Source organism: Nycticebus coucang, chromosome 3, assembly GCF_027406575.1.
Source record: "Nycticebus coucang isolate mNycCou1 chromosome 3, mNycCou1.pri, whole genome shotgun sequence".
In the NCBI taxonomy this organism is placed as follows: Eukaryota; Metazoa; Chordata; class Mammalia; order Primates; family Lorisidae; genus Nycticebus; species Nycticebus coucang.
Window position 1 is genome coordinate 3,448,603 of NC_069782.1, and position 71,313 is coordinate 3,519,915.

Below are 71,313 nucleotides of genomic sequence, written 5' to 3' on the forward strand. Positions count from 1 at the left end.
GCAATTTGTGTGAACTTGGAAATGTCTGCTCAGAGTTCTTAGAGGTGGGAGCTGCTCTGTCTTACTCCTGCAAGGCCAGCTGTCCTGTGATAAAACAACAGTAGAGCTCTTACTGACTGGTGTGTGTTCTCGTTTATTTAAGATGCCCAGGCTTTTAAAAGCTTCCTTTTGCATGTTACTTCATATGAAAGGATGCCATACTGTGGGGCCACATTGTCCCTGATCCTTCTGTAGATACACTGAAGGACAAAAGGGCCTGTACAGGCGAAGACAGCCTCAGGTGAGGGGTGCTCGGCGCTGTTGCAGACCCTACAGCTGGGGGTGTGGTTTGTTCAAACCATTTCACAGCATCACCCAAAACACACCAAAAAATTTTTAAAAATAGTTTATTTTTTTAACCCATTAAGGCAAAACTGTACCCTGAAATTAATTCTTTACATTCATCAGTCTTACAGTAGGACATTCCAAACATGTAAGTTCCCATAAATTCAGGATATAAATCAATGCATATGGTCAGTTCAATCTCCTAATAGGAAAATGAAGAAGACACAAGATTTTACAAAAATGAGGTTATTTTATAGTCATTTTCTAATTGCCTGGAAACAATCAGTTAATGTGGCTAGAAAAATTCCATTTGCCTTACTCTGCACACCTATAATTCCTGAGGCCCCTGATACCCTCGCCCACATCCCGGAAAGAATGAAGCTGGAGAGGGTGCCAGAGCTTGCTTAACAGTTCTGACTGCAGCTGCTCCCACCTGGTATAAAGAGCAAAGGCTCTAATGCCCCTAAACGTCCTGGGAGCGTGAGGTAACGGAGGGCAGGAACGATGAACACCTTGGTTCCACAAGGAACCAAACGCCATCCCTGCTTTGGGGTCTGGCCCTTCTCGAGTGCCTGTCAGCCCTCTCCCCGGGGTGTTAGCGTAATGGCATCGTGGACCGCAGAGGGTGTTTTATAAGATACTGAGATGGTCTGAGGAACTCATGGAGCTGTGGGTTCCACTTTATACTTCAGGCTGGACCTTCTGGAGGATGGCAAGACCCAGCATGTATAAACGATTTCAATCAGGATTATTTCGAATTGCCAAAGTTCTTTGGTAATAACTCATAGGTAACAATTCCCTGAAGAGCAGACAGCTATTTACTAAACAAGAGTAGTTACAGGTCTTTAGCAAAACACTATCAATATGAAATCAGTGGCCTCTAACTAAATAGGTGAGGTGAGTGCAGAGGGAGAGTCACTTACACTTCCTGCATATGAAGGATGGTGAAGGGGACAGATTTACACGTGGAAAGTAAATTCTGCCTGGCTCAGGAGAATGTGTGTGTGTGTGTACAGGTGCATGAAAGTTGTATTCATTTTATGTCAGCTTTCTTTGTGTTTCCAGTAGGTTTAAGAGCCAGACTTTGAAGGATACATATCAATTAACACTGATTTCAGAATTCAAATGTCTGTTATTTGATGAATGATTATAAGTTAGTAAAATATTTGTAGTAGGATATTTGTAAAAAACAAATCACAATATTTAAAATACAGCTATGAATATAGTTCCTTTCGCCACACAGTGTAGAAAAAATAGTGACACTCAACACAAACACTGAAATCTTACCAAAAATGGGACTAAGCGGTATTTCTTTTATGAGGTACATTTCTTTTTAGGCCTGAACAAGGAACTGATTGTGCCTTTAAAAAAAATGACTTTTCCAAAAGGGCTTGAAGCCTGACTGCCTCTAACTGGAGGCAGAGCAGAGGCCCAGGGCCTGGAAAGGTGCCCAGGCGTCCCCTCCGGGTGGCCACACGCCCCCTGCCCTGGGCTCACCACTGTCCCTAGAAATCCAGGCATTTGACCCAAGCTAGCAACTTTTTAAATTAAAAAAAAAAAATCTTTAATTTTCTGTGATACAAGCATCACTATTTCTTACTTTAAAACAATTATTTGCAAATAATGGGTCTGATAACCATGGGCCACTAAAGTACTTGATGCTGCTTGGGTTAAGATCCAACACTGCACGTGGACAGTCTGGTCTGGTCTCCTTGGCAGAGGACTCGAGCATGTGGCTGCGAGTTCAGCAGCCCTGCCCACAAAGGGGTTGGGGAGGGAAGTAACTGATTTTATTACTCATGTCTGAAACTGAAATTCTGAGAAGCAAATGGTCAGTTGGCTGCCCTGTTCCAGATAGGCGGTCACGTCCTTGGGTGTCCGGGCACCACCCTCTTGCTCTCTGTCCTAATAAGGGGCTGTACACATGGCTTTTGTGATAAACCTGTAGCCCACGACACCGAAATAACTTTAAGAAGCTTCTGCATTCCACAAAAATAGCATGGGAGGTATTATGTCATTACTTAAAACTAAAGCATGAAACGTCTCATCTTTTTTCTTTTAAGCAAAACTTCCGATTTCACATTTTAATATGTATTGTGGTTTCCAGAGAAGGATAATGGATCTCCCAAATTAAGTCAGATCAAACTTCATGCCTTTGTTCTTACCCTAACTAACCTATTGGGTTGATGACATTTTTCTGAATTCTATCAAAATGGCACCTAAAAAACATAAATCCCAGGAAAAACCTAGAGCTCAACATCCAGTGCCTATTTTTAGATCTAGGTAGAAAGACCCTTACAGGAGGACTGCTCGATTTAATGGCATCAGCGAGTCCCATGGTAAGGTGTCCTTTAGTTGAGGACACCTGGACAGCTGAGGCAGGTCCAGCAGCATTCGTCACAATCCCCATTTGCTCCTCCCAGAAGAGTGGCAGGGGCTCGTGGGTGTTTCACTTCCAGACTGTGACATCTGAAGATGGGAGGGAAGGACAGCTCCACCATCACAGCCAGAACAGTCCACAGTCCCCTCACTGACGGCCCCATGCAAAGATCTGGTTGGAAAGGAATTCCCATGTAGCTGAACAATCAGTTTGGATCACATTAAGAAAAGCCGGAGCACTTTAAAATGAGAAGTACGAATACTTCACTGGAACATCCTCTGTGGTCCTTGTTAGTAATTAGTAAGCACTCGGCGGGGGTGTCCATCCTGGTCTGTGACTTCTATGGACAGGGCAGTTTCCTTAACTCGCCTCAACCTACACCCCTCTTCTGAACTCACAGTCGTATGGCTCAGGATGCTGCATCAGGCAGGCAGTGCTGACTGCAGAGGACCAGCTGGCCATCCTCAGAAGGGGGTGGCGGTGGATGGACGGCTGCAGCCTCTCGGTCGCGCCATCTCGCCTCTCCCTTGCCAGCTGTAAATGCCATGGAAGAGCAGAGGCCACAGGAGGGGAGAAAGTGCACAGTGCCCCGGGCCCAAGGACATGGCTGTACATCCTGAGGCTGGTGTTTTCATTTTAAAATGGGGGCTGATTCCCCTTCTGACCCCCTCAAGGGGCTGAAGAGTGCAGAAGACAAAGGAACCTGCTTTGCAAGCTGTCAGGAACCACAGCACAGGCTGCAGGCACCTGGCCCATTTTTTTCTGGTCGAATCTGCATTTTGAGAGGCCTCCTGGGTTGAGGAGGTGGTGGGGAGGTGGCCTCAGTCTCAGCAAGGAGTGCTGGGCCCGCTGGGTTGAAACCGGAGTTCAGTGAGACATTGCAAAGACAGCTGTGACTACTGGGTCAGGATACAAATCTCCCTCTGTCATGCATCTGGCTGGTAAGTATCAAATGTGCCGGGTGCCACGATGGTTTGACACACGGTGGGAGCTGGAGGCAGAAAATGCCTGGGATCAAACACCGGGCTGCAGGGACTCCTCCACCAGCTAGCAGGCAAGGTAAGAGGGGAGCTCCGGCTGGGGCATGGGGTGGCTACTGCAGACTGGGCCATCCTAAACCCGGGTCACGCCCGGTCTCAGTGTATCAAGTTGTGGCAGCAACTTGTGCATGTGTATCTTTAAGGCTCCCTTTCAAAACCAAAATTCCTTAGAAAGTACAAGCTTTCCTTTCTCTGTGCTCAGGCAGCCACAGGTGTGCACACGCTTAAGGAGCCCTGGTCACAAATGGCCTGGCTATATAGACAACAAGGGCCTAGCACGGGTGCACCTTGATGTTAAGGGTGCCTTCCGTGGCTCCTGTTGAGGTAGTGCTAAGTACATAGCACTTAGTGGAGGTGGCTGCTAAAGTAATAGTTTACTTAGCATCATGTCAACTTCTGCTCAGCTCTGGGGTGCTGTGCTGTCCCTGTAACTTGCAGACAATGTTCAAGGCAGTCTGTATCCCTTAGGGTCTTAAATGGCCAGTGCAAGAAATGTGTTAGAACAAGTGCAAAGTTACCTCTATGCTCCCCAAAAAAACCTAAGGGAAAGCTCCTGCAAGCTTCTGAGTGCTCCGAGGGCTGGGTTTCTTTCTACCCCTCTGCACATTCATTACATGTGTCCTGGCAGAAACTCTGTGTCCATCAGAGCTGAAAGAAGGTCAAGGGGAAACTGGTGAGCAAGGTGGGGAGGAGGAATGGTCACTAGCTGGTGCTCTCAGTATCCACACCACCTCCAAGGCTGCTCTTGCTGCTGTAGCTGGAAGCGTCCTGTTTTGACAATTCTGCATGTCATCCAAGCAGCCTCATGCCTGAAGGGTTTTCTTCCCCCCAAAGAGTGGTCAGGGCAGAATCCAGCATGGGGGGCACAAGGATGGAAATGCCCAGGATGCAGAATGGGAGGGGCTTGGTGCTATGCTCCCAACGGATTTGGGAGCAGCCTGCGCCTGACCCCCAGCCCTGCATCTGTCCGGCACATGGAGGCCCGTCTCAGATGAGCCCCAGGTGTTCCTTCATTCTGGTCAGCGTGTGAGACCAGGCTATAATTCCATGGTCTCTGAGGAGTTTGGCACTTTCTGCTTTTAAAAGTTGAGAACATGAAGAACCAGGTTTAAACAATGAAGAGTGGGTTAAATCGATCTCCTCTGTTCACTGTTAGAGGAAGTAGACCCCACACGGGTCTGAAACTCCCCGAATCCCTTAGGACGTATCTGTCGTACTCTTTCTGAAGCCTAGTGAAACCTAGAAGTAAGTGCAGTGAATACACTCTTCAACAGTTCCTATTGCAAATGCTGCAGCCTACGTTTGACTATTGATACCCTGAGAAATCTTCGGGTGACCCAAAATATTCTGGCATTGAGTAGCCATTAGTGACTTTGTTACTTAAAGAAATGGGAGCATGTGCTATTAGCAGGGAGCTGCTAATACCAGTGAACACCGTTGGGTGACTTTCAAGCTGAGGTCACTTGTAGGCTCCCTTCTGGCTTCACTGGGCCACCACCAGGAGTCTGGAGAGACCTGCACCCTCACTAACACTGCCCAGCATCCTGGAGAGCTCACACAGAGTACAGGCCTGACTGTTACTGCTGAAGGCTTCAGATAGGGAACAATATTAAATAGGTTTTATAAAAAATTAAGCAGAATAAATGGCTTCTCTGAAAACTTTGAAGCCTATTCTCCTAGGTCAGGCCTGTAGGAATAGCACCAGTCCAGAGCACTCCAAAGCAAGAGCTGCATGGTGCGGAGGCAACATGCACACGACCTTGGACTCCAGCCTGTGAGCCTGAAAGGAGTCCCACTGAACAAGGAGTTCTCACTCTAGGCAAGAACAGTGAATGGCTGTGAACGTGGCTAGTGGCTGGCTTCCTCAGAGCGAGGCTCACCGCTGGCTGGTGTGATGCAGAAACACTGGGATTTGCTTCTGACTCCTAGGACCCTGGGGCAGATTGGCCGATGCTGCTGGCCAACAGACCCTCTGATTAGATCTTCAACAAAACCAAAATACCACTAAATGATTTTTTACCACTAAAATACCACTAAAAGATTTTTAAGAAAGGCTGTCCTAATCCTGACTTCCACTTTTTTTCTAGTTAAAGTCTCACAGTTTTGTCCCTTCTGCTGTCATATTTTCATAATGTGGATCTCGGGAACTTGATCCCTGTCAATCCTGATCATTCTTTACATAACAGTCTCAGAAGCACCAGATTTTCTAGAGACAGGGGAGGGGCCTTGAGGACACAGAAGGTGTGCGGTGGCACCCATGGAGGTCACAGCCGGCACTGGCAGTTCCAACCCAGTTCTGGCAGGAGGCACAGTTAATCCTCTAGGTAGACAGGAGGACAAAGTACTTCCAGGTCCTGCGTTCTAGACAAAATGCCATATTGACTTGGCTTTCCCAGCTGAACTGAGGTTGAGAAGCTGATCTTCAAGGCTATAACAACTATTTTAGATGTTTGAAAAATGACCTTACACACAGAGTGTGGGGGGAAGAGACTTAATGATCTAAATCTTTGTAAAAAAAAAAAAAAACAAAAGTAACTGCTGTAAAATCCGAGACTGAGTGAAACTGCCATTCGAAGGATACCGTGCCCCTCTCTCCCTGTCTGGGGGCAGCCCCTCCCAGCCCCAGTCAACTCCAGAAAGCATGTGCCACCACCAAGAGTTAAAAAAATAAAGCGTCACATTGTAAAAAGCAACATAGGAAAAGACATAGGAGCTGCCAAATGGGGCCCAGAAGAACATTTACAAATAATTTGTCCCTAAAAAGACAATCATGCCCACAGACGGCGTGAGTGAGCTGGTTCTGATTTCACAGCAACAGAGGACAAGGAGGGAGCCCACACACTCACAGCTGGCCTTCCTCCCGCTCACGGCAGACGCTAGCTTAAAACGGGCCGGGGAGGCTGGAGACATTGTTTTCTGGGCTTTTCTGCACAAACCTGGAAATAGGCTTTTCCACATATTAGTTACGACCACGGAAACAGTGAACTGAAAACAAAACCACAGCTGCATCTTGATAGCTTATCAAATAGTTCTTTAAAAAATCTCAATCCTATGATTCCAAAGCAGCACGTTGTCCTTCTCCAGATTCAGGAAACAGAAGTGAAGTCTTCCAAATAAATATTTTGCTGCTTTTAAAATACCTAACCTTTGGATGCATCTAGATTTACAAAATTATAATTGTTGTTAAAAAAAAAGTGCTGATTAGTTTTCAAAATTATAAAGGAGCACAAAGTCAAAAGAGTAGTAGGAAGGGAAGACAGGCGCTTATTTCGAGGTTACCAGTTAATTAAATGGTCAGTGTCTAATGCAATGTAAAGAAATGTGCACTGATTAATATCAGGTGAGCTAAAATGATCAGATCATTGAACATCATTCCCCCTTAATTTTCCAAGTCCTGATATTAGCCACTTGTCACCAGCATTTGAGTACTATGCACGCTCTGAGGAGGCCTGGTTAAAACAAAGACAGATGTGGAATAACGTTCCCGTTACCTAGGGCTCAGGCTTTCCAACCTCTAAGGCTAATGTGGTGGATGTCTGTGCAAAATCACACTGCTCCCATTTCTCCTTTGTAGTGCTGTCAACTCGAAAGGTCCTTGAGAAGCAGCCACCGCTGCTGAGTTCCAGCGTCAGTACATGTCCCTGTAGATCTCCTGCAGCAGGGGGTGCAAGGCGGCGTCAGACTCCGTCTTGATGACCTGCACCAGCTGTGCGTGCTCCGTGACCAGCTGCCGGAGGTCTGCCATTTTTTGAAGGAGTTTTGGGAAGAGAAAGATATCGTCTGGATGGTTGTTCTGCAAGTGAAGTTTGAGCACATGCACAATACCCTCCTGCATTTTTTCAATGTGTCCTACGTTTAGGAGGCCGGGGCGATCTATTCTCAAAAGAAGAGAGAGACGTTTGAGTGTGACAATCACCTGACCACTGATCATCAGCTCGAGGAACCAAACATTCCTATTTCATACAGAAAAGCCAAGCTGCTTTTAGACTAGAAGATGGAAACAGATTTTTTCCAAAGTCCCTAAGCAAAATAAGGACAGGACGGACCAACAATCATTCTCAATTATTCATACTATCAGGCCACGGCAGTGCCCGGACTCCACCTGGCTGTGTGGTTTTTCCAGTTACAGCCTGTCAGGGACGAAACCCAAGACGTGGGGAGTAACGGTACATCCTGAGAGTGATGGCAACAATTTTGCATAATACGGGAAGTGAATTTCTTATCCCTGAGTCAAAACTGCACATCCGGCTTCCGTTTTTCCACCAGGTTTAAGGACTGTGAACATGGTGGACTCAGTGCGTGTGGCCTGCAGCTCTGTCAAAGGCACCGTCCAGCTCTAAAGAGAGCCAGGCGAGAAGCGCCTGGGGAGCTGGGGCAGGGAGCCGACTGGCTGGAAAAGATGCAGAGCACCCCTGAGATGGGGATGGATGGGGCAGGTGACTTCCCTGGGGCAGCTGGCACCAGCCTATCTGGGACAGTCTCAGGCTCTGACCCCGACTCTCGGTCCAGAGCACACTGCCGCAGGCCGTACTGCACAGGTGGCGCTCCCTTTAAAGACCTGTCTATTACTGGGGCCCCTCAAGTGCTGTTAATGGTGGGGTGCTTATCTTCATTGTTGCAAAATAAATATAATTATTAAGTTTTTTAGCTGGCCCCGGGCTGGGTTCAAACCCACCACCATCGGTACATGTGGCTGGTGCCACAACTACTGTGCTACGTGTGCCAAGCCATAATTATTAAGTTTTTTTTTTTTTTTGTAGAGACAGAGTCTCACTTTATGGCCCTCGGTAGAGTGCCGTGGCATCACACAGCTCACAGCAACCTCCAACTCCTGCGCTTAAGCGATTCTCTTGCCTCAGCCTCCCGAGCAGCTGGGACTATAGGTGCCCGCCACAACGCCCGGCTATTTTTTGTTGCAGTTTGGCCGGGGCTGGGCTTGAACCCGCCACCCTCGGTGTATGGGGCCAGTGCCCCACCAACTGAGCCACAGGTGCCGCCCATAATTATTAAGTTTTTAAACAGAGAATTTTTTTAAAAGATAATTTTTTTTTCTTTTTTAGACAGCCTCAAACTGTTGCCCTGGGTAGGGTGCTGTGGCATCACAGCTCACAGCAACCTCCAACTCCTAGGCTCAAGCGAGTCTCCTGCCTCTGCCTCCCAAGTAGCTGGGACTACAGGATAAAAGGTAATTTTAACTCTACCATAACAGATATAACATACAGCTCCCCAGACAATTTTTTTATAGAAGCGATACAAGATTATAATTTCTTTTTTTTAAGGATTATAATTTCTTTTAAAAAACTGTGATTATGCTACATATAAATAGTTCTGCAATTGCTTTTTACCCAGAGTGCTAAATTTTGATCATACAAAAGGACAAGTCATGTGTAACTGCTTTGCCCTTTTATACTTTATTCCAGAGTGTAAGGACTCTGTCCTTCTGACTAGTGCCCAGCCCAGCAGTAACAGGGACCTGCCAGGTAGGCCCGAGGCCAGATGGATGCAGCCAGCCTCAATTCCGCAGTGGGCAAATCATGGGGGACAGTATGGCTTTGGGCAGCCTGGGCGGTGGGCAGTGACCCCCTCAGTCTTCACCACGGCTGGGTAAAGTCAGCTGAGTTTATAGTCGAAGGATGACCTTCCTAGACCCAAGACAGGGTTAAACGCACATGCACTGAGCCAAACATCTGAGCTGCAGAGCCAGCCTGCACAGAGGGGCCCAGCCTTCCTCACTTGGTTCTGTCTCCCCGGCAAATCGCACCCTGCAGTGGCTGCCACTTAGCTACCCATAGGTTTCATTAGGAAACGGCACAGCTATTGCCGATAGTGACAGCAAGTACACTAACATTGTACAGCACTTTAGAGATTATAGTCTGTTATATAATACAATTATGTAATAGTACTGTAAGAATATCATCTTATAACATATAGGCCATATATATTACAGTAGAGCCTCCCTAGTGACCACCTCCCTGCACTGACCACCTCCTCAAGTCAACCTAATTTTCAAAAATTAGGACACGCATTACATGTAACATATCAGTACAGCAGGCCTAGTTCCTTATGTTGACCCTTCCATATGTACAGTCCCTTGGCTGGTCACCTTACAGAGGTTCTACTGTATTATATATCATAATTATAATTGTGCCTAATATGCTTATATTCTATCTAACATATTCCATATAACCATATTTGTTTGTAATATTAGATATAATTATAATAGAAATGGAGTATATTTGTATGTCCTAAATGAAGTATAATTATACAATATAGAAATATTTATTTATGTATAATAACACTATAACGTCATACAATATTGACATAATTACCACTTATGTCTACTCAGACGTCCCCCAACCCTGCAGTGTCCGCTCCGCCTGAACAGCTCAGGCTGATACCGAATTTACCACTGCCAAATTCTTCAACACAGGAGCCTGTACATGACCCGACTCCGGAGGATTAAGAAACCACTCACCTCCACAGCAAATTATAGCAGCCACAAAAAGAGAAATGTCACTGTCATCCAGTTCCAGCGCATTGAACTTCATGGCGAAGTCAAACTTAGGCTCCATGATGTCACAGAATGGCTTTCTTAGGCTTTTGAAGAACTCCCGAGTTATAAAACCATTTCCATATGCTACCAGCATCCCATCTTTGTTCATCACAGAAGACAGCATCGCAAATATGGCCTCATAAACTCCGTATTTCAGCAATGTCACTTGGTCGTTCAAGTCCAAGTTCGCAAAGCCTGGGATGGCCTTGGCAAACTCTGTGAGCTCCGTGACGGTCTCCACTGATGTGCACTGACAGCAGTGGAAGATACGCACCTCTGCCTCCTTGTTTTGGATGCCATTGGCCACCAGCTTGGCCACCAGCGTCTTCTCAGCCATACAAAGCGTCTCCATATCATGTATAACAAAAGGCTGCAAAGAAGAACGCTGAACTAAGTCAGGTGATCTGTGACAAGCTCTGCTTTCAATTCCCAGTGAACGAACGAATCGCTGCTGTATCCAAACCACCACCCTGGTGCTACGGAGAATTCAAAATGTGCACGAGACACAGGCCTCCTCCTCAGACAACTTCAATGTTTGGGGAAAGTGAGACATTCATGGAAAACTAACAATATAGACCAGTGAGGTAAAAACAGGTATTGCTTGACATTGGGTAGTGATTTCATTGCTACGAAAGTGATGTATTGATTTTGGCAAGAAAGCTAACAGGAAGAGTATTAGCAAAGCACCTTTAATATTTATAATAGTCACTGAACTCCTAAATACTATTTTGAGAGCCTTAATTGCAATAATTCTTAATTTTACCAATTTATAAACTTTAGCAGTAAGCATCATTACTAAACACAGTTGAACATGTAAACATACACGACTCAGAAAGTTGTGTATAAAATACATTGTAGACATCAGCAAATGAGCACTGTTAAACTCTTCAGGGATCAAGTGGAGAAGGTGTGGCAGGACTTCGCCATCCTCACCCGGCACTCTGGCTTCCAAGGCCCCAAGGAAGCTCTCCCCAGGCTGTGGGGCCATTCACGTCTGAACCTGAGGGTCCTGCCATTTTCTAAAGGGCTCGTGGTGGAAGAAGAGATGACTGGCCAGCCAACGTGCTTAGAAGGAATTATGCGTCTGGTGGGGCTGAGGAGAACGGGGACAAACACCACTGTTGGCTGAAATTGCATCTGTGTGCAGAGCAGAAAATGACAGCATCTGGGGGGTCTCTGGTTTACAGTGTGATCTACAGTGGACACAGGGCAACGGAGCAGTGGGCGAAGGCATTATCTCCATGCCCTCCGGAACACCTACGCAGAGGGCAGGTGCGTCTGCCAGTGGGCAGAACCCGCCACTGCTGATGCTCCTGTGCCCACAGCACGAAGTGTCTCTTGTTTCTGGGCACACACAAGTATCTCCAGGATCATAGTGCAGAACCCTCTCCAGGGCACCTGTGGCCTGGTCAGGTAGAGAGAATTAGCAATCAGACAGGCTGTCTTTGAAATATGTACACAGAATTAGAACTTGCAACATGGTGCTGGATTATAAATCTGCATCAGAGAAAAGGGGATTTTATTTTTTAGAGACAAAGTCTTGCTCTGTCATTCCAGTCTTGCTGGAATGCAATGGCATGATCATAGCTCAGGGCAGCCTCAAACTCCTGGGCTCAAGCAATCCTCCACTCCTGAGTAGCTGGGACAATAGGTGCCCACCACCACAGCTTGCTAATTAAAAAAATTTTTTCTTGAACCGGATCTTGCTATGTTGCTCAGGCTGGTCTTGAACTACTAGCTTCAAGCAATCTTCTCACCATGGCCTCCCCAAATGCTGAGATTATAGGCATGAGCCACCAGACCCAGCCCAAGATATTTTAAAAATTATTTATGAGTAACTGAAAGCAGTCTCAGTATGAAATTCAAAGCCTATTTTCTAAATATCTTGTCCGATTAAGGAAGACTAAAAGGTTCTCTCTCCAAAGATCTTAAAAACAGACCAGATTACCACTGTTATGGAAAAGTTTGGTAGTTCTTCTTCTTCTTTTTTTTTTAGAGACAGAGTCTCACTTTATCACCCTCAATAGAGTGCTGTACTGTCACAGCTCACAGCAACCTCCAACCTTGGGCCTAGGGGATTCTCTTGCCTCAGCCTCCCAAGTAGCTGTGACTACAGGCGCCTGCCACAATGCCCAGCTATTTTTTTGTTGCAGTTCGGCCGGGACCAGGCTTGAACCTGCCACCCTCAGTATATGGGGCCAGCGCCTTACCAACTGAGCGACAGGTGCCACCCTGGGTAGTTCTTCTTGACAGAAATTTTAAGTTCAGATTTAAAAAATTAACATTTATCAGATGTACTTGATAAATATTTTTAAAGGGTAGATGGCAGTATTTCCCCTACTCCAGAAAATATACTATTATGCTACTTTTACTTTATTCAAATCACTAGATTTTTCTGAAGTACACTCAGCAGAAATAAATGTGTTAAATAATTTTTTTTTCTTTTTTGAGTCAGAGTCTCACTATGTCGCCCTTGCTATAGCGTCACAGCTCACAGCAACCTCAAACTCTTGGCCTTAAGCAATTCTCTTGCCTCAGCCTCCCAAGTAACTGAGACTACAGGCACCGGCCACAATGCCCGGCTATTTTTTGTTGCAGTTGTCATTGTTGTTTAGCTGGCCCGGGCTGGTTTCGAACCTGCCAGTCTCAGTACATGTGGCTGGTGCTGTAACCACTGTGCTACAAGTGCTGAGCCAATAATTTTTTTTTGTTTGTTTTAATAAAAAGAGTTCTGTGGTCAAAAAAAAAAAAAAATTGGGGAAATACTGAGTTAAGTGAAGTTGAGACCTCCCAGAGTCGGGTAGTGGTTCCCACAGAGTGCTTGGTATCATTTATTATCTGGTGGAGCAACTGCTCAGGACTAGTGTAGGCCTGGCTCTATAATTTGCAGAGCCAGAGAAAATAAAAAATGTGGGGCCCTTGTTAAAAGATAATTATTAAGGCCAGGCACAGTGGCTCACCTATAATCCTAGCACTCTGGGAGGCTGAGGGAGGAGGATCGCCTGAGCTCAGGAGTTTGAGACCAGCCCAAGCAAGAGCAAGACCCCATCTCTACTAAAAATAGAAAAACTAGCCAGGTGTCAGTGCAGTGGGATAGGGGACTGTAGTCCCAGCTACTCAAGAGACTGAGGCAGGAGCATCACTTGAGTCCAAGAATCTGAGGTTGCTGTGAGCTAAGATGACATTGTGGCACTCTACCCCAGGGTGACAGAGTGAGACTCTGTCTCCAAAAAAAAGAAAAAGATAATTATTAAGAATTTCAAGATGGCAACAGCAGAGCATTCACCCCAAGTGTGGGGCCTTCTAAACACAAGGGCTGTAAGACAGCTGACACGCCCATGAAGCCCACCCCGGACTAGTTTATGGGGAACGTACTCTCATAAATGAGGACTTACATGGTAACAAATATTTCATTTCATTTTTGTGAAATTGTTGCTTGGATCTTAGAAAGCAGACCTCATTTAATAGGCACAATTTAAAACCATTTTAATACAAAGCAAGTGTTAACATTAAGAAACGGATGTTTATTAAAGCTAACGAGACTCTGTGTCCATAAAACACCCTTGAAAATTTGCCAAACTTGATTGATAAGCATTCTTGGTGAGACTGTTTCAAAAATTCTGTGCAGCTTATATTTAACTTGGAATGTGCCTTTTTTTTTTTTTTTTTTTTATTGTTGGGGATTCATTGAGGGTACAATAAGCCAGGTTTGGAATGTGCCTTTTATACTCAAGTTTGAATATGAATGTATCTGACGTTATTTGTGTTCATTTCAAATACATTAAATTAAGCATGCTATAAAGATTTTAAACAGCGCGAGGCAGAAAGCTGCCTAGTTCTCCCCAAATCACTCCAGCCAAGACCCAAACATTCCCCTCACTACACACTGCTGTCCTTGACATAGCTCACTGTGTTCTGTGGTGTTAAATGATACTAATTCCTCTAAGTTAGCAGCCATCATCTTTTAGGAAAAGTTAAATATGAATCATTGGTAGAACTTCTCTGGATAAAATTATTTAGTAAGCTCTTGGTTGCATTTTACTACTTATTTCTAGAAACAGCATACAATATGAAGCACATGTTTCAATCTAAAGACAACCTAAGTACTAATAGTAGATATAATATTTAACCACGCACAGTAAGCAAAACCCCAAGACACGGCACAAGATAACACCCACCAACAGGACAATTCTACCCCAGCATGATGCTTGGGAGCAACCCCTTATTTCAAAGATTCTGAAATGTTGAGGTGACGTTGGAATTCTCTTGGAACTGATCTCAAAACCCTGTGCTCAGCTGCATGTCAGAAATTAGTCCCCTTGCTTCATGTATTTTTTTCCAATAAGACATTTTACTCTGTTAATCTCAACTTGCATACCAGGGTGGTTACAATGGATTCATGATTTTCTGTAAAATTCCATTGTTTTTTCAGAAGGTAAAGATTTTCCATAACCAGAGATAGTCCAAGACTCTGAAGACTTTTTAGAAGGCAGAGGTAACTTGTAAAGCCAAAAACAGCTAAGCCTCTGACAGTGAGCAGGTGTGTGCCCACATGTGAGCATGCATGCGGGTTGGGAGCCGAGCCCTCGGTTGTAGGGAAACAAAAGTCACTGCCTTCACCAAAGCTCCTCAGCCCGTTTCCATATTGCTGCTTCAAAATCTTCTCATGATATTCTCAACCCCTGATAGATCATATTAACTTCTGAAGATGCTAGTGAAAAGCACCTTTTTTGGAAGTCATGCTCAGAGGGGACTACTGTCCCCCCTGCCTCTCAGCTCTGATTCTGTCCCTGTAAAATCCAGAGGCAGAAAACTCCCCAAAGGTGCTCTGGCCCCATCACTGAGGGCCCTGACCACTTTCTGGCCCACAGAAATTTCAAGGGCTCAACCCAGTCCCAGTGTCCAGACAGAAACACTTTTTCCACCCACCTTTCCCCAAAGCAAGGTGCCCACACGGCTCGCTGCGGCACCTCCCCCGTCACCTTTGCAATGTCCGCCCTCCAAGTCCCCCAGTGCCCTGACTGGCTTGAGGTCAGCCGGGGGCTTTGCTTCATCTGACTGCAAGGCCATGCGGTGGTTGTCACAGAACAAGGCAATGACCACTACAGAGATCGATGGAACCCAACCCCAGCAAACCAGAGGGACTGCTTTAAAATTAAAACTTGTCCACGTTTTTCCACATTAAGGCTTCAAACACCTGAGGGCCCAGTTCTGGTTGGAGCCATGGGCTGGCACCTGCTGCCGCCCTGGCAGCCCCTACAGGGAGGCGGCGGCCTGTCCCCGACGCCTGCAGCTCAAGTTACCACCTTGTGCAATTGTGCCTGTTCACTAGCAAATTCATCGTCCCTCTTCCCACCCCTGAATAGCAACAAAGGCAGGTGGAGGCCCTGGGGTTGGCCACCTTCCTGAAGCCATGGCAAGGGCTGAGGGCACCCAGGCTGGCCCTCATGTAAGGAGACTTGGGCATGGTCAAGGCGAGCACATCTGGGCTAATGCCCAGTCCCAACAGCTGTCCTACCAACAGAAGGCACTGCTTTCAAAACTCTGGAAGGAATACACATAGACCATGGTCAGCCAACAACCACAGCAGTGCAAAACTGGAGCTCTGTGGGGAGATTCGGGCAGTGGCCGGTGGTGGGGTGCCCTATACTGGAAGCAGAGAGCCCCAGAAGGCCAACAGCCTGGGGTGGGGAGGAGAGGGAACCTCCACCATTGTGCGTGCAGGACATAGTGAGATGTGACCCTGGCTCAGAGCATATGATCTACAGTGTAACCAGTGAAAACTAGTGCCCGCAGTGCCCTGGCCTGGGGACGCACAGGCAGGAGCAGGCAGCTGACTCTTAGCAGTGCCCCAAATCCTGTCTTCCTACCGAAAACAGAATTGTAAACCCCAATCCTCAACTATTAATCTGTTATTTATTTTCTTAAGACCAAAATACAAACGGATTCCTACCCACAAGTAAATGTGTGAAGAGTCCTCACCGTCCTGACTTCCTCACTCTGGCTAAGGGAGCCTTGGGGGTCTCTGTGGGGAGACACAGGACACTCTACGGGAATCAAGTTCACACTGAACAGGGGTCTTTCATTAAGAGCAAAGATGACTTTTAAGTTCGCTTTAAATGCTTAAAATCCAAGGTAGAAATAACAAGATGAGGAACAAAAGTTGTTGTTCCCCTCATTTGGGGGCTGATCATTTCCAGGACAGAAATGCAAAGTGAAAAGGTGACCCTTTGTCATCGGAAAGGGTCTACCTGGTACGAACCTCTGGGGCTGCCTGGCGTGGGTGCCTGCCGGAACCGTCTAAAGTGTCTCAGCCTGTTTAACTGGAGAATTCACAGAAGAATTAAAAGACTCAGTAAGAGTGGTTTGGTTTGTTCATGAAAGTAAGTAGCTTGTGAAATACTTTATTTTCCTGTGACTAAAAATTCCAGCTAGCAATTCCCAAGAAGGATTGCTCCAAGCTGTTCATTACTACAGATTAAACCTGTTTCACCACACTCATAGGGAAAAGGCAAACTATCTTTTTTTTTTTTGTAGAGATAGTGTCTTACTTTGTCGCCCTCGGTAGAGTGCTGTGACATCATAGCTCACAGCAACCTCCAACTCCTGGGCTTAGGCGATTCTCTTGCCTCAGCCTCCTGAGTAGCTGGGACTACAGGCGCCCGCTACAATGCCTGGCTATTTTTTTGTTGCAATTTGGCCGGGGCTGGGTTTGAACCCACCACCCTCGGTATATGGGGCTGGCACCCTACTCACTGGTGCCGCCCAGGGCAAACTATCTTTGTTCACCAACCTAGGGCTGTCGCCCTTTGGGAAGGTAGCTCTGAGATATATTCTATAACAGAGAGAAAGCCTATGGGGATGTGAACAAGTGCCCACAAGGGGCAAACTCTGTTGCCTCTGAAGAGGTCCGGAACTTGCCGAAAGACAATAAAGTTTCTGTAAACAGATGACCCTTTCTAAGCCCCGATGTGTCACTGCCTTCTCTCTGAAGAACAAGGCAGGTGTGTGGGTGAGATGGAGACAGGAAGGTCCATGTGCAGGGCCCGGTCTGCGGAGCCAGAGCACATTATGAATGGGATGTGAATAGTTTTGTTTTCCGGCCTTAAAATAGGGATTTAAGAACATAACACTTAAGAAATGACCCTAGTACTTGTTAAGCTATTAACCAGTGGCTTTTTTCCCCTTTTGGTGTATTAAGTACGTAGCCATTATAATAACTCTCCTGCTAAAAGCTTTGAGGTAGATCCAAGCAAGAAGACAGGAATTGCTGTTCGGCCCCATTTTAGTCTCAGAATGAACTGTCTCCATGTCCACTGTCTCTTGCTGGACCTTGGGATCAATATTATTTTCTCTGCACTAGACATGTTTCCTCAATTATTCTCAAGACTCTAGTCGGCACGTTGCCAAGGGAACACTTCAGACAAGACTAAAAGGCAGCAGAGACACCTACTGGGTTGTTGTTGGCCTTCCCTGCGAGGATGACGCGGGCTTTGACCTTGTTCATGTTGAAGTTCTTCAGGTAGGCCTCGTAAATCCTCTTGGCAAGAGATTTGAGGTCTGCGGTTTCAGAATCGTCTACGTCATGTTCACAGGTAAGAATTTCTGCTTTTAGCTTTGCTTTTTCAGATCTTGGCATCCGTCCAAAACGAATCGCTGGGATTTGGGGGGAAACAGAGAAGAATGGGAAACAAACAGAAATGAGCAGAGGGACTGTAACGTGGAGCTACAACAGACTCGCAAGGGCCGGACGGACACTTCCCACCGGAGTGAAACCAGGAGAGAAAAGGCACGGGCAAGTTAGAATCCCTTTCCTATTATTCTAATATGGAGAGATGAAAATAAAACTAAAAAAAAGAAAGGAAAACTCAAACTCCATAACTTTCAGATTTTTTTAACAGGCTATAATAAAGGCTGGGCGCGGGGGCTCACCTGGCTAATCCCAGCACTCTGGGAGGCTGAGGCAGGAGGACTGTTTGAGCTCAGGAATTTGAGACCAGCCTGAACAAGAGTGAGACCCCCACCTCTAAAAATAGCCAGGTGTGTGGTGGGCACCTGTTGTCCCAGCTACTCAGGAGGCTGAGGCTAGGGGATTGCTTGAGCCCAAGAGTTTGAGGTTACTGTGGGCTGCGACATCATAGCACTCACTAGAAGGAATGCTTACTGTTACTAGCTACAATCAACCTCCCAGGGCAGGGCAGTAACAGTGAGCTTTAGAATCAGTTTATATGTAATTCCGTGTCCTTTATCCAGAAGGCAGAAGTGCAACCCTTATAAACTACTTATTTTAAATATATCTTCATGTCATAATTAGCATGTTCTAAAATTAGAGTTTGGTTGAATAAAAAGAAATTCGCAATAAGATGTTTGAAATGGGACACGCTTCTTATGATGAGATGAACATTCTGTCATCTTGGTGATTTCCTGTTGGTTTTTACATCTTATATCAAAGTCTCCCCGTTTGAAGTTTCTAGCAGTTAAGTCCAGGTGCTCTGCTGAATCTTGGCTATTGGAAACTTTTACTTTCTTGGGCTATTCTGATTACAAAGTGGTCTGCACAGTCAATGTTGGGGCACGTTCATGCCAAATACAGCCTTCCCCGAGGAAGCAGAGCCGAGGGATCGTCGGGGACAAGTGCTGGACCACCTTACCTACCATTGTGTGACATCCCGACCGAAAGGCACTTGTGGAAACGACAATACTGGCACTTATTTCGATTCTTTTTCTGAATCTTGCAGCTACGATCACATTTGTCATATACCAGCTTCAGTCGAACCGTTCGCCGAAAGAAACCCTGTGAGATTAACACGCCGCTGATTAGAGAAGGTGGCTCCAAGTCAATCAGTGTGGTTGCTTCATCTGCCTTCCCTGATGTTTGTTTATTGTCTCTTTTTAAAGAAACTAAATTTAGAGAAATAGTTCGTCTGAAAAGTCTGATATAATTGGGACAAATGGATAATTTTAATTTTCTTTTTAAAAAAAATCTCAGAATATTATATGGGTACATTTTGGTTACATGAATTGTTTTGTGCAGTTTGAGTCCAAGCTGAAGGTGTGCCCTTCACCCAGATAGCATGCACTGTCCCCATTAGGTGAAAATTTTAAATCTCATTACATTTAAAATGAAAACAATAAAATGAGGCAAAATTCAAAGTAATTTTAAAATGTCCTTATCTGTTGCATTCCAGGAAAGCCCGTGGCACTTTCCACAAACGAGTACTCATTTCCGGTGTGAGCAATGAGAGGGGATTTCTGATTCCAGCCAAACATTAGATGATTAGATCTCACTTATATTAAGTGCAGGCTCGAGCGTGGGAATGAAACCCTAAGAAGAGGTAGGGGGTCCTTCTCATCAGCCTCCCAGCTGCACAGAAGGGTGGATGGTCCTGCAGGCAGCATGCCAGGCCCTGGGCTTGTCTTCACGCACTCCTGGCCCCACACCGTATTCATGTAGGGGCCTGGATGAGCTGGCATGGGGATGAGGACAGTCCTGGGGTACACACGGCTTAGGGAAAGGCTCCCACCCGGCAGGAAGGAACTGCCCGGAGCCAGCACCAGTTCCAGCCCCCCACTGGGTACTGGGGTACTCTGAGCAGGACGCTCTGTCTCTGAGAGTCAGTTCCCTCCCTGCCACATGACAACACCTGCCCTACCTGGCCTTTGGTGAGGGCCAAGAGATACATGGGTAAATCCTGTCCACCTTGTATTCAAATGAAAGGCTCACTCTTAACGTGGCTTATATTCTTTTAAAGATTGCATTTATCTAAGTTATTTACAAAGTACAACAGAACAGTCTATCCTAGACTCTCTGAAGAGAGGACCTGATTGGACACTTAGTTTAGTTTCCTATCTGGGACTTGCTGCAATTTTCTCTTAGTAATGACAGACATTTGCATATAAGATAAATGTAACCACATAGTCGCTGGTGGGGCCACCTTGCCCTAACCCAGGTCCCTCCTACCTTGCAGCCTTCACACGCGTGAACACCATAATGGTAGCCTGAGGCTTTGTCCCCACAGATTCTACATTCAATGTTCAATGCTCCGCTGGGAGACTCGTCTGTGCTACCAGGAACCACAGGGTAGGTAACCGAGGAGGGACTAGAAGCTGGTGAAAGGGTATCTAGGGAAAAAAGAGGGAAGACTGATGGATATTCAAGGTGTGGCCATCCCATGTCTAAATCAGGTCTAAGAGGGTGCAGCTGAGCACGTGAGGCACAGCTGGTGTGCAGGGCACGCGTCCCAAGCCAACCCTGTCTCTGGGCCACACCTGTGCTCTCACGACCATCAACCATCATTACGCTGGCTACCACCATCACGCTGGCGCCCCCATAGCTTGCACACTCCGACTAGCTCCCGCTGAGCTGACGCCTGGGCCCAAGATACACACCCAGGCTGTCTCTCAGGCACCTACAGGCTCCCCAACCCTCCACACTCAATCTGTGCTACAAAGAACTCAAAAGATCTGAAAAGACAGTTCAGCAAAAACAATACACAGATGCCAAGTAAGCCTATGAAAGGATGCTCAACACCACTCCCTAGCGCGTGGCGGGTTAAAACAACAAGGAGACGCCACCACACAGCTACCAAAATGACTAAAATTAAAAAAACACACCGAATTTGATGAGGATGTGGATTCCTGGTGAGACGTCTGGCAGTTTCTGACAAAGTAAAACAGTTCCACTATACAATAAGATTGTGCTCCTAGGTATATATTCAACTGATTTGAAAACAAATGTCCAGGCGGCGCCTGTGGCTCAAGGAGTTGGGCCCCAGTCCCATATGCTGGAGATGGCAGGTTCAAACCCAGCCCCAGCCAAAACCCCCCCCAAAAAAAAGAAAACAAATGTCCACAGCAGCTTCACTCAAATTGCCCCAAATTGGAAGTGACCAAGATGCCCTTCAGTAGGTGAGTGGATAATAGGCGCATGCAGACAATGGGGCGTCATTCGGGAAATGAGGTAGCAAGTCATGGGAAGATATGGTGACTCTTAAACGCATATTGTTAAGTAAAAGAAGCCAGGCGGAAAGTCTTCACGCTGTACGATCCCAGACATACGGCATTCCCCTGACAGTGTGAGGGTGGATACATTGCACTGTGACCTGGCAAAACCCACAGAACTGTATAGCTCAGAGCGAAAATGAAGTAACTGTAGATCTGTCCACTTCTCCTTCCAGCTCGATCAATTTTTATTTCATATATATGTGTGTATATAGAAATATATATTTTATAAGTATATATATATATATATACATAAATATATATATTTTTTGAGAAAGACTATCACTTTTTCATCCTCAGTAGAGTGCAGTGGACCATATTCACAGCAACCTCAAACTCTTGGGCTCACGAGATCCACTTGCCTTGGCCTTCCGAGGAGCTGGGAATGCAGGCGCCCCCCACTACGCTGGGCTGTTTTTTGAGACAAGGTGAGCTCAGGCAATCCACCGCCGTGGCCCCCCAGAGTGCTGGGATAATGGGCATGAGCCATCATGTCCGCGGCCTTTTTATTTCATATATTTTGAAACTCTATTGTGTAAAATTTGGGACTGTGTGTCCTCTTAATGAGTTGACCGTTTTCTTATTTTGAAATGACCTTTTCCATCCCCTCTGTTTAGCCATCTGTACCTGCATTAAGCTAAACAGGAGCCATTCTGATGTCTACGGTGCTCGTCTATGACAATAAGGACCTTTTCAACCTCCTTCCCTTGTCTGTCTGTAAACTCCCATTCCAACGGTTGTGAACCGGGCTTTACCATTCACTATGCATTCAGTTAACTGCTCATCTCCAGTACACCTGTCCGACAGTGTCAGGCTTGCCAACCGATGCCCCTGTGGGAAGCAACTTAAGAGCCCAGTTCAGCTCTTACAGACTCTGCTCATTTCCAGAGTTACTCAGGACAGCACCTCTTCCCCCAGGGGTGAGGTTTCACGTATTTGTAACACAGTGAGATGATCTTTTCACATTCTGCATTCCATCCTCCAACCTCCTAAATTACTTTTGTTTTATGGTGTTTGCACAACAAAGGAATAGCCTAACAACACATTTCTCGGAACTTGTCCCTGTTAATAAGGGACACATGACTGTAATACCCCCTATCCACCACCCAGATTTATCACACTTTAAAAATACAACCTAGAGGCTGGGCATGGTGGCTCATGCCTGTAATCCTAGCACTCTGGGAGGCCGAGGCAGGTGGATCACCTGAGCTCAGGAGTTTAAGACCAGCCTGAACAAAACAGAGACCCTGGCTCTACTAGCAATAAAAAAACTAGCCGGGCATTGTGGCTGGCACCTGTGTAGTCTCAGCTACTCTGGAGGCTGAGGCAGGAGGATTGCCTGGGCCCAACAGTTTGAGGTTGCTGTGAGCTTAGATGCCATAGCACTCTAACCAAGGTGATTGAGTGAGACTCTGTCTCAAAAAAATAAAATAAAATAAAATAAAAACACAACCTAGAAAGAATGAAGACTCCCCATGAGACCTCCTCCCCATCTCTACCTCCCTCTTTCAGGAGATGACTTTGCAGTGTGTGTCCACATCCACCAATGATGTATCGTTCTGTGTTCAAGATTTTACATTAATTGGCTGGGGTGCAGTGGCTCACACCTGTAATCCTAGCCCTCTGGGAGGCTGAGGGAGGTGGATTGCCCTGAGTTCACAGGTTTGAGACCAGCATGAGCAAGAGTGAGACCCTGTCTCTAAAAATAGCCGGCGTGGTGGCAGGTCCCAGCTACTTGGGAGGCTGAGGCAAGAGAATCGCTTGAGCCCAAGAGTTTGAGGTTGCTGTGAGCTGTGATGCCACAGCACTCTACCCAGGGCAACAAAGTGAGACTCTGTCTCAAAAAAAGAAAAAATTTTATATGAATTGAACATACTGAATATCCTTAAGCTTGTTTACACTCCCCAGTGCTGTTTAGATAGGCACATGTGGGTAATGCAGAGCTAGCTCATTCATTCTTCTACATTACTATAAAGTAGTCCACAGATATATTTGTCACCACGTATCTGTTTCCTTTCAACAAATGACAGCTTGCTCCAGCTCTTCACTGTCACAGACAATGCCTCAGCGCAGACCCTGTGCACAGCTCCTTTTAACAAAGCCTAACTCTTTGCTGGGCTTGCCAGACATCAGGGTCTATGCACTTTTGACGTGAATTTCCAGCGTTACGTGGCTTGGGAACAGTTTCTGCAAGAGGCTGGCGAGGAGCAGTGAGACGCACTTTCAAAGGTTCCAGGTCCCAACAGCACTGATGTGATATCTGAAGATTTTTTTTTGCAAAAAAGTGTGACTTCTTTTCCAGCTAAAGAGAATTTTATCTGAGGAAAAAAAATAGTTTAAAAATCAAGTTTTCTAGGAAACAGTACACTTACCTGTGATAACAGAGCCATCCGATCCTGGACCGCTTCCTAAATACTGGTATTCTGTGAAACTGAAGCTTCCAGAACTGTCCTCACCAATGGATTGAGAGATCTCTTGAATGTTTCCCATTTCCTGTAGGAATTCCTCAGATAATGGACTTTCCAGATCATCGGCCTCCAGTGGGGAGAGGGGACAGATTGGGCTTTCTGTGTCCACCATCTTGACCAGATGGCACTGGTCACACAGTTGAGCTCCGAGCCGCTGGAGGGAAAGAGAAGCAATGGGTAAGACTGATAGGTAAGAACACCGTTTATCACGGGAGGCAGACCTGAATTCATGACCTGAACAGTCATACTGTGCAGCATCTTTTCTAGGCTTAGCCTTAATAAGCACACTGAGCAAATGGAAAGTCTTTCAGTTAAAAAAAAAAGTTTACGGAGCCAAAGCTTGTCATCCCTTAGCGATGGCGCACACGTGAGCTCAGCCCATCGTATTTGAGGGGCTGTATAAAAACAGAGCCCCAGCTCTCACGGGGGGTGACTGCATAAACCAACATGGGTGGGATGTCCCTGGTGACAAGGTGGCCCAGGTAAGAGTGGACGGGGAGGCCTCGTTGCTTAGGGGCAGGAGAGGCCTCAAGGAATGAGGGAGCCAGAAGTGTAGATGTCTTGGGGGAGAACACTCCAGCAAAGAGAACAGAGCCGCGTGCAAAGGCCCCAGGACTGAGACATGCCAGAAGGGTCTAGGAACAGCATGGAGGTTGTGTGGCTCGGGCTGAGGAGTATGGGGAGCAGCTGGCAGCTTGCGGGAAACAGTATTTCATCTTATTTGTTCTCCTTGTACCCAAGGAGGCAGCCCTCAAAAATGATTGTGTAGTAACACTTTGTGGAGGTAAACAAAACCTTAGCATGTGAGTCCTAGACATTGTTAGGCTGGTTCAACTAACAAACTAAAGAATATATTCCATACAGGTATGATGATACAACAGTGGTTCTTCCCATCTTAATCGGTACTGCAACCTTGCTCCAACATCGTGAACCATTTCCTGTGACCTCCATACTGAAGCCCAGTCTCCTCGGCACACCATCGGGCCCTTCAGAGCATGTCCCTGCCTGATCAAGCCCTTGTCACCACCCTGATTTCCCCTGGAAATAGTCCACACTGAGTCTGGGGCCACCTGAACCGCCCTCCCCAGCGCTGCTTTCTTGAGGCCAACAGGGTGACAGTTAGCTTCCAGAACTGTCTTCCCACCTGAAGATGGTCACAGCGATGGCCACTGTGCTATGGCATAGGAAGGTAGCAGGAGGTGTGGACTGCACCTGCTTCACATTGTGACCACAGAACACCAGGCTCCCTCAAATATTTGTCCATTAATGCAGCTGTGTAAAAGTGTTTTCACATTTCAGGTTTGCTTAGTGTACACAACAGCTTTAAGTGCAAGGAGGAAGGGATGTCTTGGTTTCCTCTAGAAATGAAACAGGGAAATTTCACACATCTTTGTGAAAAGTACATCTCATGCTTGGTATTATGACCACAAATTATGGTAGCTGACAATAACACAGAGAAAAATAAAAAGGAATTGTTCTTTAACTTTTCATGGGATTTAAAGACTTCCCTTCTCAAGAATCTATCAGTGTGAGTCAAGCTGTGAATCTGTGAGGCATTTCTATTTTATTCTGCATTACCTCTGCAAGACAAGTTCTTCAAGCGGCAAGAAAATGATGGGCTAAGCATTATTTAAGATATTTTTCACCATAAACAAAAAGTTCAAAAGCTGCAGTCACTCACTAACTCCCTAAGCTGCAGTCACTCACTAACTCCCTATTAACCATAAGTTCCTCCTAATAAAAAAGTGAACATCTGGCGGCGCCTGTGGCTCAGTGAGTAGGGTGCCAGCCCCATATGCCGAGGGTGGAGGGTTCAAACCCAGCCCCGGCCAAACTGCAACCAAAAAATAGCCGGGTGTTGTGGCGGGCGCCTGTAGTCCCAGTTGCTCGGGAGGCTGAGGCAAGAGAATCGCGTAAGCCCAAGAGTTAAGAGGTTGCTGTGAGCCGTGTGACGCCACGGCACTCTACCCGAGGGCGGTACAGTGAGACTCTGTCTCTACAAAAAAAAAAAAAAAAAAGTGAACATCTGGGCAGAGGCTCTGTCCAGGGGGACCTATGGCCACTTCCTTGTCCCTGGTCACATTCTCAACACTGCAGTGGAAAATGCATGGGGATGATGCTCTTAGATCCCAGCAAATGTTCTTTCTCCCAGCCAGGGGCCTGCTCCTGGCATGCTCTAACATCTCCCCTGTTGCTGTGGCCTTGGTTCAGGAGCACAAGTATCATGGGGGACATCCCCAAAGCTTTGCCTAATGCCCACACAACAGTTGCAGCTGCCCAGTTCATTGAAACAAGCAAACAGGGCCAGCCAGTTCCCTTGTCCTCTGCCCCAAATGCTCCTGAGGGATTAAGACGGCTAACACATGCTCCCTGTGCTCAGTGACTCCTAATTTGGTCCAAGACAATCCAAATAGTGCTTAGTTAGATTTCAGTTTCATAGTACAGGTAGAGTCTGACCTAAGTTGAGAAATGAGGGCAAGACAAATGGGGGGAGAAGAAATAGCTCCTCCGTCCCCAGTCCCAGCAACAATACGAGGTTCTATACAACCCCTCATTCCTTCCTTAACCCTTACGTTCCTAAATCCATTTTTTCTTTCCTGTCCGATTTCAGTGTTAGAGCTAAAGCAAGTATGTCACAAGCTCAAACTACTGAAATTCTATTTTGGATCTTAGTAATTGAACATTTATCAATCACACTATTCCTTTGAGAACTACTCATCACAGAATGCAAGAAGTGTAGGACATTAAAAAAAGGAAAGCCAAAAAGAAGAAGATGACATTGCATTCAGTTACACTGTTCTGTGACCTACAGGGCAGGTGGAGACACTTGGCTAATTCTAGTGTCGCCTGATAACCTTGAGCACTGAGGCACTTTCAGTATCACCGTCTCAGGGAAGGGAGACTATTCGGGAGCCTGGGCTAACGCGAGTTGTTAGGGGTGTAATAACCTCTTTCTCTGAGAAGCCCGTTCTCTGGATTCTCACTACCTGGGCCCGATGCTACGTGTCGTAACTTCTTGCATGTCTTCTCTCCCATTAGACCGTACGCTTGTGAGGCCAGGGAATGCCCTGCCCTGCTCTGTGCATCCATCCTTCTAGCACAACCCCTGAGACACAGCAGGTGTTCAGTGTCTGTCACTCAGCTCAGAAGGTGCACCAAGGGTACCAGTCTGTGAGAAGTCGCCTGGGCTCTGTACCAGCCGCCTGGCCTGCTGTCCCCCAGATGGCAACACAGCACACATAATCAGCGTGTCCAAAGACAACAAAGATACAATAGGTATCTAGAACAGAAGTCAGAGGGACTCAGTGTTGGAAGAGCAGTGAGAAATTTGCAGAGTCAATTGTGATCCTCACAGGGCTGAGGAAACAAAGCCTGCAGGGGGAAAACAGATTGAGCAGACGGGGTGAAGGAGTCGTCAGCCTGGCTCTCTCCCTCCCAGGGACTTCCCAGGACTTGGGAAGTGTTCGCTCTGCAGCGAGAATAAAGAAGGCTCACTGTTGGACAGAATAAAAGAAAGCCGGGGGAACCACTCCGGAGGCTCCCAGGCAGCTGCCTCGCCCAGCTCTGCTCTCTAGACTCTACCCAGCTTCTTGGACCTAGAAGGCCCTTCCTAAATACTTTCTGAAATTCCATATTAAACAGCAAGTAGCCGATACTCTCCCAACTATTAAACATCTTTATATGCTATGTGATCAGATACCCTAGAAAAAGAACAAATGGAACTGGGCTTCAGTTTTCACACTCAGAACTTACATTTGACACAGACGCATCCAGATAGTTGTAAACATTCTATCTTCACTTTCCAGCACTGCCCTGCACAAGCCCCCTCAAGTTAATGCACTGTAAACCCTCCTCAGATTATCACTTAATATGCTTAATAAGGCCACCCTGGAGAGGGCTATTCACAACTCCTTTGTTAAATTAAGTCTGGTAAGATGTGTGACTGGTCTGAAAGCCCAAAATGGAAGGAGGTCTTCTCCCAGGGCAGCCCTGCAGTGTGCCAGCCAAGGAGTCTTCTCTTTTGCGCCAATTCTAATTCACACTACATTGTCGGACTCTCTGTTTTTTTTAGATATTGCATGTCATAGTTAGAAGTCTTTTAGCTCAATGTGTTGGGCTAAGATTTAAAATAACATTTCAGAATAAACAAACAAAAGAAAGCTGAAAAGCCCTCTGTACCTTCACCTCAAATCAGTTCACCAAAACAGATTAATCATTACCACCTGCATAATGATTAACACACTAGCAAAGTAACTAAAAAAGTGCTTACAGAAACACATTTCAGACAGAGGAAAAGAGGAGCAAAACGTAACAGTGGTAAAGAAACTCAGACTAGGTATGTTGATAGATTAAATCAAAAGAATTGGCTGGGTGCAGTGGTCTGTAATCTGACTACTCCGGGGGACGGAGGTGGAAGGATTCCCTTGAGTTCAGGAGTTCGAGACTAGCCTGAGCAAGAGTGAGACCCCCATCTCTAAAAATAGCCAGGTGTGGTAGTGCACCTACAGTACCATCTACTCAGGAGACTGAGGCAGAAGGATTGCCTGAGCCCAAGAGTTTGAGGTTGCTGTGAGCTATGATGATGCCACAGCACTCTAGCCTGTGGGACAGAGTAAGACCCTCTCTCAGAAAAAATAAATAAATAAAACCAAAGGCATCACAAAGAATTTGCAGGTCACGTAGGTTTATCTAGAGACATCTAGATCTTTCTCAACAATGCCCAAGGCATTAACCTCCAAATTTTGTAACCAAAAGAATTTGGTATGTAAGAGAGAGTGACAGACCAAAGCACATAAGAGTCGGCCATGAGCTCCTACGCCTTTACATTTAAAGGTACAAAAAGAATGTTCCAGACCATTTCCAAGAAAAACTTCCTCTGGACATTATATAAAGTTCACATTAGATGCCAGTACTTATTATTTCCATTTCAAACCTAGCACTTCCTCTCAATTTTCTGAAAGTTTGCAGTTACTGTTTTTAAATACATGTATAATCTCACCTTTAGGGATGGTAACACGACTATGCAAATAATGGAAGAAAAGCTGTAAGTTTAGACACATTTGCGTCCACTGCTGAGAAGCCTGTCACCAGAATCAACAGTCAACTGAAGTGGAATTCGAATTTACCACTCAGAAGCTGTGATCTGTCCGATGCAGGGTGGAAGGCTGGGCCGTGGGGATAATGTGGACGCATTTTCTAGCCAGACGCTGGAGGCAGCAGAGGACCAGTGGCCTTGCCAGTTACCACGGGAAACGTGGGACGCAATTAACGATGGTGTTTCAGAAAGAGGAGACCTGAGGCTTTTGGCAGATACACGACAGGCTAACTTTCTACGGCTGGGCCTTCATTTTCCAAGTTAAATGGATAGTCAGTCATCTTTGCCATGAGAGACCATGTTTTATGAACTTCACGGAACGTGCGTGAGTCTCCACCTGCGCTGATGAGTGTGAGTGCAGGACCCACAGCCCTAGGGCCCTTGGAGACAGTGAGGGAACAGGACAGGAAGGAGGGACAAGGAGAAGAGCCATACTTACTGACTGCCCTCCTTGGGCCAGGATCCCCATTACTTCAAAGACTGTTTCCATCCCTTTTCTTTTTTTCAAGGTCTCTAATATACATACATTAGGCAGCTCCATAGTTCACCGAGCTGCTTTCATTTTTTAAATCATTATTTCTCCATCTGTTTCATTTTAAATACTTCCTATTGCTATGCCTTTGAGTTCACGAATGTTTTTTCTGTAACATCTCAGCTGCCTGCAGTCTCTCTACCCTATTTTAGTCTCAGAGATTGTAGTTTCATTGTAGAGGTCCAACTTGCACCTTAAGATATATAAGGCTTCCAGTTCTCCACTTAACTTTTTGATCATCAGTTCAAATACATTTTTTTTTTTTAAGACAGAGTCTCACTTTGTCACCCTCGGTAGAGTGCTGTGGTGTCATAGCTCACAACAACCTCAAACTCCCAGGCTTAAGTGATCCTCTTATCTCAGCCTCCCGAGTAGCTGGGACTACAGACATCCACAACACCCGGCTATTTTTAGAGATAGGATCTTGCTACAGCTTAGGCTGGTCCCAAATTCTTGAGCCCAGGCAATCTGCCTACTTTGGCCTCCCCAGTACTAGGAATACAGGTGTGAGCCACCATGCCCAGCCTATCCTGGGTAGTTTTGTATTCTTAGATATTCTTAAGCTTTGTTCTGGGATGCAGGTAAATTACTTGGAAAAGTTTGATCCTTTTGTATCTTATTTTTAAGATTTGTTAGGCAGGACAACACTAGGGTGTTTTTATTCCCCACTGTTAAGGCAAGGTCTTTCTGAGGGCTCTATCTAATTCCTTTTGAAGTATAAGAGTTTCCAGCCTGGCAGGTGGAAACAGGCCCTGTTCCTGGCACAGTGTGAGCGCCATCCCGGCTGGTGTGTGCTGGGCACTGTTCCCTCGAATCCTCTCAAGACAGTTCTGGCCTCAAAGAGTTTTATCCACATAATAACATAGATAGGCTGATAACATAGATAAAAATTTGGTATTATTCACCTGCCTAAATTCTCGGCAGAATGCCAAATATGAGAAAGAGGTAGGGAGGAAGAGACCTTCAGAATACTTTGAATTCAAGTAAAAAGAGAAATTCAATTTCATTACTCTAAAACAAACTCAATTCATTCGGAGAAAAATATTTAAGAACCAGAGATAATATTCACAGATATGCACCAAATGGTACTTCAGCTCCCTTGCCCCTGCCACCAAGTAGAAGTGACACAGAAAGAAGTCACTGGAAACCAGGAGGCAAGTTCTCACCAGCACTGAATCTGCCCGCACTGTGATCCAGGGCTTTCAGCAACCAGAACTACAAGAAAGAAATTTCTGTTGTTTCTGAGCCACCCAGTGTGTTGAATTTTCTTACAGCAGCTGGGATGGACTGAGACACCACCTAGCAACAGTGGAATGTATATTTTTTCCCGCACGAGTCTACGGAACATTCACCAAGACCCCAAATCCTGGGCCATTAAACAAACCTCAATAAATTTAAAAGAAACCCCAAACCATTCGGAATGCATATTCTAATCATGATGGACTCAAACTAGAAATTAATAACAGAAAAATAATAGGAAAATCTCTAAATGTTTTAAAATTAACACACTTCAAAATAACGTCTGGGCCAAGAAGAAATCACAAAGAAAATTTTAAAACACATGGAACTGAATGAAAATACATATGTAAAATATCAAAAAATGTAGACTACAGCAAGGACAGTGCTTAGAGAGAAATTTATACCATGAAATGTTTGCACTGGAGAAGTTTTCAAAGCAATAATATAAATTCCTATGTCAAGAAACTAGAAAAATCATAACAAAATAAGCCCCAAACAAATAGAAGGAAGGAAATACTAAAGAAAAGAGTAGCAATCAACAAAACTGAAATCAAGAAAATGATAAGTCAATGAAGCAAAAAGCTAGTTCTTTGAAAAAAAATCAATAAAATTGATAAATCTCCAGCAAGACAAGATATAAATCACCACTAGCAGGAATAAAATGAGCTATCACTACAGATCCTACAACCAGTAAAAGGATAATAATAAAATATCTAAACAATTTTAGGCACACACATTTGACAAATAAGAAGAAATGGATCAATTCCTCAAAAGCTGCAGACACCAAAATGCAACCGAGATGAAATGAACAATCCCAATAGCTCTATCACCATTTAAAAATTGAACCTATCATTTAAAGTCTCTTGAGAAATAGTTTTCCAGGCCCAGCTAGTTTCACTGGAGAATCCCACCAAACATCTAAAGAAGAAATAACACCAGGCCAGTTGCATATAATCTCTTCCAAAAAAATAGACGAGGAGGAAATACCTGCCAATTTATTCTCTAATATTTCTCTGATATCAAACCAGATAAAGCCAATACAAAATAGAGAAAACTACAGATTAACATTACTCATGAGCTCAGATGTAAAAGCATTTGACAAAATATGACCAAATCAAATCCAACAATGTCTAAAAAGAATTATACACCATGACCAAGAGAGATTTATTCCAGATATGCAAGGCCAGCTTAACATTGGAAAAAAAATCAGTGTAGAAAACCATATCAACAGGCTAAAGAAGAAAGATCCTATCATTACATTAATTTGACAAACAGTGACACTCACGATAAAAGCTCTCAGCAAGTTTGGAAGACATCTTCGTTAACTCATAAAAGAACACCTATAAAAACTTACAGCTAACATTATACTCAATGAGGAAAGTCCAAATGTTTTCCCACCAAGATAGGAGCAGGAGCAAGGACGTCCCCTTTCACCCCTCTCACTCAAAATAGAACTGGAATTTCTAGTTACTGTAATAAAGCAGGAAAAAGGAATAAGAGGTATACAAATGGCAAAAAAGAAAGAAAATACTCCCTATTTGCAGTTGACACAAAAATCCCTAAGAATCTACCAAAACTCTCTTGGACCAAACAAATGAATACAGCAAGATTGCAAGATCAACATATGAAAATAAGTTGCATTTCTGTCTACTAGCAATATATATGCAAAAGTAAAACAATAATGTCATTTATAATCACCCTAAGGAAAATGAAATTATTACTCATTACTTAACAAAACATACATAGGTTCTAAATACTGCAAATTATAAAATGCAGATTAAAAAAAATCAAAGAAGGGCAGCGCCTGTGGCTCAGTCGGTAAGGCGCCGGCCCCATATACCGAGGGTGGCGGGTTCAAACCCGGCCCCGGCTGAACTGCAACCAAAAAATAGCCGGGCGTTGTGGTGGGTACCTATACTCCCAGCTACTCTGGAGGCTGAGGCAGGAGAATCGCTTAAGCCCAGGAGTTGGAGGTTGCTGTGAGCTGTGTGATGCCACGGCACTCTACCGAGGGCCATAAAGTGAGACTCTGCCTCTACAAGAAAAAAAAATCAAAGAAGACCTACATAAAGATGACGCATACCATGTTCATGGATCAGAAGACTCAATATAATAAAGATATTAATTCTCCCCAAATTGATCTATAGGTTTTGTGTAAATCTTATAAAATCCCAGCAATATTTTTTTTTTTTTTTGTGGCAGAGTCTCACTATGTCACCCTCATCAGAGTGCTGTGGCATCACAGCTCACAGCAACCTCAAACTCTTGGGATTAAGCGATTCTCTTGCCTCAGCCTCCCAAGTAGCTGGGACTACAGGTGCCTGCCACAATGCCTGGCTACTTTTTTTGTTGCAGTTGTTATTGTTGTTTAGCTGGCCTGGGCCGGGTTGGAACCTGCCAGCCTGGGTGTATGTGGCCAGTGCCCTATGCCCTGAGCTGCGGGCACCACCCCCAGCAATAGTTCTTATAGACATAGATGAGCTTTTTCTTAATTTACACAGAAAAGCACATGCCCTATAAGTGCTAAAACAATCATGCAAACAAGTGTACTGTGGGAGAAATCCCTCAAGGTAATATCAAGACCTACTCAATAATGGAGGCAATGTAGGACTGGCAAAGAGATAGGGACATATGTCAGTGGTACAGACTAGAAAACCCTGAAACAGACTCACAAAAATATGCCCAACTGACTTTGGACAAAGGTGCAAAATTCCTGTTCAACAAATTATACTAGAGCAAATGGACGTCCACGGAGGGGACAAAACATCAACCCACATCTCACATCTTAAAGAATCAATTCAACATCTGACAGAGGACACGTATCTCAAATATTTAAAAACGTCCAAAACTGAACAATAAAAATAATCAAACAATCCAATTGGAAGATACTCAAAAGACATGAAGAGATATCATAAAAAAGATGCGAACAGGGAACAAGCTCATGAACTTGTTTAACGTCATCAGCCACTAGAGAAATACAAACCCAAACCACAGGCACTATCACTATACACCTAGCATAATGACGAGACTAGAAAATAAGGATGACCCCAAATGCTGGTGAGCACACAAACAGGATCACATACACGTTGCTGATGGGAATGTAAAATGGTACAGCAATTCTAGAAAACATTACTGTCTACTAGCAATATATACGCAAAAGTAAAACAATACAACCACCATATGACCCAGAAAGTACAGTCTTGGGCATTTATAAAAGTAAAATGAAACTTATGTCCACACAAAAACCAGTATGCACACCAAAAGAACAGGAAAGGAAAAAAAAAAAAGAAACAAATAAAATCCAAAATTCAAAATTTGGGGCGAGGCATGGTTGCTCACTCCTGTAATCCTAGCACTCTGAGAGGCCTGGGCAGGAGGATCTCTTGAGCTCAGGAGTTTGAGACCAGCCTGAGCAAAGTTAGACATCATTTCTACTAAAAATAGATTAAAAAAAGAATTAGCCAGTGTTGTGGGAGGTGTCTGTAGTCCTAGCTACTTGGAAGGATGAGGCAAGAGAATCCGCTTAACCAAGAGTTTGAGGTTACTGTGAGCTAGGCTGACACCACAGCACACTAACCTGGGCAAGAGAGTGAAACCCTCACTCAAAAAAAAAAAAAAAAACAAAAATCAAAATTTTGATTTTATAAATTTAAATTTTGTGCTATAAATACTATCATCAAGAAAGTAAAAAGATGACCCACAAAATGGGAGAAAATATTTGCAAATCATATCTCTGGTAAGAGGCTTGTATCCAGAATGTATAAAGAACTCTTACAGCTCAACAGTAAAAAGATAAATATCTCCATTTAAAAATGGGCAAAGGATTTGAATGGATATTTCTCCAAAGAAATTTGAAATGTAAGTGGACAAGCCACACGAAAAGGTGCTAAGCGTCATAGTCATTGTCGTCACGGAAATGCAAATCAAAATCACTCTGAGATATCACTTCACACCCCTGAGAACGGAATGTAGAGGCTGCTTCCAGTAACTTACACTGCGCTTGGCCGGTATTTGCTCAGAAGGTACCCAGTGTCCCATTCCAAAGCTGGTTCTTAAACAGGCTCCCAGCCTCTCTAGCAACTTGTGTGCCCTCAGTCTGTCCGTTTGCCAGCTGGAAATGTGCACAAGTCTTTCCTATTTGGAACTTGAGGTTCCCAGAGCCACATAGCTTTAATTCCTATTCAACACAACAAAATAAAACTAAAAATGCAGTTATTCTGTAAATCACTAAATAAGAGAGTAACAAGAACAACCACACCGTCTACCTGATAACGCTGGTTTTACGCAGGTCAACATAACTCAAACAGCAAAAGTTAGTCACAATAAACCAAGCACGTTGTTAATAGCTGCTCACAGGGCAGATCCTTTTCTAAAGAACCAAGGATGAATGCAATTTAAAATGACAAGAACATTAAGAGAACAGAGGCAAGCTATTTAGGGGGAAATTTTTGAATTTTCTGCTATAAAGTAAAGCTCTGAATAAAAATAGGAGAAAACAGGAAAACTACTAAAGGTTTATTCATAAGACCCATTGCTGGGGAGTTCAAGGAGACAGCGTGTTTCTGGGTAAAGGATCAGCGGAGTGTGCTGAAAAGCCTGTGGGAACAGCACAGCTCCCCATGCGGCCTGCACCGTGGCCACCCTGCCAGCAACAGTCTGAGGCCAGGCTTGGACCCAACATGCCTTGGACCCAACACGCCCTGTTACGACCTTGGTCTTTAAAGTCTGCACAAAGTTACAGCTTCTGGTCCTTTGGACAATCTGTCTATGGTTCGTTTTGAAAGACTATTTTCTTTTTAAATGACTTACAGGCATCCTGTCCTCTCCCTCTGGCTCACGGAATCATTCCATTCTCAGCTCCAGCCACATCTTCCTCCCTGGCCTCCAGGACTGTTTGCTCCCCTCTCCACAGGCGTCCTGAAGGAGCCCTGACCACCTCCTGCACAAGACTCCTCTGAAGAGCACAGCTTCCAAGCACCTAGATGTGCAGGTATGGAAGCAGACCAAGGCCAGGCATCATCCAAGGTCCTGCAGCAGCTCAGAGGCTGGGATGGATCTAAAGTCAAGGTCTCCCTGCCCCACCCCCCCACAGTGGAATGCTTTTCCAATTAGCTGGTTCCTAGGACAGCCACACCCCTTCAGGCCCCTACTAAGCCCCCACGGGGGTGAGGGGCAGAACTCACCTATAGCCCCTACCAAGGGTGAGGGGGCTTTCAACAGCTGCATCAAAGGGATCACAGCCCATGCTGCAGCCCCCGTGGCCTCATCCCATGGCCTTTCACGAAAGTACAGACCAGAGTCCTCAGGAGAGCACATAGGCCTTCATGGTACAGACCAGAGTCCTCAGGAGAGCACACAGGCCTTCATGGTACAGACCAGAGTCCTCAGGAGAGCACACAGGCCTTCATGGTACAGACCGGAGCCCTCAGAAGAGCACACAGGCCTTCATGGTACAGACCGGAGTCCTCAGGAGAGCACACAGGCCTTCATGGTACAGACCAGAGCCCTCAGGAGAGCACAGACCAGAGCCCTCAGGAGAGCACACAGGCCTTCATGGTACAGACCGGAGTCCTCAGGAGAGCACACAGGCCTTCATGGTACAGACCGGAGTCCTCAGGAGAGCACACAGGCCTTCATGGTACAGACCGGAGTCCTCAGGAGAGCACACAGGCCTTCATGGTACAGACCAGAGCCCTCAGGAGAGCACAGACCAGAGCCCTCAGGAGAGCACACAGGCCTTCATGGTACAGACCGGAGTCCTCAGGAGAGCACACAGGCCTTCATGGTACAGACCGGAGTCCTCAGGAGAGCACAGGCCTTCATGGTACAGACCAGAGCCCTCAGGAGAGCACACAGGCCTTCATGGTACAGACCGGAGTCCTCAGGAGAGCACAGGCCTTCATGGTACAGACCAGAGCCCTCAGGAGAGCACAGACCAGAGCCCTCAGGAGAGCACACAGGCCTTCATGATACAGACCGGAGTCCTCAGGAGAGCACACAGGCCTTCATGGTACAGACTGGAGTCCTCAGGAGAGCACACAGGCCTTCATGGTACAGACCAGAGCCCTCAGGAGAGCACACAGGCCTTCATGGTGACCTGCCCCTGCCCTGCCTCAGCACTCTGTGTCCTCCTCCTCTCTGGAACATTCCTCTAGTCACACTCCCTCACTGCTCCTCTCATGAGCTGCCCAGCTGCCCGCTCTGCAGGGATGCTCCTGTCCTGCTGTCTGCTCCACCTACTCTCACCTGCTGCCAGGGAGGGCTTCTGCAGGTACCATGAGCTGGCCACGGCCTGCACCATCCTCCTGGTGCCCTCACCCTTCCTGGCGCTCCTGACCTGCTTGCCTGCTTTGCGCTTGCTTTTCCCACCAGAGTTGGTGCCCTTGTGGGCTGTCTCTCCCCATCAGGGCATCGCCTCTCTGACAATAGGGGTTTTATCTCTCCCTTATGTATCCACTGCTTAAAATGATGCCTAGTACAGAGACGAAACTCAATAGATACTCAATAAAGTTTGATCCTGAATGAACGAGTCCTTTCTCCGTGTGCCTCTGCAAAGCCTGTGCTGTGGGCAAAATAAAGCACTCAGCATGCGCCAGGCATACCTGTTCCTTCCGACTGGAATCCTCCATCTTCATACCCCTGAAGGGAAGGGCAAACACCACTTCTCCTGAAAGCCTTCCTGGATGCCAGTGGAAGGACATGATCCTCTTCTGAATCACCATGGCTTAAATCATGGGTGTTGAGTGATGCCTTTTCTGCTTAACTGAGATGTAACTCCTTGATTCAGAATTCTCAACTGTTACCCCTCTTTCCTATACAAGTCAGGTATTTGATAAATATTAACTGAATGAATCTAACAGTGGTGCCCAATTCTGAACATTGTTCTTGTCTTACAAAAAACTCAAATCACTTTTGGGTGGCGCCTGTGGCTCAAAGGAGTAGGGCGCAGGCCCCATATGCCAGGGGTGGTGAGTTCAAACCCAGCCCCGGCCAAAAAAAGAAAACTCAAATCACTTTAAGTAATGAGCCTACGAAAAGGGCCTGTACAGTGGACATTACCAGTACTTAAAGAACAAAAGCTGGTTGTAGAAGAAATCCTTTTCTAAGAATGATGAATGCAACTTAAATTGATTAAAAATACAAAGAGAATAGAAGCAAGCTGTTTAAGAAAAAAATGAATCTTTTGCATCCTGAGACATCCTGGCAGGCAATGCATGTAGGGGTTTTCAGGCCATTTAAACTGTAATTAGCTCTGTAGAGTCTACATCATTCAATTAAACACAGTCAGGATGCCCTTGTGTGCTGGGTGTCAGATGTCAGTATCCCTGTGTGGCACAAGGACTCACACTTTTCCAATACTGAGTTACGCCTTCCATGAACATGGTATATCCTTCTATTTATTTGTGCTATATTTAATTTCTCTCAATGAATGTAACCAGTTTCTGAGTAGAGGTCTTACATATCTTTTTTAGATTTATTCCTAAATATGATATATACATTTCAAATTTATTTTTTAGTTAATAGGCTTACTATTTAGAGCAGTTACATTTACAGAAAAACTGAAAGGGAAGTACAGAGAGTTCTCATAAACCACCTCACCCTCCCCTACCATTTCCTTATTATTATTATTTTTTTTGAGACAGATTTTCACTTTATTGGACTTGGTAGAGTGCCATCGCATCATAGCTCACAGCAACCTCAAACACCTGGGCTCAAGCAATCCTCTTGCCTCAGCCTCCCAAGTAGCTGGGACTACAGGTGCCCACCACAACACCCAGATATTTTTAGAGATGGGATCTTGTTCTGACTCAGGTTAGTCTTGAATCTGTGAGCTCAGGCAATCCACCCACCTCGGCCTCCCAGAGTGTGCTAGGATTACAGGCATAATCCTGCCCGGCCCACAGTTTCATTAATCTTCCATTAGAGAGGTATGTTTGCTACAATTGATGAGCCACTATTAGTATATTATTATAACATTAGCTAGATACATAGTTCTTCATTTTAATAATTATTGTTTTATATATGGAATGAGATGAGGGTTGAGAAAGTTCTTCTTTTCCATATGGCAATCCAATTGTTCTAATGCGATTTGTTGAAAAGGATTATTGCTTCCCCGCTGAACTGACTCTGTGTTTTGCTGAAAACCAATTGAGCATATATGTGTGGGTCTATTTCCAGACTTGCTATTCACTCATCTGTTTGTCTGTTTTCTTTCTTTTTTTTCTGAGATACAGCCTCAAGCTGTCGCCCTGGGTAGAGTGCTGTGGCGTTACAGCTCACAATAATCTCCAGCTCCTGGGCTCAAGCGATTCTCCTACCTCCTCCTCCCAAGTAGCTGGGACTATAGGCACCCACCACAACGCCCGGCTATTTTTTGGTTGCAGCCGTCATTGTTAATTGGCGGGCCTGGGCTGGATTCGAACCCGCCAACTCAGGTGTATGTGGCTGGCACCTTAGCTGCTTGAGTCACAGGCGCCGAGCCATTTTTTTGTTGTTGTTTTTGCTGGGTTTGAACGCGTCACCCTCAGTATATGGGGCCGGTCGGTGCCTTACCAACTGAGCCACAGGCACCGCCCTGTTTGTCTGTTTTCATATCAACATCATACTGTCTTAAAAAAAAAAAAAAATACCACACTGTCTCGATACTGTGGCTGTATAATTCTTGTAATCAGCTAGTCAAAGTTCTCTGTGTTATCGTTTCAGAGTTGTTTTAGTAACTCTATGTCCTTTGCATTTCCAAACAACCTTTAGAATCAATTTATCAAATTCCACACATACACATCCTAAAATCTGATTATTGTTCTGAATCTGTAGATAATTTTGGGAAGAACTGCCATCTTAACAATACTGAGTCTTCTGATTCAAGAGCATGAAACAACCTGCCATGTATTTAAATTTCTCTTTATTTTTTAATTCTCTTTAAATTCCTTTAAATTTCTCTTTAAATTTCTCTGAGCAACATGGTGTTGATTTCAGCATACAGGTCTTGTGGATCTTATCCCTAAGCATTTCATAATTTTGAAGCTTGATTACCTTTTAAGTGTTAAGCTAACCTTGTATTTCTGGAATAAACCCAACTCTTGGCATGTTTAAGATGGCTTCTTATTGTCTTCTGGTTTCCCCTGTTTGGGTTCAGAAATTAGCTCTCAGTTGTTGCTCTTCTGAAGGTAATGGCTTTTCTTTTTAAGGGTATCTGTGTCTGTTTTTTTCATACCAGGTCTAGACTTTTTTAAAATCCAGTCTAGGTATGGATTCTTGAAAACCCTGCTTAGTTCTTTAGGGTTCTTTCACCAGTGCTGGGAAGCTTCAGCCACTACCTCTCCTAGTGTCCCTTCTGTGCCCCTCTGTCCCTCTCTTCCTTCAGGATCCCAATTATTATGCAGGTAAGACAGAAGGTTTCACTATATTCTTTATGTTTGTATTTCTATCGTTTTGTTTCTTTGTGCTTTATTTTAGATACTTGTTTCCATCTTACAATTCACCAATTCTCTCTTCACTTGTGTCTGTTCTGCTGTTATGTCTATCCACAGAGTACACAGTTTCAGTTTTTGTACTTTTTGGCTTTATAATTTCTACTTGGTTATTTTTCAAATCAATGTCTTTTTTTTTTTTTTTTTGAGACAGAGTCTCACTATGTCGCCCTCGGTAGAGTACCACGGCATCACACCTCACAGCACCTTGGGCTTAAGCGATTCTCTTGCCTCAGCCTCCCAAGTAGCTGGGACTACAGGCACCCGCCACAACGCCTGGCTATTTTTTTGTTGCAGTTGTCATTGTTGTTTAGCAGCCCCAGGCTGGGTTTGAACCTGCCAGCCTCGGTGTATGTGGCCGGAGCCCTAACCACTGAGCGATGGGTGCCGAGCCACAATGTCTTTTTAAAAACGTGATTTCTAGTGCCCTACCAAAATTCTCTATCCTATCTTTCATCTCCCTGAACACGGTAAGCAAGGTTATTTAAAGTTTAAGTCTTGTAAGTCTAACATTCAGAGTCTGTTTCTACCATGTAGTTCTTGAGGCCTTCTCCCTTCACGCATCGGTTTGCTTGTTCAGTGTCAGCACCATACCATGGTCTCAATGTGCAGTACAGACCATAAAAAGGCACATGTCACCAGAAACTGTGAAAAATGATGGGTTAGTGGAGAGAATTATAATTGTTCCATGACCTTTAACATTTTTGTCAATAAAACATTAAAAATTCTCTTACTAGTTGTCAATCCACAGAGAAATAAAAATGACAGTAAAACTAGTATCTATTTAGTAGGCTGTACTAAATAAATTTAAAAGATTAGAAACACTGAGAATCAAAGTGTTTTCTTTTAAAAATTTTTCTGAAAATCTGTTTGAATGGTGCTTACTTCTTCTCACTCTTAACTCATGACACAGAATGAGCCTCTTTTTTACGCCTGAGAAAATTGCCATACTCGGTTTTAAGTTTGGGTTCTCCTTCTAACATCTCATCCTTTGTTTGCGAGTTTCACCAAACCAAACGGGGTCAAGCTCGCAGTGCCAGGAGTCTGCTCTTTCTCATCCCTCAAGGCTCCTGCCGGGGAGCAGCCACCACGCGCCGCGAGGAAGGCAGAATCACTGCCCGGAGGGCTCATCTGCTTTCCAGGCTTCAACTCTTCAGTGACTAAGCAGAGGCCACTGCAGGAACTAAATGTACAGTGCCCCTGGAATATAGGTCATTAGATGTGTGATTAGAGTTAATAATCACCTAAGATTTAAATTCTGCTAACCTATGTGGGTCAGGAGGAGTTTAACTCGAGCACTTAATGCCTTTAAGATCATAATCAGAAGGACTAAAATGGGCTCTAATGTTTCTTGAATAATTTTTATTCACTCTTTCCTCTCCCTCAACTTTGCTCCTTTAGTAAAAAGAAATTCTGAATTTTAAAGACAAGTGGGTACAAGTATGGTCACTGCCATACACTGCATGTGTAGCCCTGGCTTCTCTTGCGCCCCTCTGCTCCAGCTCTGACCACACCACAGGTCACTGCTGGGGTCCCAGGCAACTTCCCTTCATGATAGCAGGGAGTTATGCCTGTTCTCCCTCTGCTATCCCCAGCACCTAGGACAGTGCCCAGCATGCAGCAGGTGCATGGTAAATATCTGCTGAATAAATGAACAAACTCAGGAATAAATAGCGGACAATTCGTGCAAGTGGAGCAATGCAGCTGCCATAGGGTGTCTGGTGGGCAAAATTCTTGCATCTAGTTTGGGGAAGGAGCAGAGACGGCTTCAGGAAGGAGATAACATTTGGTTAAGCCTTAAAGGGATCTCAAAGCAGAGGGTGTCCCCAGGAGGGGCCGGCTCCCAGAGCTGGTAAGAGACCCAAGGTACCACGGTGAGTGGGACAGCTGAGCCTTCCCACCTGCTGGGGTCTGCGGGGTCTTCTCAGGGAGAACCATGTCCACCAAGCCACCACCCAAACAAACACAGAGCTCCAAGTTGAAGCCACCAAGGAAAGGTGCCAGGCGTTACAAGTACTTGCCTCAGAACTGTCCGACCCAGGCATCTGGGGAGGTTTCCCTAAGATGTGAACCTCAGACATCCAGGGTAGAGGTTACCGGGTCAGATGGGGGGTGACAGGCAGGGTGAGGGAGTGTGCCCCTGACATCACTGGAAGGAGCAAGGTACAAGAGACGAACCAGTGTGGAAGGAATGTCAGCCCCTGGTCAGGGCCAGGCTGCCTATTAGCCACGGGAGCTGGTAACTATCTGACGGACAAGCGGACATCGCATGGGAGAGTTAATAAGCAGCAGCAGCAAGGGAACGGACAGCAACCAAGTTCTCACTGCCTGCCAGACAACGATCTATGCAAAGTACCCATTAGCCCCAGTTTTACAGGAGGAAACTGAGCCAGTTGAGAAATCCGTCTCCGGAGCTGGAGGGCTGCTCAGAGGTAGGGCAGGACTCAGCACCTTGTCCTACCTCTGCTGCCCCCACCCCACTGGAGGCCAACCAGGAGGTGGTCACCTGCTTACCTGGTCCTTCGGCAATGTCACTTCACCGGTGTAAATAGGATGGTGGTAGTTGTGTCAGGATAACTGGTGGTGGATCTGTTATACCAGAGCCCGGAATTTCGTCTTTTCATCTCTTAAAAGTAATTCTTATTTTGAGGCCCAGTTTCTATTTGCTCTTTTCTCTTTCAGAGACTTTACTCTCCAAGAGTCTGTTCCAGACCTGGTCTCATCACGGGGCACACATCTTTCTAAAACACCTTCTAAAAATGATTTAATCTACTAAGAAACCCCACATCTGAATTCATTTGTTCCAAAAAGAGTAAGCTTCCCTGCTCTTCTACTTTTATTACTGATCCGTGGGCGCTTCCATGGACAGCCCTGATTCCCTGACTATATTTTTCCTCCTGGATTCCTGTTTCTCTTAAGTCTTGTACCTCAATTCATATTAAAGATTATCAGCTGTCCTTGAACGTGGTTAAATATTCACCTTCACTTAGACCTCTGACCTAGACACTAACAACTAACTTTATAGATTCATCTAAGCAAAGAGTATAGACCAGAAGAAAAAGTCAATAATTGTTGGTTTACAAAGTAAAAGAAAAACACTACGTTGGCCTCTTCTTCTATAGATACCCTGATAAATACTCTACTCTTCACTCACAAGGCCTGGAGCTTTCAAGGACTTACGCTTGCTCCTAATTTAATGCTTTCCACTTAAAACTTCCTCTTGGAAGGGTCACCATCCACTGTCACCCTTAGCTGGCGGCTGCAGCCTTCCTCTCTGGGTTCAGCACACCGATCCTTTTGTCTGGACTTCCTAGAACCTTCCCTGGCAGTTGCAACCTGTGGTTTCCAGGCCACTGCAATTTCCAGTCAGCAACCTGTACTCACCACCGTGATCAGACCTCTCCCCTCTCAGCTTTTCTGCCCTACACTCCTTCTGAGTGTCCGTGTGCTTGTTCCTCCTTCCCTGGGTCTAGAATCCTCTCTGCCAATTTGGACAAACACGCTACATTTCTGCCCCCACGTTCTGTAGCCATCACCATCACACAAGCTCTCTTAATCCTGATAGGGTCAGCCTCTTCTCTCAGGGATCATCAGCTTCAAATGCATGTCAGTGCCCTGATACTGCCCTCTCTTCGTGCTTCTTATATTCTAAGCCTTTTAAGGATATCACCTTCCATCAAGCTCCCACCTTTAATATTTTTGCACAGTTGAACTTGTTTTTGAAAAGTTATTTGTCTCAGGGCCAGGTGAAATGGCTCACACCTGTAATCCCAGCACCCTGGGAGGCTGAGGTGGGTAGATGCCTGAGTTCAGGAGTTTTGAGACCAGCCTGAGCTAGAGTGAGATCCCATCTCTAAAAATAGCCAGGCGTTGTGGCGGGCACCTGTAGTCCCAGCTACTGGGGAGGCTGAGGCAAGAGGATCACTTGAGCCTAAGAGTTTGAGGTTGCTGTGAGCTGACGTCAAGGTACTTCTACCAGGGGTGACAAAGCGAGACTCTGTCTCAAAAAAAAAAAAAGAAAGAAAAAGATATTTGTCTCTTTCACAACTCCTTGCTGAATAAATGAATTAGGGTTACTTTTATGATTTGAAAAACTATAGCAATAGAATGTCTTCCTTTCAGGAAAATGGTCTCAACAAAGTGAGTTTTTCAAAAAGAAGAGGACAAAGGTCGGGTGCTGAACGTTCTGCTTGTGAGTCACCAGGAGAGCTGTGCAGAAACACCAAGCCAAGTCCCTGTGCTCATATGTGGTGACAGAGTCTGTAACATTTTTCAAAGTGGAAAAAAGAAAGGCAGTATGAAATACTGAAGCCAAATAGTCCCCTCAGAAATTATAAAGTCCAAGGAAAATGTAAACAGATCGACTATCACCCTGTTTGTTTCTGTTATGAATAACTTTCACATACTGGGAGATAATTCCGTTTAAAGCAAATTTCAAACTTCTCTGAACAATTTTTCTTTAAACATCATTGGTGTTAATCCATCCCCAACATATAGATAGAAAAACAGAAATGAACTAAAATGAGATCGAGTCTACAATGTATCAAATTTATTTATAACCCTAGACAGAGGGTACTATGTTCCTCATGACATCTAGTCAGTGGTCCATTTGTCATTTTGTTCAAGAAGGAAAACTGCCTGAAAATGCTTCTAAAAAATATTCCAGTAAAACACATCTCACTTGACATATAATAGAACAAAACTTGTTTTAGATCATCAAGATTTGTGTGTCATTTGATTGTACAGTGCTGTATTTTACAAGCCATATTGCTTAATTGTGAATATGCATTTAAATACTTATGTTGAGCTGACCACTAACTTTCTAGACAGTTTGAGAAAAGGACACAGCCGTGTGCCAACCTCTAAATAATGAGGTCTCCTTCACTGAAGCTTGGCCAGTTGTCACTTCAGTGTGGTTATCACATAACCACAGACTTATTCAGTTACAAGTATATGGAAGAGAACTTGGGGCCTCACTCTTAAAAATGAAAAGAGAGGGCGGCGCCTATGGCTCAAGGAGTAGGGCGCCTGACCCATATGCCGGAGGTAGCGGGTTCAAACCCAGCCCCGGCCAAAACCCACAAAAAACAAACAAACAAATAAAAATGAAAAGAGAAAGGGAGGGAGGGCGGGACTACAACATTCCGCTTACCTAACTATAAGCGAATCTCAAGGCGCTCACGTGAAGTTTCCTAACCTTCGAAACAATTGTCATTCTGGGTTTGCTCGCCTCACTCTTTTTTTTTACTTTTTTAAGAGATAGAGTCTCACTTTGTGGCCCTGGGTAGAGTGTTGTGATGTCACAGCTCACAGCAACCTCCAGCTCTTGGGCTTAGGCGATTCTCTTGCCTCAGCCTCCCAAGTAGCTGGAAGTGGCTACCCCGGCTATTTTTTTTTTTTTTTTTTTTTTTTGCAGTTTTTGGCAGGGGCTAGGTTCGAACTCACCACCCTTGGTATATGGGGCCAGCGCCCTACTCACTGAGCCACAGGTGCTGTCCACTCTCCTCACTCTTACTACTCGAGATGATGCCCTTTCAGAGGTGTGTGTGTGGCCTCTAAGTGGAAAGTATAAATCAGAACAGAAGTTTTCACTCCTCCTTACTTGAAAATCTCTTAAAATAGAGTAAAAGAGCGTGGCGCCTGTGGCTCAATGAGTAGGGCGCGGTCCCATATACCGGGGGTGGTGGGTTCAAGCCCCGGCCTGGCCAAAACTGCAAAAAAAAAAAAAAAAAATAGAGCAAAAGAAAGCAATTAGATGAGTGGACACAGAAGGAGCTCCATCGATGTTTCCGTAATTTCTCCTGGGAGTTATCTTACTTCCACAATTGGGGTGTGAGCAGGAGCCCCCTCTGCGTTAAATATGAGCACCCCCCAGCTCACAAAGGTTTAACTACATTCCTTTTCTACTCAGTCAGTGTTTGGTATCTGAAACCAGGATCTTGCAGAATGAAACAGCATTTTATTTAAAGAAATCCTCAGACCATCTCTTTTTTTTTTTTTTTTTTTTTATTTGGCCGGGGCTGGGTTTGAACCCGCCACCTCCGGCATATGGGACCGGCGCCCTACCCGCTGAGCCACAGGCGCCGCCCATCCTCAGACCATCTCACAAAATGTCTATTTAAAATGCAAAATATACCCTGAACCTAGCAATCATTCCGGAGAGGATCATTTCAGCAACAGATACCCCCTTTCTCACACTATTGCAATGGGAGCCAGCTTTCACTGGCTGTCTGGCAGGACACCTGCCCAGTACTGATGGAAGAAGGGGTTCTCACCTTGCTGGGGAGAAGGAAAGCGGCAGAACGCCCAGGGGCAATCCTGTCTGGCCTGGATGGGTGTCAACATGGGAGGCCTGCTGCTATCATCCTCAGTTAGGGCCCCTGAGCCAGCTCCTGTTCACATTTGAGTACTGTGGTGACCATATAGGTCCGTTAATAAATTCTTGTTGAACGAAATTCTGTAAATATCTGGGCAGCGCCTGTGGCTTAGTGAGTAGGGCGCCGGCCCCATATGCCGAGGGTGGCGGGTTCAAACCAAGTCCCTCGGCAAACTGCAACAGAAAAACAGCTGGGCGTTGTGGCGGGCGCCTGTAGTCCCAGCTACTCGGGAGGCTGAGGCAAGAGAATCACGTAAGCCCAAGAGTTAGAGGTTGCTGTGAGCCGTGTGACGCCACGGCACTCTACCCAAGGGCGGTACAGTGAGACTCTGTCTCTACAAAAAAAAAAAGAAATTCTGTAAATATCCTATGCATGTTTACAAATATGTACTCAGTATATGGGTTAGCAGGGCAGAATTAAAGAAGACATACTCTCTGCCCTCAGCGAGGTAGACTCCAGGGAAAAAGCCAGTCCGCCCTTCTAACAAGAAGCTGTGGTGGAGGGCGGCACTCAGCCTTGGCACAGGGCAGGAGGGGTGCCACAGAGTCCTATCAGAGTCTGGGAGAACTCAGAGATCCCTTCCTCCTCAGGGTGAAGAACGACCCTTGGCCTGGTCTAGATACTTTGGGGAGAGAACAAATGCAGCATGTACTAACACCAAGGCCTGAGGTCATCGTCACATTCAAAACAAACACAAACCACTGGTGACAATTTTGTTCTTACTGGTACAGAATCTTGTGTACCTATTCAAACATGAAGAAAAGGTTGCACGTATGGGGGACAGGCAGTGTGCTGCCTTCTACAAGCCTTCAGAAAATCATAAAATAGAGCAAAAACAGATCTGTGAGATAAGTGAGAAATGCAGGCAGCTAAGGGCACATCCTCCCTCCTGAAGACACCTCCTGGGGTGGGCACAGGCTTTTAAGCCACCACGTTGGGCTTTACAACCCTCGGGTGTAAAGGGTGGATGAAACGAGAGAAATTCCATTTTCTGATGAGAAAACAGCAGTTTAAAAAGGTGGACAAAGTTCTCCAGGCCAGGCAGCCACTGGCTAAGGGGCTGGAATCCAAATCTCATGATTAATGACCTAACCCCTTTTCCACCATATCACCCCACTTTCCTGATAAAACCAGAATTTTCGGAAATTTTTTTTTCTTCCCATATCTGGGCCTCAAAACAAATGCAACTCAAGTACAAAGATAACCATAACAGGCCTGACCATTAACAAGGAGTAAGTTCTTCATTTTTTGAAGGGCATAGACTTTCAAGACACCATAATGTCCCTACTGCAAGATGCCAAGTAATTAAACGCTTTAGAAGCAAAGAATGCACAGACCTCCAAATAATGAGCAAATCAGAAGAGATTGCGTCTGTTACCCAAAGAACAGGCTTGAAAATCTGCACACACAGAGCTCCTTTCCATAGGAAGCACGGTGCCTGCAACCAACTGAAGTACTTGGAGGACGAAACAAGTGCTTTGAAATATGACCCACTGGAACATCCGAGGCTTTTCCTATTTGATTCTTACCTTAAAACCATCTTATTATAAAGTTGTAAATTTAAATTCTGTGCCTATGTTTCCCTAAACACATGGCCTTAGCGGTGATCTAGCTTATTAGATGTAATTAATAAGGCTGAAATCACACATATAGCAAAAGTCTATCCCACAAACAGAAACTATGCCTTTTTTTTAAAAGCGTCTATGGAAAATTTGAAAAATTGACTTTATACAAAATAAAAGCAGAGACCTGCAAATTCCAAGAAAGCAGAAATCGGGCCACATCCCCTAACTGCAATGTAACCAAATTAGTATGGTCACAAAACAAAAAACACTGGCTAATTGCAAGTTAAGACACTTACCCATTTGCCATTAAAAATAGACACACACAGAGCAAAAGAACAGAAGAAAATGGGGTATGTTTAAAAATTTATTTATAATAAGCAAAGAAATATTTTAAGTATGTGTTTTTTAAAAAGACTATTTAAAGTATATTTATGATAAAAACACAGATGCTTATAGACAGCATGCAAGAGAAAGAGCGCTGATCTCCGGGAGCTAAAGAGTAAGGTGTCGGCAAAGACAGTTCCCTCCTCTTTTACCACAGTGAGGAATATCTTTAAGTTTCTTTCTTATATTCTGGCATGAGAATTAGTTTTATTAGCAGATCCACAGTTGTAATGTTCAGTGCTGAGCACAGGATACCAAAGTATTTATAAAATGAATCTATTTTATATATGTATGTATATACACACACAAACACACACATTTAAATACACAGTGGGATATTATATAGACATTTTAAATTATGAAGCAGAAATATACCTCATTCACACCGAAAGATTTCTCATAACCTGAACAGTCAATAAAGCAAGCTACAAACAGTTTAGGTAGAAGGAATATGTTTTCTCTCTCCTTCTCTCTCACACACACAATTTTTAAGACTCTGTTTACAAGTTTGACAAACATGAGCTAGTAAAAAGAACTATAGCATTTGACGATTATATCTCTTACTACATATGTTCATGATGTGGGAAAAGAAAAGAAGAATTTTCTGCTGTCAAATCAACTTTTGCTTCAAAGTGGCATAGGATTTGATCAGGCTCAAGTCTTCGGTCTTTCCTGAATGGTGACCACTATTGTCTGTATCATCTGGCCCATTTCTTGGGGCTACTGTCCCTGCCCTGGAACTGACCTATCTCATCAAGCCATCTGCATAAAATTAAAATTAAAACGAAGACAGCTCAGAGACAGTATGCTGCTCTGCGCTAATCCATGTCTGTAACATGTGTCAGTAAGTCATACCATTTCTCAAAGTTATATTCTCAAGTTCTAAATTACATGAAACCAGCCTGCCCTGAAGAAAGGGGGTTCCTAGTGAAACCGACACGGCAATTCAGAACTTACTTAAAAGTGAATCCATCCACTTTTATCTTACTTTTGAAGCACCAAAAATGTATTTAGCATTACATCACAAAGTAGTAACTTCTGGAAATGCTAGTAATCAAACCTTCTATTTACCTGTGGTGACAACTTCTTGGTTCTGAGCTTGTCTTCCTACCAACAGTCACTTCCCAGAGAGGCAGGGCCCTTAGCTTCAGCCTTGGCAGAGAGAAGGTAAAGGGTAAAAAGGAGGAGATGATTACAACGTGTTCTCTGGATCCCCCCCAACTCTCCACCACCTTGGAAGAGGAAAGTCACCCTGACCAGGGTCCTTCCTGGGAAAACCTTTGTGTCCCTCTCCTCCTCGAGCAGCCCCGGGAGGGGAGGGGATTGGAAGGGGTAGGGACCCGCTGGGGTCGACGTGGGCCGTGCATCCCCGAAGGTCCCACGGAGCCCGAGACATTTTACAATTGTACAGTTTCCTTAGAAAGAATCTTGACATTTGGAGCACACCGTCTCTCCTTTAAATTAAAAAGTGGCTCGACTCTCCTGCTGCTGGAGGGTGGGCGTGGGGGCTGAACCAACCCTCCTGACCTTCACTGGCCCCACCCGGCCGCCCACCCAGGGACTCGGCGGAGACGGGCGGGACAGGAGAGCCCCGGACTCTGGAGGGACATCGTGTGGCTTCCACAGAGATGCCACCCGACTGAGCCAGGCCGGTCCCGGGCTGCCGGGGTCGCCCGACTGAGCTCGGGCACAGAGCGGGAACCGCTCCTCAGCGGCGCCCCGCAGTTGGTAAAACTTAACACGCGCGCCAGTTCCTCCCACCCGACGGCCGCTGCCAGGGCCACCCACCCCAGGGTCGACCTGTCGGGGTCTCGGGTTACCGTGCCTCGGGGATCCCTGGCGGTCTCGGAAGCGCCCTTCGAGCGAGTGACGCCCACACTTCGCCGCGCCAAGGAAAAGGCGCGCTTCGGTGTCCCCACCCGTGGGCCTTCCTTCCCAGGGGACAACCGGAGGACCCTGCGTCGCTGCAGTCCCTGGCCCCGACCTCTGAGCAGCTCCCACCCCCACCGACAGCGTGGACGCCGCGGCTCCGGGCAGGCCCCCGGCGCTTGAAAGGAGGCCGAGCAGGAGGAACGAGTCCTCCGTGTGCGTCCTCGCCCCGCGCCCCCAGGTCACCGGCCCCCAGGCTCCCGGTCCCGCGCATGCGCTGCCCAGGCCCTGCCCCTCCCCCGCCCGCCGTGCTCCCGGTCCCGGACGCGGGAGGCCCAGCCCGCGGACCCCCGCGCGTGCCTGCCCGCTCCCAGGCACCTGGGCCGCGCTCCGCCGCCTGCTGGTCCGCGGGGCGAGCGCCGAGGAGGCGGCGCCGGGCAGGGCACTAGCGCCCGCCTCCGCCCCCACCGCCCGCCGCCCCCGCCGCGGGGCCGCCGCCTCCCTGGCCCATGCCCGGCGCCGCTTCCGCGCGCCCGTGCCAGCCGCGCCCCCGCGACACGCGCCGCCCCTCGGCCCGCCCCGGTTCGGCCGCGCGGACGGCTCGCGCCGGGGACCGACCCGGAAGCCCCGCCCCCTCCGCGGCGGGACACACCCCCCGGACGGCGGCGCCCGGTTGGCTGCTCGCGGGGGCGGGGGCCAGGCCGCCGCGACTCCGGGCCGCGCTCGGCGATCCCCACTTCGCGTCCCGCTGCCGCCGCGCCGGGAGGAAACTGAGGCCGGAGAGGCGGAGCGGCTGCTCAGGGTCACCCCGGCGGGCTGCGCTGCGCCCCGATGGGCGCCGCTCGCGGCCCGGCATCCGCGCCCTTTCGGCCCCGCGCACCTGGGGGCCGATTCGAGGCCGCAGCCCGGGTGGAGGTTCCCGGCCGGCGCCCGTGCCACGCTGGCGGGTCCCTTCCTGCGTCGCCGAGCCGGCTCTGCGGGTCTGTACGCTAAGCTGGTCTAGACCCGGGACCAAGGACTAGGTACCCTCGAGCCTCGGAAGTGCGTGGGATGGGGGCGGCCGGGGAAGGACCTGCCCCTGTTACCTCACGATGCAAAATAAGGAGAAAGGGAATGAAAGCTGGGAGGACGCGTCAACAGGTGGCGGAGGTGCCAGGGCTGGGCTGGGGAGGGATGAAAAGAGTGAAGGGCAACCGGGACGCGCGCGGGGAGGAGCCTTAATGCCGCGCCCCCGCCCCCGCCCCGCTTCCCCTGCCGGAGAGCCGCGCCCGCCTCCCGCCGTGCGCTGGGGCGGAGGGGCTGTGCTGGCGCAGGGGAGGTCGCGGCCCGTCAGCCCACGGCCAGCAGTAAGGGAGGGCGCCTCACAGCAGCTTTGTTTGCGCCCTGACTCCAGAGCTTCCCGCGCGGTCACGCACAGAACCCCGCGGGCCAGCGCAGCGCATCAGGGCACCTGTCCTTTGGAACGAAACGGGTGCGCTGCCAAATCCCTCCCTGCCCTCCCGCGGCCTCTGTGCTATTTGTGGCAGCGAGCACCCAGGAGGACCCACTCCGGAAAGCAAACGCAGCTTCGAGCACAAATCCCCGCTTTACGCAGGGGAATTGGAGGCCAGGTCTTGGTCCTTTCACAAACTTCTCTTAAACTCACCCTGGTTGACTATCACCGTACTTGCGGTGAACTTTGCCCCACCCTCCAGACGCCCACTCACGTACAGGCAAGCCCAACTTTTATTGCACACGCTGGCTGGCAATAACTAATATTTGCCTTGTCTCCAGGTTCACACGGAGAGCCATGTGTATCATATCCGTGCAGCGGCAGCATTGTGCGTTTATCCAGCCAGTGGCCATGTTGGGCTGGGTGGCATGGATCTAGCCGGTGGGGAAGCTGACCAGCATTTATCCCAGCAGAGCTCATGGGCTTCCTCCTTACGAGGACACCCAGACTGAGACACATCTCCTGGCACACCCCCCATCCCAGGCTCTCAAGGACCAAGCGTCCAAACAGGTGCGTGGGCTTCTCTTCCCAGACTCTCCGCAGTGGTGTGTGAAATCCAGTGCAACCAGGCAGTGGGGAGACCTGGCAGACCCTGTTAGGAACAAGGATAAAGGACATACAGGGGCCAGCAGAGTACCTGTTCACTCAGCACACATAGAAAACTATACTCTTGGGTTCTGGGGGCTCCCAAGGTTTCAAGGAGAGAAAAATGTGTGCTTCATCCATGTGTCAAGAGATGTCACTTTTGATTAAATGCTGAAGGTAGAGGCAAGTCCCAGACTTTTCTCATGGGAGGATCCTGGCCAGAAACAACCCTGTATCTGCTGCCCTGAGGGGGCAGTAGGTTTTTTTTTGTGGGGGGGAGTCCACTTCAGATGAGAGAGATGAAGCAAACTTGTATTTGCCTTGAAGACCTCAGCACGCAACCAGCATGGGAGAAACTGTCACAAAGGGCACCCCCACCCCCAGCTCAGGGAAGTCTCTCTTCTGGCCTCACAGTGGGAATGGGGTGTGGGCAACACAGCAGAGGTGCCACCTGTGGGGACTGAGTAGAAATCTATAACTTTGGGACAAGTCAGTGATCTTGAAACACCTCTGAGCACCACCTGACTTCTCTTTGGAGCCTTACTACTCCAGAGTACAGGGTCCGTAGTTCACAGCTTGTCTTTTGGCTGATGCCATTAAAGTTCCCTTGCACATTTTCCAACCTTGAAGATGCCCTGAGAGGCAGTGATTTCTGTGCTTGAATTACAGTAAGGAAACTGAAGCACAGAGGACCCAGCTGTGCCAGGTCATACAGGCCAGGTGCAGGGCCCAGGAGGCAAGGCAGGTCTGTAGTTCCCACAGCTGCCCTGCTCAGCCACTGCTGTGAGCAGCAACTTGCCAGGATGAAGCTCCTCCCTGGGTCTGGGGTCCAGCCAGAGTCTGTTTACCCTCAGCTTAGGTAAGGCCTTTTCCAGGAATCATCTAAGGCCTCCCTGGGGTCACTGGCTTGCCCTTTGCTGATCTGCAAAGCCTCCTGTCCATTTGAAATTTGTATTTCCAGGCTATCATCAGTCAGGACAACGGCCTCTGAGCCCCTGGAAGCATGCTCTCAGGTCAGGTGGTGAAAGTCCACTGGGGCTGGGGGCATGGGCTGAGAAAGCTCAGCGACAGCAAGTAGGGAGCTGCTCGGTGGATAGAGGCTAGACCTTGGTGAGGGCCAACCATGGGCATGAGCTTGGCTGTCACCCTGGTACTGACAGCAAAACTTCTTGGGCCTAGGTAACAAAGTATTGTCACAGTAAAGCACAGAAGTCACAACAGTCCGGCAGGCAGCTGTGTTTACCCTCATTTTATAGATAAGGAAACAGGGCCAACATTTGGCCCAGGACTCTAAGAGGGAGTGAGACCCCTCTCAGATTCCAAGTCTATGCTGCCATTAGGACTTGCCGCTGGGCACCCCCAGGATCAGCTGTCTGGTGCAGAAGCTGTGTGCGGGCCTGATGCCTCAGCCTCTCTGTCAGGCCCAGGGGCATGGTGTTAAGAATCAGATTCCCTGGGGCCAGTCCTGACCCAACCACTCCAGGCAGGTGGCCGCAGCATGTGCAGAAGCCTGTTGCCAGAGAGGGGGCCTACATTCAAGGGGAGAGAGTGTGGAAATGGCACAAGATGGACATAGTGGGCATGGCCCTAGCCAGGCATACCTTGTGGCCTGGTGGGAAGCCTAGCTTTTGTCCTAAGGACTTGTCATGGAGGGTTTTAAGCAGAGGGTTGACTGTATCAATAAGTAATGAAAGTTAACCGTTGGTTGTCACTGGGTGGGGCGGGTGGAAGGCTTACTCTAAGTCTGCAGGAACTGCTACTGTCATAGACATTCTACCCTATGATAATTAACCAGTCACTGGGCAAAGTTTACAGGCAGGCTTTACTACAGGCCCCAGTTCGGCATGGTCAGATGTCAAGTCTCTGTAGTTTGGGTGAAGGCCAAGGCGGCCACACCCTCCCCCGTCCTCCCGGGAGGCAGGTGCCCTCCTTGTTGGCACATACTCCACCCCCTCTAGCCTCTGTTTAGGCTCCAGGGCTGGGACTTGGTGTCTTTCACCCAGTCCAGAGCATGGGCTTAGAACCTCAGAACCTGTGTGACTTGCGTGGGAGTCTCCCTGCAAAGCACTATACAGGGATGGAGTTGGTTCATGAAAGACGTTCCGCTTGGTATGGAAATGGGCTTGGGATGAAGTGACCCAGGTAGGGCCCAACCCTGAGCTGCACTGCAGCAGGTGGCCAAGGGCAGGGGGCAGAGATGCAGCTGGGGCCTCAGTGCAGCCCACAAGCAACACCAGTACTCACAAGTGCACGCAGGGTGCTGCTTCAAGGGACACCCTCCCCATTTTCCCTCGTGAGTTTAGTAGGCAGAGCCTGCAACTTTGAGTCCAACTGAACTGATTGAAATCCTTGCTCTACCTTTTACTCAGCCACGGCCTCGAGCAGATGGCACCTCCTGCACGCAGTGGGATGGTGAGGCCTGCCTCCACAGGGCCTGCCCTGAGAGGCCTGAGGGGCAGTGCAGAGACAGGGCCTGAACGGTGGGATCATATTTGGAACGTGGTGACCACTGGCCTGAGGGCTCTTCCAAGGGTCACCTCCTCTAAGAAGCCTGATTGGTGACCTTCCCCCTGCCAAAGCTGACCTCTGCGCTGTGCTGTGGCCATCTCCCAGCCTGCATGTGGCTGTTGGTTAAAGCAGCACTGTCTGTGTGAGGCCTCTGTCCCTGCCCTGTCACCATGCAGAACAGCTGGAATGGAGCCAGCCCACTGCATAGACGTGGCCCTGAGCCTGTGGTCTGCCCTTCACATGGTCCCTGCCCCACCCTGTTATCTGCCTGTCACCCCCAAGAGCCTCCAGAGGGCAGGAGGGCAGCAATAGATGGGCTAAGTCAGCACCTGGAGGCCTTGGTTTTCGTTAAACTAAGGAACTGGACTGTGGTCCTTGGTCCCCTGGAGGAACAGGCTTTGTTTGACAAAATTTTCTTGGTCTGTAGCAAGTGCAAAAAACTGACGTGGTGGAAAATTGACAATAAAATCTCATTTAGTCTATTTAAGGAAATACCCTTTTTCTTTCCAAGACAATATCCTTTATGTTTTTCATTGTTGAAAATATCTCATCTTGGGCGGCACCTGTGGCTCAGTGAGTAGGGCGCCAACCCCATATACCGAGGGTGGTGGGTTCAAACCTGGCCCCGGCCAAACTGCAACAAAAAATAGCCAGGCGTTGTGGTGGGTGCCTGTGGTCCTAGCTACTGGGGAGGCTGAGGCAAGAGAATTGCCTAAACTCAGGAGCTGGAGGTTGCTGTGAGCTGTGATGGCACAGCACTCTACCAAGGGCAATAAAGTGAGACTCTGTCTCTACAAAAAATACATATATATATATCTCATCTTAGTGAAAATGTCCTGGGCGAGGTGCTGCTGACCATTGACCAGGATTGGTTTGTTGTGAGTTGGCAGAACTGAGGCGTTGGCACCCCCAGGTCAGTCCCCAGAGTTATTAAAAATTGTTCTGTAAAAACATACTCTGTTTACTGATAAACACAGCATCGTCCCTGGCACTTCCAGTCTTGTCATGCCCAGCTCTCTCCTCCAGTTTTGTTTGTGACATTCAAGTCAGCATGTTGGCTTATGCTGAGACTTGTAATGCAGAATACAAAATTCTGCGTGAGGGCCTGATTTTGATCTTTGACAAAGTGGGCGCTGCCTTGGGAGCCTGCAGGAGTTACGCCCACAGGGGCCTTGGCTCACACGCCATGCACTGGGCACCCTCCCAGCGGACCAAGCCTGGGGAAGAGCTTCCCTCTGCCCGGGAGCCTCAAGGTGTGCAGAGGAGGCAGCTGGCAGGAAGGAGGAGGGAAAGCTTAATTCCACATAGCTGTGAGGGGAACCAGTGTTTGGCAGGTGATGGTGGCAGGGGGCAGGTGGCTGTGGGCCCAGCACTCTGGCAGGCGGGGGTCTTGGGTGGTGGGTGGAGGACTGCAAACTTTTATTTCTCTTCTCCAGGTGGAAGCATTAGATTAAATCAAAGCATCTTGGCAAGTATCTATGCGAACTTGAATTTTAAAAACAAAACCAAAAATCTATTCAGTGGGCTTTGGGTCGGTGCCAAAGACTGAGCTGGTCCTTGCCAAGTGTGACCCCTGTTTCCCTGCCCAGTGACACCAGTGCTGACATCCTCTCAGAGAGTGAGGTGGGCTCTTGGCACTCATCGCCAGGGTGTTTTCTCAGCACCCCCTGTTCCCTGACTCCCCAGGAACTCAGCTGTGCTGTAGGTTGGGCTGTCATCTACCCTGCCCAGCTTAACTGCTGTCCACCCCTGGCTGTGTGCCCTGGATGCCACCCCACCACATTGGACTAGGAGCCCGCGCTCACTGCCCCTCCTGCCCAGGGCTGAACTCTGGTCTCCCATGTACCTCATTCTCTCTCGTCACGCCTAGTAGGCTCACAGGGCAGGTTGCAGAACTGACTACAATTGATCTGCTGCAAAATGGTGCCAGCTCTGTGCTGCCCACCCTTAGAGCCAAGAGTCAGACCGAGGCCCTGAAGGGTGTGGCTGTAGAAGAGTTTGGGGTGGGTAAGTGGAGCACCTTGAATTGCAGGCAAAGGAGTTGGGGCCTTGCCCTGTAGACAGTGGGCAGCCAGGAAAGGGACAGGGCAGGGGCAGCCTCCATGCAGGGCACTTTCCCTCCCACTGTCCTCACCTGCCCGGAGCCAGAGGAGGGAGCAGGGGACAGTGTCCTAAGATCTGTTCCATAAGAGACAGTGAAACACTGCTGCAGAGATGGCCACAATTAAAAGTGTCTGTGCTGATCTAAAGAGAGGGGCCTATCTTTCTTGGGTGTCTCTGCCACAAGCACATGCAGGCAAAGTCAGGTGAAAGTGATACAATTTAACAAGCAGGTGACTTAGGTTATTATTTACATTCTGAACTTTTCAGCATTACCTCTTGAGAAGGTGTTAGACTCAGACAATTACAAACAAAACTGAAGAAGGAAAAACAGCCAACCATAGGACAATGCCAACTTGTTTTAGAACACAGACTTACTTCCCCCAGGGGACGTGGGCTGTAAATCTGTTTGTGTTTCCACGTTTTGCAAACAGCACATTGATTTCTCCCTGTCCCTCTTACATTGAGGCTAAATGCACCTTTGCACACACCTGCGTGCAGTGATGTACTACTGGGCCGCACATCCCTCGTCCGTCCTGCTCCCAGGCAACGCCCCTAACCCCTCTCTGTCCATCTGCCACCTGCACTCCTGTTGGCCCCCCTAACGGCTTGGTGAACTCCAGAACTTGCCATCCCTCTATGGAATTCCTGGGGGAATGCTGAGCTGCATGTTATGCTTGGCCCCCAATCTCTCTAATACATGGTTTGAAGTGTCATCCAGAATCTTGTTAGTGATCACAATATATGAAAGTTCGTGCAGGTGTCTGCTCGCTTTGTCTGCCGGTTCTTGATCATGGTACTTTGTTTTCAGACTCATTTTCATGTGCTCTCCGGGCCCTTGGAGGGGTATCTGTGGGGTTTCCATGAGGCCAACCGCTGAGGCTCCTTCTAACAAGGATTTGTATTTCCTGCTACACCTACCAGCCCAGACCACCTGCTGTCTACCACCCAGGTGATAAGAATGAGGGCTCACATCTGTGGGGGGGTCATAGCTCTTTGTGTTGAGTCTGGTTTTTCCTTCTTTCTCTTTTTCTTTTTTTCTTTTTTTTTTTTTTGGCCAGGGCTGGGTTTGAACCCACCACCTCCGGCATATGGGACTGGCGCCCTACTCCTTGAGCCACAGGCGCCACCCCCTTCTTTCTCTTTTTGAGACAGGGTCCTGCTCTATCACCCAGGCTGGAGTGTGGTGGCCCAATCATAGCTCACTTGAACTCTTGGGCTCAAATGACTCTCCTCCCTCAGCCTCCTGAGTAGCTGGGACTGCAGATACATGCCATCACACCCAGACATTTTTTCTATTTTTTGAAGATGTTGCCCAAACTGGTCTCAAACTCCTGGACTCAAATGATCCTCCTGCCTCGGCCTCCCAATGTGCTGGGATTGCCATGATGAGCCACCATGTGTGGCCTTTTTCCCTTCCTTTTGATGCCAAGGAACTCTTTCTTCTAAACTGTATGGGCAATTGGAAGTGGGTCAAAGCCCTCCCAGGCCTCAGCTCAACACAGGAGAGCCCTGATCAGGCTCCTCAGATCAGGCACCCCAACCAGGGACAAAGCCCAACTCTGCTAGACTGGCAAACACCATCAAGCAGAAATGCCCTCCATCCTTCTCTAAGATCTTGCATTCCCCTAGAACTTGGCCTGCTGTTTCCCTGCTGTCTTAACAACTCTTTGATGCTTTTAAGGTAATTTAATTTTTTTTTTTTTTGGCAGTTTTTGGCAGGGGCTGGGTTTGAATCCACCTCCTCCAGCATATGGGGCCAGCGCCCTACTCCTTTGAGCCACAGGTGACGCCCAGTAATTTAAAATGTTTTTATCCAAAACTGTTACTTGTTTTCAGAGGGAAAGTTGTGCCAAATAACCTGGCCAGCCATTGCTGACACAGAAGCAGGGACCATTATTTCAATTGCAAATATTTCTTTTCCATGTGCTGACCTGTCCCCTCCAGATGTGAAGCAGCTGGGGGACTGGACCTGTCCTTGTGCCTCATGTGCCCACACCTTGCCTAGCACAGGGATTTTTCAGCAAGTTGCTGTTGATCCAAAAGGAAGTGGGTCCCTGCTCCTCTTCCTGGGCAGAGGGTCAGGTCCCTCCTGGCTTCAGCTGCCTACAGGAGTGACTGAGGAAGCACCCGTTGTGCGCAGGGCACTTCACACTCAGCCCTGCTGGTCCCCAAGCCACCCTGTGGGCAGCTAATCCTCTGCCTGTTCCCAGCTGTGGAAACTGAGTCTGAGAGGCTGAGCTGTCCCCTGGGCAGCAGGCCTGGGCCTGGTGCCTGGGCAGCCTGGGTCACATGTTCTCACTTTTTCCACTGTGTCCACAGTTCCCTCCCAGGCTCTGTGACCTTGGACAACCATGGCTGTCTGCGTCCGCCCCGACTGTAAAATGAGAGGCTGGGCTGGCTGATCTCGAACGTGCCCTGCCAGATCGGGATTCTGCACTGTGCTCAGGGGTGTGACTGTGACATGCCCCAGGAGGTTGCTGCCAGTGCACACCAGGAGGGAGGCATTGCTTATGACAGGGGGTGGGGCAGACACATGATTATCCCAGCTGAGCACTTGTGGGGAATTACGCTCTGGGTCTCGTGCTCTGTGCTCTGGAAGTGCCCTCAGACCAGCCCCCACGCCTGGAATTGGCCTCTGAGCTTGTGGCCCTTTCTCCACTGCACCCGCCCAGCCAAGGTAGGTCAACCGAAAGTCACCCACCTTGGCCTCCCACAAGCTCACAGCTGACAGTCCGCCACGTCCCATCCTGGCCCTGCCCCACCATTGCTCTGTTCTAAAAATATGCTCTGGTTTCTGGTTAGAGACCAGCAGAAGCTATGGGCCCTGCTAACAAGATGAAGACAGTTAATTACTGATGGGGTTTTAGCAAATTACCAAAACATCGGGACTCAAAGGCGGGATCCCTATGTGTCCTGACCCCTTGTGCCAGGATGGGGACCCTGGGGCTTGAGGAAATGGAGGCTAGGCCAGGGCCCCTTCCCTAGTCCCTTCTGCCCCCTTTGGGTGAGAGCCCAAGAAAACTGCCTGGGAGAGGACCTCTTGGTAGGCCCTGAAACCCAGTTGGAACTTTCTGCACTAAGGGGTTTCTGCAGGACAGGACCCAATGGAATCCTCTCTGGGGCCCCAGGGTCAGGCACAGGCCGGTGAGAGAGGCTCAGACAGCCAAGAGTGGCTCCCTCTCTCCATCATCACTTGTGCTGAGTCTGAGCTGGAATCCGGGCACAGGGGGGCCCTTGATAATCACGTCACCCCTCTGAGTCTCAGTTTTTCATGGGGAAAAGGCTACCCTTGGAGGGTCCCTATGAGGGTCAGTAGTAATGAAGTTCAGCATGGCCCCTGTCAACAGACTACAGCTCTGGCTCTGTCCCTGCTCAGCCCACCCTGCCCCCACCCCCATACTCCTGGCCACCCAGCAGGCCTGGGCAGAGCCCCTAGGCCTGACATCTGGGTCGACCATAGTCACCTCCTTACCTGTGTCTCCAGCTGTCCACTTCATTCCATCTCTTCACACATGTTTTTCCATCTGTTTTCTCCTTAAGGACTTACTTCAGGCACCCCCTCCTCCAGGGAGGCCCCCAGTGACTCCTTCCGGGCTGTGCCCCTCTTCTGTGCTCACCCGTCCCAGGCCTCCTGTTGACCTTGCTGTCCTATGCTTATTGACTACATGGCCTCCCCGCCCAGACTGGAAGCCTCCTGGGAACTGGGTTCTCATCTGAGATTGTTAGAAACAATAACAACAGGAACGATGGAAGAAAATCACCATCTCACAACCATTATAAGAACCAATTCAGGCAAGAGTCATCCAAGGATGGAGGATATCTACAAAGTCTCACAGTGTCTCCCCGTAAGACACTAATTAATGGCAAAATGAAACATCATAACTTTCCAGTGGAAAAGTCTGGCAGAACCCTCCTTAGTCAGGTAATGGCCAGGATGAGGGACAGGACAGACCTCCTGACATGGTGCAGTGAGGACTCAAGGTCTTTTTTTTTTTTTTTGAGACTGTCTGATTTTGTCACCCTGGGTAGAGTGCCATCACAGCTCACAGCAGCCTCAAACTCTTGGGCTCAAATGATACTCTTGCCTCAGCCTCCCAAGTAGCTGGGACTACAGCACCTGCCACTGCGTCTGGCTCTATTGTTTTTATGAATCACAGCTCAAGGTGTTAAGGGCATTCACATTGTTGAGCAACTATCACCACCATCCATGTTCAGAACTTTTTTCATCATTCTAAACTGAAACTCTGTACCCATAAAAATCCCCATTCCCTATTTGGACTTTTATTTGCTATGAAAGAGATTTGGGGGACATGTTTTGAAATCCAAATGAGGTCTGTAGTTTAGTTAATAATGCCGTATCATTGTTAACTTCCTGGTTTTATCATTGTACTGTGGTTATGCAAAACGGTGATTGTCAAACATTTTTGATGTCCTGACTCCCATATACTCTTTTAAAAGCTGTCGAGAATTCCAAAATGTTTTGTTTTCTCAGGCTATCATTGTCAAGATTACAGTGTTAGAAATTAAAACTGAGAAAAACCTTATTTATTCATTCATGTAAATCACATAAGCCATTCATAGGCTAATAAATAACATTTTCATAAAAATGATTCTATTTTCCAAAGCAAAAAATGTTTAAAACGTTTTTGCAAATCTCCTTCATGCCTGGTGGGGGGTGTGGGGGGGCTGGATTCTCATGACTGCCTCTACATCCTATGTCGTTTTCATTGATGTCTATGAAAAATATGGCCTCCCTGCATTCTAGGTAGAGGACAGAGGCGATTCTAATAGTGGTTTCAGGTTCTACCCCCAAATTCAGCGAGTGAAGTTTTAACACAACAGCTCTTTGCAGTATCTGCATGCCCTACAGTTCACCTTTTCAAAGGGCATGTTCAGAGGTGTACAACCCCCATAATCCCCTTTTCTCTCTAGGGGTCCCAAGGGTACATATGAAGGGAGGGGGCTCGGGACAGGGTCAAATCAGGGAAGTCCCCACCCCACATAGCAGGACACAATGGACAGAGAGGGGCTGCATGGCTGTTTCCACCCCATGTAGGAAGGTGGCAGAGGGCCTGGCCCACCAGAGGGAGGATGGCCCCAGGATGCACTGGGAAGCAAGGGTGCTCTGGGGATCACTCATTCACACACATCACAGTGCCTTGAGAGGACTCACTGTCATCATGGGGTACAGATGGGAAAACTGGGGCCCAGTGGAGAAGGGCATGCTTGGTGTGCCTCAGCTGGATAGTGGCCCTTGGAAGTCTGGTCTCCATATGCTCCCGTGGGCCACACGGGCTCCCTGAGGCGTCTCCTGCCTGGACTTGCTCAGCCTGGGTTGTCTGCAGGAAAGGCTGTGGGCAGGGAGTGCCCATCCCAGGCTCCACGGAGAGGTCGTAGGCTTCAAGGGTAAGGCAGGATCCTCAGACTGGGGGAAGTGGCAAGTCATTCTCCCCTCCCGCCTGAGACCATGTGAGGAGGGGAGTCCCATCCCGCCCCAGTGCCTTCGAGTTGACTCCTAATGTGCCTGCGAAATGGGGGCACCCGTGGGATAGCACAGAAAGAAGTGGGTGTAGGGGACATAGGTGGAGAGTTTCCTGTGCTGCTGAATCAAAGCACCACAGACTCAGTGGCTCAAAGAGCCTGAGGTTGCCCTCCTAGTTTTCCCAGAATCAGAAACGTGTCTCCTGGGGCTAAAGTCAAGGTTCCTTCTGGAAGCCCTGGGGAAGAATGTCTCCTCGATTTTCCAGCCTCTGTCCGTGCCTGTGTTCCTTGGCTCCTGGCCCCTCCTCCAACCTCCAAGCTGCCAGTGCAGCCCCCTCAGGCCCCTCTCTGAGCCTGAGCTCTTTCTCTTCCTCTCAAAGCCCCAGAGACTCCATGGGTCCCCCAGAGATAAACCAGGATAATCTTTCCCCTTCAAGATTCTTTTTTTTTTTTTTGTAGAGACAGAGTCTCACTTTATGGCCCTCGGTAGAGTGCCATGGCATCACACAGCTCACAGCAACCTCCATCTCCTGGGCTTAAGCGATTCTCTTGCCTCAGCCTCCCAAGTAGTTGGGACTACAGGCGCCTGCCACACGCCCGGCTATTTTTTGGTTGCAGTTCAGCCGGGGCCGGGTTTGAACTTAGCAACTGAGCCACAGGCGCCGCCCCCCTTCAAGATTCTTAATCATATTTGGAAAGTCCTTTTGCCATGGTAGGTGATACACTTGCAGATTTGGGGGATTGGGATGTGAATAAGTCAGGGCTGCCAACCCTCCACCCCGGCCGTGACCTTTGACAGTCATGAGCCCTGCCAGTGCTGCCTGTGGGGCCTTGGGCAAATCATTTCTGTTAAGAGGGGAAAATGATAGTCCTGCCTCATCAGGTTGCTGAAAAGTTCAATGAGGTGACATCTGCTAGGTCCCCAGGATGCTGTCCAGCAGTTGGAGTTGCAGCAGAGAAGAAATGGCCCTGGAGGAAGGGCGGAGCAGGGGAGGGTGCAGTGTCTGCAGAGAGAGGACCCCATCACAGTGATGGATGATAGGTTTTCTCAGATTTCCAAAGGGCCTGGGCCGAGGGGCAGGGGTCCTTTGTCCTTGGCAACCCGGGAACTTGGTCTTGACAAGTCACCAGGTTCACCATGTGCCATCCTGGGGAAGCCAGCCTGTACCTCGAGCCCCTGCGTGGCCACCTTCTCCCAAGGACCTTGGGGGGCTCCTGGGGACGGCAACACAGTGGCAGGCCCCAGAGAGATGTCCTGGTCCACCAGCTGCTGGTAGATGGGGAGACAGAGGCCAAGCCAGCCTGGGGCCTTGCTGCTCCCTGGCTCCTGCCCCCACCACTGAAGCTGTTCCCACACCCCTCCTGCAAATGCTGGTGCTGGGGGAAGTGGCAAGGTTTCCGGAACTTCCCTGACCCTGGACCATATAGCTGAGGGGGGACTGGCTGCCTAGACCAGTGGGCAGGACAGCTGTCCCACTGCCCATCACCCCTTCCTAAGCCGACTATCAGCTCTGGACAGTGAGGGCCAGGAGGACAGGGAGGTGTCCGGGCCAGCCATGGCCATACAGCCAGGGAGGGGTTTTTTCCTATATTCCACAGATTTACAGAAAAGAAGACTTGAGTTTCTGCCTGTGCGGTGTCCTCCCACGTCACCGGGAAGTCCCTGCCATCTGCTCTGGGACACTGGATGTGCGTCTGGCTTTCTCAGGGGGAGCTTGGAGTCCCCGATGTGACTCTACCCCTCACACCCCAAGGGAGAAGGACGAGGGTGGCACAGCCACTAACCCTAATCCTGGTGGAGCAGGGAGCTGAGGGACTTTCTCAGGGGCTCACCTGCCACCTTGGGCTTGTACGTGTGTGTGTGTGCCTGCACCTTCATGTGTGTGCACATTCATGTGAGATGTGTGTACACGTGTATTTGTGCAGCACCCGTGTGAATGTGCATGGATACCTGTGTGCAAATATGCAAGTGTGCTCATACACATGCATGTGCCTGTGTGTGTAAGCCAATGTGCACATCCGTGTGTATACACACGGGTTTCTCTGTGAGTTCCTGTGTGTGCACATGCACATCTGTGTATGTGTGCACGCACGCATGGAAGTTTTTTGTTTGCTCTCCTGGGCACTCAAGAGCATGGGTGAGGATGCAACGACCGAGCTAAGAGGAGCAGCTCTCCTGGGTCCAGCCCTCCCTATATTAACCCACGGTTTGCTCAGAACCAAAAAGGCCTTGAGACCTTAAGTTCAGCAAAGCCAAGGTCAGCAGGGCCACACACTTCCCAGGACAATGTTGCCCCCACCCCCCCACCTTCTCCCCTACTTGTCGCCTGGGAGGGCCTCTCGCCTGCGCTTTTTGGTTTCAGGTCCACGCGGAAAGCCTGCTGCAGTGTCCTGGTGGAAGCGCTGTCTCCCAGCTGGCTGCCCATGGATGTGCTTCCGTCCCAGCGTGGGTGCTGGGTGCAGCCAGCCCAGGCAGCCTCCAGGGCTCCTCCTGAGGTCTGGCCTGGGTCGCCACCCAGTTTGCTGCCTGGCACCCTTCCCCAGGGATCTGAGAGGGCTTCTTGAAAGGCTCGTCAGCAATTCCAACGGCTGTCCATTCCCCTAGCATTCGCTTCATCCAGGGAACAAAGAGAGAATTGTAATGGCTTGTGGGAAAGGGGCACAAAGAATTTGTTTTTTCCTTCCCTGTTCTGAACCCTGTCACCAGGCCCGTGGGGCTGCTCGGATATTCCGAAGCTTCTCAGAGGAGGCTGGGCAGGCAAAGGGGGTGGCTGTCCTCACAGTAGCTCCCAGGGCCATCCAGCCTGTCCATGTGTGTGCTTGAGGAACACCAGCCTCTCCCGCTTCCTCCCACCAGCTCCCGGCCTCTGCTTGGCCCTTAATCATGGTCCTTCTCTTCCCAGTCCACCTACTCTGGGGTGCTCTCCCGGGGCTCCACTACCCCACAGAGACAGGCATCCCTCCTGAGCTGCCAACAGGGGTGCCTGAAAGGAGCCCCCAAACTGTCCCAGAGGCTGACAGTCCCCAGCCAGCCATGTGTGTCTTAGCCAGGCATCTGGGAGTGATGTCACTGGGTCCTCACACCTGTGAGCCCCTCTGAGAGTATCTCCTTCATGGCCCCGCAAACCTCCCCTCCAACACCCTATCCCCAGGTGAACTGCCACCACTTCCCCGGCCCCCAACCCCTCCTCTGAAAGCACCTTGGACTCGACTGCCTGGAATGTCCCAGACACTTCACGTGGCCGTGGCATGAAGTCTCTCCCTCCTCCCGCAGAGGAGTCTCAAGGACACACAGAGCGTGCAGGGCTGGGCACACAGGGAGCCACTTTTAAGTTCACTGCCCTTGATCTGCAGGCTCCATCGCCCACTTCTGCCACGTGCCCATCACCTCCCGGTGGGGAGTGTGGGGGGGCGGGGGAAAAGGCCAAGTGGCTATCAAGGGAGGGGTTGGTCTGGGGTTTAGGACAATTTTTGTCCTGAGTGAGGGACCCAGAAATGACCCCTTCTTTGGCCCTCACCCCAGGAGAGGTCCTTCCCAAGGACCAAGGCAGGTGCTTTCCTGTGGAAGGAGGCCAAAGGAAGAGCTGGGGCAGAGGCCAGGACTCCAGGTCCGGGGAGCGTGAGGGCAGAGCATGCCTCCAGCCCAAACCCACAGGAGGGGATGGAGATCATGTGGCCAGCCTGCGGGCAATCAGGACACTGCCAGCTACAGAGGGAGCTGAGCAGGGTGCACTGAGGGCTATGGCCACAGTAATGACGTTGGAGGAGCAGGGCACAGGCAGGCTGGGAGCCCTCAGCTGTTAGGGACATTTGGGGGGAAAGTGGCCTGGGTTCTAGGCAGGGAAGACGGCCAGCAAAGTCCCAGGCTCTGAAGAACTGACCACTCTAATGTCTGCATGGGCCCTGCAGGACGGCACCAGTGATTCCATTCTTAGGCAAGGAAACTGAGGCTGTGAGGCCACAAAGCTGGAGGCCGCTGCTGCTATGACCCAATCCCAGGGCTCGAGGGCACTGTGTGGTCCTGTGTCGAGGAGTGTGCAGCTGGGGCTGGGGGCGAGGTAGGACCACCACAGGCTGCCAGGCACCAGCCTTATCCCACACCCCCAGGCTTGGGGGAGGACAGGTGGCTCTGAGGGCATCTGGGAGGAGAGGGGAGAGGAGGGAAAAGCCGAAGGGAGGAGGAGATAAGAGCACAGGGAGTGTGAGGAGCCCAGGATGGTGCTGCAGCCTTTGCCCTGGAAGCAGCACAGGGCAGGCAGTCTTGGGGGAAGGAGGAGGTGGGACAGGGCACCGAGCTGCCGCTGGGGCCTCCATGAGCTCCTGCCTCATGTCCCCGCGGCCCTCCTTGCAGCAGTGGGCTGGCACTGCTGGAGTCAACATGACCTATGACCCCATGTCAGGCTGGGGAGGGCCTGCCAAGTGGACCATCATGGCTGTACCGTCTGTAGGTCAGGAGGCCTGGAAGAGTGGCCCAGAGTCATTCCTCCCTGGGAACCAGACACTCATGCTGGCCACCTGCCCCTCCAGCCCCACCCAGCCACAAAGCTGAGGGTATCCCAGGCTCCTGCCCACGTCTCCTCCCAGCAACTCCATGCCCTGCCAGACCCTGAGCCCCACAGCCTTCACAGCCCAGGCTGACTCCCCAAAACAGGAGAAAATTTCAGCTCTGTGTGGCCCTGTGGCCTGCCACAGAGGAGAAGACCCCCCCCTCTGGGGGTCCAGAGGCTCAGCTTCCAGCCCTGGCTGGCCCTGAACTTGGCCTGGTCTTTGGACTCCCAGGGCCATATCACAAGGGCTGAGTGAGGAGGCCATTTGGCCCAGTGGCTCCGGCAGACAGCAGACCATCTGCCATTCTCTGACCCTGAGTGTCCCCAGCCCTCCCCAGTGGGCAGCATTTGGGCAACTGCCTCTAGGGCCAGGTCAGATCAGCAACATGTACCCAGGGTGGCTGTGTCACCTCAAGGCTGTGAGAGGGGAGCTCCTTCCACCTACCCTCCCTCTTCTGAGCTTCAGATCTCCGAGTGCCTAAGGACCTCCCAGCTGCAGTCAGATGAGTGGCTACTTCACAGCACCACCCAGCACAGACTGGGCACACATTTCTAGGTTGGGTCAGCAGACCAGGGTCCAGAGCCCCCTCTGCAGGGTGGGAAGTGCTGGTCACCTGTAAACCTGCACCCTGCTTTGCAGATGACCTGATGGCTAAGAAAGGCCAGTATCAAGGACATACAGAGCTGACTGTCCAGTAGGGGTGGCTGCAGAGCCCCTGGCTGCCCCGGTGTCCAGATGCTGCTGCTGTCTCCCGGGTGCTGGAGCAGGTGCACACGGTGTGGCCCTGACAGGACTTTGCAGACACAGAGCTACTAAGGCTGCTCCTGGCACGGGCCCATCTCGGTCAGCCTTCAGCTCCTGCCAAGGCCATACTGGCCAGATCTTAGACCTATCCCCAGCCTGTCCCCAAGAACCACACTCTTGCTGGACACCTTCCCTGGAAACCAAAGCTCTGGGATTCACCTGTGGTGCTCACTGTTGTCATGCAGTATCCTGCTCTGAAGTCCCTGGAATAGGCCTAGGGCCTCAGAGCTCAGGAGGTGTCCCATAAATGCTAGCATCACTGGGGACCACATCTAAGACTTCTGTGGCCTGCAAGGTGTCTCCCCACATCCTTCCACAGTCTGAGTCTCTCTCAGCCTCTGCTGTCTCCTGCCCCCACCACCCCACCCCATCCCTGATGAAAAGTCTCTGCCCTTTTCCTAGACCCACCCCAAATGCAGAGCTCCCAGACTCCACACCTGGCAGGGGCCACTTTCCCTGACCCACCCCGAATGCGGAGCTCCCAGACCTGGCAGGGGCCACTTTCCCTGACCCACCCCGAATGCAGAGCTCCCAGACCTGGCAGGAGGATCTGCTTGACTGGTGCTCTTCTCTCTGCCTCAGCCTTTGCTCATTCTGGTCCCTGTGCCTGAAACTCCCTTCCTTCTCCTGCTGCCTAGTGACTTGAGTTATTGGGACAGGTGTCCCCAGACCCTAGCAGAAGTAGCTCCTGCCCTGGCTCCTCTGGCCCTGTGGTTGGTTGACTGGAGAGTGGCCCAGAGCCAATGCCCTGTGAGAGGGGCTAACACCAGATGGGACTCAGGAGAGCAGAGGGAATGGGTGCTGTGATGCTGGCAGCACCCAGCCCTGGGCCCCTGAATCCAGTCAACACAGGAGCACTGAGAGTGGGGGAGGTATAGCCCTCAGTCCTGCCTCAAGTGTCCTGTCCCCATCTGCTTCCTCCCTGTCCAGCAAGCTCCTGCCTGATGAGCCACCACCCATCAACCTCTCCTGCCCCAACTCTCACATCCTCCAGAATCCACATGGCAGCCAGAAGGAACTTTCAAAACACAACCATTGTCACTTTCCTGCTAAAACCATCAATAGCTCCCTATGGCCCATCAGGTCTGCCCAGCCACCCCTTGCCTCCAGGCCCTGTTACTGCCAGGTGCTTCTTCACCTCTGGTCATGGCTCATGCCTCTCCCCACCCCTGCCTGTCCCTGCTTCTCACCCTGGAGGACTCAGGTTAGACACACTCTCCCCTCCAGTAAGCCCCCTGTGACCCCCACACACGTGAGGTACACTTCCCACGGCCCTTGCCTGCTCCGTGCTGCTGCCTCCACCCTACCCCATCACCTGTGTTGGTGACAGCCTCCTGACGAGGCTGGATGCACCTGATTCACACCAGGCCAATAAACTGCTTGCTACGGGGGTAGGGCAGGATGGAGGGACACATGTCCCTGGGTGAGGAATGCAGGTGGGGAAACTGACTTGAGAGTCCGCAGACTCCGATGCTTGCACTGCTGCTCCTCCTTGCCTCAGTTTCCCCATCTGTGAAATGGGGAGCTGCCCCCAGCTGCGGGATGTGATGGGTGGGCGTGCGGCTGGGTCCAGCAGGCACTTCTAACACCAGTTCTGTCACTTAGTACCGTATGACTTTGGATCCCCTCACCCTGCCTCAGTTTCTTGGCTATGAAATAGGGACAAGGCTAGCAGCAGGCCCCTGAGATTTCGGGGATGGACTCACCGCAGGCAGGCACCACAGAGCCAGGACTGCAGAAAGGTCCAGAGCTGAGCACCCAGGGAGTTCCTAGCCTGGCCCAAGCAGGAGGCTGGCACAGGAGGAGCCCAAGGGAGGGACGGAGGGTCAGGACACAGCCGATCTATTCTTGACCCTTCCCTAGTGTCTGCCCTTGGGAAGGTCAAGGCCTCTCAGCAGGGCCAATCCCACTGTGTTCCCAGGCCCTGGGTCACCATGACCTGGAAGCCCAGCTGTTCCTGAAGCTGCCCTGGCCAAACGCAGCACTTAGCCAACCCACATTTCTACATTAAGCTCCGGAATTGCAACAGTGCAGAGCAGAGGGGTGCTTCCTCCTTCTCACCCTGCAGCATGCCATGGGCGTACCCCCACAGTTGCAGGGGGACGGCAGTGCAGAGCTACTGGGCACCAGCAGGCCCCGGGTGGTGCGGCTGGATGAGCATCAGGCATGGAGCATGATCAGTTGAGCCACATGCTGGGGACAGCACTTCACTCCTATGCCTTGGTTTCCCCACTTTCCCACTCCACTGAGTATTATGCCACCAAGCACCACCTGGGCCCCTGCGCCATGCTGAGCCCTCTGACCTTGACCCTGGTCCAAAGGGCCTCCTTCAGCTCCACTGATTCTAGGATAAGCTGATCTCTGCCGAGGGTTGTGGTGGGGTGGGGTGCGCAGGATTAGGGTGCAAGGAGAAAAGAAGGGAGTGATTCACGTGGCCTGGAGGCCAGGGGACCTAGGTCACCTCCCAGAGGAGGGTCCTTAGGGCCTGTCCCCCACTAGGTAAAGCACCAAAGCATCTTAAGCCATAGTGCCACTCCGAGCTGTGTGGCTACTCACTGCAGGCCAGGCTGGGGGTTGGGGGGATCTTGTCTGAGGACACACAGCCTAGCCTGGGTGGACCTACTGATCTCTCAGCCTTGGGCGCCCAACCACACCTGTGATAAAGGCCCTGAGCTCACCCAGGGAGAGCGGCCCCCTGGCAAGAGAAGAGCCAGGCCAGGCCAGGCCCCTGCCTTGCCTGGTCTGAGTGTCAAGACTGGAACATTCTGCTGGCCCCGCTGGGGCTGGGCCACTGCTGACTTGCAGGTCTTTTCCAGCATTCCCACCAGAAAGGGTGTCTGGCCTGGGGGGGAGATACTGCTCCCTAAGACAGGCGGCGGGGGCCGTGCTTTTGGTCCTTGGAATGGGCATTTGGTAAAGGTCCATCTGCATGGGATGCCCTGCTTTGCCCAAGAAGGGTCACATGGTCCCTGCCCCGCAGGGTCAGCCCCAGCTCCCACCTCCACAGAGGATCCAGGAGCCCTTGGCTGACCTGCTGAGCTCCCCCTGCCTCGGCCCTGCTCCTAGAATGGGGCGGATGCTACCAAGGTCTCTCCCAGTGATCTGGGATTCCTGTGAAACACGAGTGGCCAGAGTGAAGCAGGACAGTTGGCTCCCCACAGAGTACGGAGACAGGTGGGTGCTCAGCCCACGCACTGCCTGCCCAAGGGTCACTGCCAGTTGAGGGGATGCTGCCTCCTTTGAACACTCTGGCCAGGGTGGATGCAGACAGACATGGTCCTCAGCCCCCACCAGAGCTAAGCCCTGGTGCCTGTGCTCAGAGAGGGGGACGGAGGGTAAGCCCCCAGCTGCCTGCAGCTCAAGGTCGCTGCATAGAGCCTGCCCACTTTTGCTGGACTTATGCAAGTCCCAGGAACAGCAGCTGGTCTGACCCACTGGGTACGTACCACCTCTTCCTTCTGTCCCTCCCTCAACAGGAGTCCCTAGGGCTGGCTG

General features: G+C 48.7%; 1 protein-coding gene across 5 annotated transcripts; it reads right to left on the reverse strand.

Annotated features, from left to right (window-relative positions):
* Positions 1-369: 369 nt before the first annotated feature.
* PPARA (peroxisome proliferator activated receptor alpha) lies at positions 370-50,699 on the reverse strand. 5 transcript variants are annotated; one of them, XM_053584880.1, is made up of 8 exons: positions 50,676-50,699; positions 49,500-49,580; positions 23,671-23,920; positions 20,259-20,419; positions 18,953-19,091; positions 17,751-17,953; positions 10,220-10,667; positions 370-7,617 (listed from the first exon to the last, which is right to left on the reverse strand). In XM_053584880.1, exons 3-8 carry the CDS (start codon positions 23,876-23,878, stop codon positions 7,373-7,375), a joined length of 1,404 nt encoding a protein of 467 aa, XP_053440855.1. In that variant the 5' UTR covers positions 23,879-23,920; positions 49,500-49,580; positions 50,676-50,699; the 3' UTR covers positions 370-7,372. The 5 variants fall into 5 exon arrangements, with proteins under 5 accessions (XP_053440855.1, XP_053440854.1, XP_053440857.1 ...); XM_053584879.1 differs by lacking the exon at positions 50,676-50,699 and adding an exon at positions 50,249-50,499; XM_053584882.1 differs by lacking the exon at positions 50,676-50,699 and adding an exon at positions 49,956-50,233.
* Between the last annotated feature and the right edge of the window lie 20,614 nt (positions 50,700-71,313).

What these genes read in the sequence shown, in the direction of transcription:
- PPARA (XM_053584880.1), bottom strand. Translation starts at nt 23,878, where the DNA reads ATGGTGGACACAGAAAGCCCAATCTGTCCCCTCTCCCCACTGGAGGCC. An exon ending in ACGCGTGTGAAGGCTGCAAG is followed by an intron (nt 19,092 to 20,258) that starts GTAGGAGGGACC and finishes TTAATCTCACAG; the next exon opens with GGTTTCTTTCGGCGAACGGT. An exon ending in GGAAGGCCAACAACAACCCA is followed by an intron (nt 10,668 to 17,750) that starts GTAGGTGTCTCT and finishes TCTTCTTTGCAG; the next exon opens with CCTTTTGTTATACATGATAT.